At 41.8% G+C, this 72,089-nt stretch overlaps 2 protein-coding genes across 2 annotated transcripts; one reads left to right on the top strand and one right to left on the bottom strand.

Moving 5' to 3' along the window:
• Window positions 1-11,455: 11,455 nt before the first annotated feature.
• Window positions 11,456-13,855, bottom strand: LOC138978982 (uncharacterized). Its single transcript, XM_070351802.1, has 3 exons — window positions 13,310-13,855; window positions 12,628-12,843; window positions 11,456-11,753 (listed from the first exon to the last, which is right to left on the bottom strand). The coding sequence occupies exons 1-3, from the start codon at window positions 13,510-13,512 to the stop codon at window positions 11,564-11,566; spliced, it is 609 nt and encodes a 202-aa protein (XP_070207903.1). The 5' UTR covers window positions 13,513-13,855; the 3' UTR covers window positions 11,456-11,563.
• A 5,671-nt stretch (window positions 13,856-19,526) lies between these two features.
• On the top strand, window positions 19,527-43,234 carry LOC138979083 (uncharacterized). The gene is made up of 3 exons (XM_070351895.1): window positions 19,527-19,588; window positions 41,103-41,467; window positions 42,080-43,234. Exons 1-3 carry the CDS (start codon window positions 19,527-19,529, stop codon window positions 42,520-42,522), a joined length of 870 nt encoding a protein of 289 aa, XP_070207996.1. The 3' UTR covers window positions 42,523-43,234.
• The last annotated feature ends 28,855 nt before the right edge of the window (window positions 43,235-72,089 follow it).

Here is a 72,089-nt window from a genome sequence, read left to right as displayed (position 1 = left end):
CAAAAGCTGGTTTGTGTTCTCTGTGCAGAGTTGATTTTGTAGGCGAAATTTAATTCGAAAGTGTGTGACCTTTCAACCGTCTGCGCGCCTTAAATCATTGCTCTGCATAGCTCTGCACTTGGCATGCTATTTTTAGCCGTGTACGGGCCGTTGCGTCCGTGTCGTGTCGTTCTCTGATGATAACGACATGGGCTGCCTCGTTCAAAATGTCAGGTTTCGTAACTCGACTAATGTCGTATTCTCTATAGAATAAAAAAAAAAAATTAAAAACCACCTACGTTAGATCAATACACAAAGAGAAAACACTTGGACATTATTATTGTAGCTCCAAGCCAATGGACCCATTTTAGTTGCTTCGATCAATGTTCCAAGTGCACAAGACTAAAGCATCCATGCATATGTAATGTAGTTTCTGTAATATCAAATTGTTCAGTTTAGTTGCTACTGGGTTGTGTTCTGCATTCAGTTCATAGCCTACATGTATACATGTTCTGCTGTAATGTTGCTGTTGCAATATATGCAAGTGCCAAGATTATGTCTTTGACGTGAATGTGGGGAATTTCATATTCGCATGCCTTTCATATTAAAGGCCCGCTCTGCTTTTACATGTGATAAGATCTTCCTTCCACTTGGTCACATTAAACAATCAGCACACTGCCTGCTTGCTGTGGTGAGCCAATTCTTTTTATTAAATTTATATCCCCCAAAAGGCCAATGCCTTTTACAAAATTATTTCTTATAAAACAAAATACCAGCTTGCACAGACATTACCCAGGCAATTCCTTAATTGGAAGAGTGGTCTTATCCCATGTGACTATATCTTAGACGGTGATGAAAACTGTTTCATGAGACGGAGTGAGCCTTTAATCACTCTCAGTGAACTTCTTTTCCTGAGGTACTTGACTTACACTGTTGAGATGGATCAGTCTTATTAACATCTATGTTTTATTGACAATAAAAGCATGTGTTGTCTGGTATCTGTTATAAAACAAGTTTTAATGCTGATTACTGCAATTTAGTCAATGATAGTAATACGAACAAAAAGGATTTCTGATTTAGACACATTATTTTCATCGCAGTTGCGTTCTTCCATTTCCCGCCCGACAAAACCCCGACCCCCCCCCCCCCCCCTAGCACCCGCCCGCCCGACCCCCCACCACCCACCCCACACTTACGATTCACTGACCCCAGCATCGGCAAAATCACGTGTGCGTGTGCTAGCAGCAACAAAGTCGCGATACCCCAAAGTCAAGGGATCTGTTAGATTGTTATGTCATTACTTTATTGTTCCATCGCTGAGAAATTCGGGTCCCTTTCTCACAGAGGAAAGCAAGCAGCAACAGAGTCGCGCTACTTCAAAGTCAAGGGATTTATTAGATTTGTTTTATTTCTGTTCATTACTTTATTGTCCCATCGCTCGAAAAGTCGAGTTTGGTTTCTTTGTTATGCTAAAAATTGTAATATTTTATCTATCGGGTCCAAGCCAACCCCCACCACCCAGCGTAGAGGCTCTAAACAATACATACTATTAATAATAAAAGGCATGCATTACTTTGTGGAATGCGGTATTTTTACATTTTTACAAACTATCAAACAAACAAACACACGCACACACACACACAAACACACACACACACACAAACACACACACAAACAAACAAACAAACAAACAAACAAACAAACAGACAGATTAATAAACAAGCAGACAGAGTACAACTTGTACACCTCTGAATATACAAGGTTGTGATAACGGATGACAATTTGAGCGGGGGAGGGACAGAAAGAAAGAACTAATTGACGAGAAAGGGGGTAGGGGGGGCGGTATTTAGAACAGGTATCTTTTTTGTTTGCCTTCTACAGTGTATTGAGTTACAAGGAATGCTAGCTGTGTGTTTGTGTGTGTAAAGCCCGCTACTAACTACAGCCGAACCACGCCGAACTAGTTCGTCGAACTTTCGGCCTGGTTCGGCAACGTCATCAAATCAGGGGATTCCCCTATTTTTTGGTTGCAGCTGAAGGCTCGCGGTTCGCCCATACAATCCTGCAAACATTCGGCGCGTCATCGGCGAACTGACTTTTCACTGGTTGAATATTTGTGTATCTTCATCCTTGAAGAGTGACAATACTGGCGGCTATATCACTCTGATTAAAACCCCAGATGAAGCATGTGTTTGACATCTGTTCTCAACTCCCCCCCCCCCCCCCCCTTCCTTCCTCATTACATGGGTACCTCTCGAGATTGGCAGTGAAGTACTTTCGGTCTTATTATCATGGCCCACGCAGCTTCGAGTACACGAGTACACTTCACGCGGTCGGGTCGTGCTTGATTTGACCATCAACATTATCTTGTCAAGCACGTCGTAAAATAACTGTCGGTGAAAACTGTACAAGGCAGCTAGTATAATGTGTAAGTCGGCTAAGTTCAATGATATTTTAGGACACAGAAATTAATCACCTCGGCCTCTCCATGTACCGGAGGTGCGCCACAGTCATCAACGCCCAGGGAGGAGCAACACGCTATTGACTTCAACAGTCTTCAAACAGTGTTAAGTGGAACATGGCACGTCATGCTCTCATCCCAATACACTTTTCCGTATGGTTTTTGTATCGGTCAATTCATTTCCTTGTTATTGTTAACCAGAAATAATTAATTCGACATTAAAATTCATGGGTAACCCATCTTCACTGCAGCATTTGCGTTTCTTTTGCCTCTGAGTATAGTTCTCCCATGCGTTTAGTATTCACTGACACTGAAAGCCGAGAACATATGCTCGAAATTTAAGGAGAAAATACTGCGACGCATCGAAAATGAAAAGAGCGGGTACCGAAAACACTACGTGTCCATTATCACGCGTATAATACCAGTGGTACTGTTTTCATAAAATGTTCTTCCAGATCTGTATCAAAGCAGACTTACAGAGTTAGTCAACCCATCATGGTGTTGATATCACCGTATACTATGTCTATATAGCTATTATGATGAACACGTGGGGGAATTCGGGGGCATTGATTGGATGGGCTCTTCCGATTATCAAAGCATAATGCTACGGAAGTCGGCCATTTTTTCTCAATATCCAAAAGCATATTGACGAAAATGGCCGACTTTCTTATCTCGTAACTCCACACCGTAAATACCCCACTTCCCCTCTGAAGTATTGATGGCATAGTGTAGTCGTTTATAACTGAGGTTGAAAAATTCGCTTCATGACGAGACAAGCGATACCATTCACCCAAACTTCGCTGTCGTCTGCTCGCGTTGTACGGAGTAGCTGTTCTCTTCTTCTCCCCTTGTTGCATCCTAGATCTTCAGTTGTTTCTAGTTTTCCGTTGATGTTGTGTTTTGGTCTTCTTCATAAGTAGTCTTGTTCAAAATTTTAAAAAAAACTCAAACTTCTTTTTGTTGTATACGAATGAAATAACAAAAAGCTGTTTAACAGCTGTGTTGTCAAATCGAGGTTATTTTCCCAAGTCAGTGTGGCTCCGACTGCGCAAAACTAATGCGCATAACAACTGTGTGAATGGTGCTATACTGAATGAAAGAGTGTGACATGAAGTTCTTGTACATCATTGTAAAGAGCGTGAATGACGTTTTTAGTTTAGATGTCAAGCGCTTAGAGCAAGCCTTTTTAACGAAAGTTTTGATTTAGCGCTATATAAATGTTCTTATTATTATTATTATAAGAAACGGCGTCTGCTATCAAAACCTGAGATCAACGCATCGACGCAAAAAACTGTCATTTTGTAAGTTTGGAACAACAAATCAAGGTTAGAACAGCTATATAATCGCTATTGTGTTTTCAGCGTGGCAATAGGGTCCGATATTTAGACTCGAACAAGTATAATGCGACTCGTCTTCGACTCGTCGGCATTATACTTGTCTCGTCTAAATATCGGACCCTATTGCTACGCTGAAAACACAATAGCTGTTAATGTTTCTGTCATCGTCCGCCAATTCTCAGTCAATCATTCAATATGTCTGTCTGTCTGTCTATCTGTCTGTCTGTCTGTCTGTCTGTTTGTCTGTCTGTCTGTCTGTCTGACTGTCTGTCTGTCTGTCTACCCGTCCATCCGTATGTGTGTGTCTCTCTCTCTTTCTCTCTCTTTTACTGTTTGTCTGTTTGTCTGTCTGTCTGTCTGTCTGTCTGTCTGTCTGTCTTTCTTCCCGTCAGCCCGCCCGTCGTTCTGTCCGTTTGTCCATCTCTCTCCTCTCTCTCTCTCTCTCTCTCTCTCTCTCTCTCTCTCTCTCTCTCTCTCTCTCTCTCTCTCTCTCTCTCTCTCTCTCTCTCTCTCTCTCTCTCTCTTACTCTCAGTACACACTTGGCAAGAGAATGTAGGCGAAGGTTACCTGAAGCTGTCACTATGTTACTTATTGAACTCAGCGCTTTTTCAAGAGACAATTAAAGCAAGGTTTGTCATGAAAGGGCTTTCAAGTACATGAGGAGGGAGCATCAGACACAACAATTGCAATTGCCTGTCACGTATCATTGCGTCCGGCTGAGTTGGCCACCGTCGTCCGCTGGATAGTTTATTGTCGCCGTGTTCCTGTCAAACCAACCGAGCTACACCCGTTTGTTCTTTTCCACAAGGATTGTTAATTTATATGAATACTAGGTACAACTTGGTAAATTAAAACAAGTTAACTGTATTATGTCCATATAACGAGAATGAGTTCTGAATATAAATTAAAAAATACTTTAGCCCGGGACAAACAATACTCTAAATGCAGACGCCTTCCAACGCATATAGATAGGGAACTGTTCCGTACCATTTTGGTTGGAATTAAACTGTTCTATTGTGGATTGTCACTATTATTCAGTTGCTCTGGATCGCACGCGATGGTCGGTTAGGCACTCAGATATAAGAATAAGAATAAGAATAAGAATACTTTATTATCTCATAGAGAAATTCAGGGGTGGTACATAACAGTAATACAAACAAGACATTGATTTTACATAAAACATATAGCACTATATAACATGACCATCTTTAAAGCACTGCGCTTACATATTCTCGCACACCTACGCGTATAACGAACTATGGCTAAACATCATTGCAAAATAATCATAACATACAATATATCGCAGGAAATATACGGTTGTACATAAAACCAATACATACATGTACATTACTACTGATTGCACTGGCAGAAGAGGGGCTGAGTCGGGTATGTGGATGTGTTTACATGTTGCTAAGGGTGATGGATTTGGGGATGAAGCTGTTTTGCAGCCTGAGTGTCCTAGCTTTGTGCGTGCGAAGTCTACGGCCAGAGGGAAGGAGTTCATAGAGGTGGCCTAGGACATGGGACCTATCTGAAGCTATCCGCCTACTCTTTCTCACCACACGCTTTTCATACAGGGACTCCACACTTGCTTGCTGCCTGCCAATCACCTTGCTACTGACATTCACCATTCGCACTAAGACATTCCTGTTCTTCACACTCAGACCTCCATACCAGGACACAAAACCAAAAGTGATGACAGACTCGATGAAAGAGTCAGTGCCAGACCTATTAAGTTAGGGGATGGTTGGAATACAACATAGTGTAGATATGCGGTTCGGAGGTCTATTCTACACGTCATAAAAAAGTAGGCAGATGGGTTTTAGTTTTTTTTAAATTATAACTAGTTTACGTCATTGAAACGACCAAATGGCTTGGAAGATTTTCTTATCTTTTCACCGTACCAAATCGACTTTGGGGAGGGGGTTGGGGTGCACATAAAACATATTCTTACTCACACACAAAAAACAAAACAAAAATCAGAATTCGTTGCCCACTAGATGTTTCGTGCAGCTATAAGCCGTTGTTAACCCGTGATTTGTAAAAATGTAAAAATAAAAATAAAAAAAATAACGGGACGCGCCCCGCGAGTTGTAAAAACATTTTTACAAATCGCGTGGCGCGCCTCGCGATTTGTAAAAATGTTTTTACAATTCGCGGGGCGCGCCCCGTGATTTGTAAAATTTTTTACAAATCACGTGTTTGCGCCCGATATTTTCTTGTCATCCCCAAAGTCAAGGGACAAAAACGAAATCCCTTGACTTTAGGGGTAGCGCGACTGTTAATTTTAAGATTTTTTTTTTCATTACTAGGATGTCCCATCGTTGGGAAATTCCAGTCGCTTCCTCCCAGTGGAAAGCTAGCAGTGACAGAGTCGCACTACCCTAAAGTCAAGGGATCTGATAGTCCCGTTTCGCCATTATCCCAATTCGCCACCATCGCATTTTGGCGACATTTCTCAGGCCAAGTGTCATTTTACCACCATGTCATGTACCATTAGCTTCACATCCCATTAATTTTTGGCGCAATCCCGGATCGCCGTTATCCCATTTCGCACCAATCCCAGTAGCTTCACATCCCAAGTCAAGGGATCTATTAGATTTCTAGATTGTCTCATCGCTGGAAGATTCGGGTCGCTTCTTCCCAATGAAAAGCTAGCAGCAACAGAGTCGCGCTACCCTTAAAGTCAAGGGATCTATTGGATGTTTTTAGATTTTTTTTCATTACTAGATTGTCCCAACGCTGCGAAAGTCGGGTCGCTTCCACCCAATGGAAAGCTAGCAGCAACAGAGTCGCACTATACCCTAGTTAAGGGATATATTAGATTTTTTTTCAATGCTAGATTGTCTCATCGCTGGGAAATTCGGGTCAGTTCCTCCAACTGGAAAGCTAGCAGCAATAGAGTCGCGCTACCCAAAAGTCAAGGGATCTATTCGATTTTTTTTCATTTCTTTATTGTTCCATTGCTGGGAAATTCAGGTCGCTTCCTCCCAATGGAAAGCTAGCAGCAACAGAGTCGCGCTACCCCAAAAGTCAAGGGATCTATTAGATTTTTTTCAGATTTGTTTTTCATTGCTAGATTGTCCCATCGCTGGGAAATTAGGGTCACTTCCTCCCAGTGGAAAGCTAGCAGCAACAGACTCGTGCTATCCCAAAGTCAAGGGATCTATTACAAATATTTTTGTGTATGTATTTCTTGTCCCATCGCTTGCTAGCTTTCCACTTGGAGGAAGCGATCCGAATTTCTCAGCAATGGGACAAGAAAGACATGAAAAAAGAAATGTTTTTGTTTAAATTTGTTTAAATTTTTACAAATCACGGGTTAACAGGCGTTCTTATTGCGTGCCTTACGAGAAACAGATCGCGTGCAAAAAATACACGTAATGCTGTGTTGTCGTATTCTTTGTGCTTTGGTTTATCGTCTCTAATTAAAAGGACCCTATTCTGAGGACTCAATTCTTTCCTATTATCTTTCCGACTCATGCAATGTCACTTTTCTTTGAGATGTTTTGCGAGGAGTTGTGAGCTGAGAATACAGGCGTGTAAGTAGAACGCAAAAATCACACCTTGACTCGATCGGACAGACTGGTTCATGTAAGAGCACTTGACAGTCTCTGTCTCTTATCCCCGGTAGGATCATAAAATCGTGGAATCTGCTGATGTTCGTACTCCCCATCTACTTAGCTTCGTCCAAATAGGCCCACTTCAAACATCACACGCGGAAGACACGACTTGAGCTGGACACCACACGTGCGAACCACGCACCAAGACACCTCGCACCAGTCAGCATTGAAAACAATGTTTTCGCGAGAAATTGACATAAATAAAATCAATTTGAATTGTTAAAAAAAAGAGAAAAAATAAATTAAAGACGGACTCTTGAAGAAGTACCAACCGGTCATGTCTTTCATTCATCCATTTTCTTCTGACAGAAAAAAAATAACACAAGGAAAATGAACACATGTAAATAGGATTAAAAGCAAACGGCAAGTTGGGTGACAAATGTTACTGACCACCACGTGCGAATTTGGGTGGTGTCCTAGGTCTCCGGCATAAACACTAATTCATAAAAAAAATAAAACTCTTTATTTCATACGGTAAAGAAATTACCTTTCTGGCAATATATCTTGTTTTAATATAACTGGCCGCATCACAAAGATCTACAGCTAAATGTGTGCATGTAGTTTTTTTATGACGAGTAATGTAGATCAAATCCTGTGGAAATTGGTCGAAAGTCAATATTACAATCAACTACATGTACTTGGCTCACCCATACAAGCTTCAGTCAATACTCATTTCCGCATTCAGAACTATTCTGTTCAAAGACGCTTGAGCGATTGAACATGTAAAACGCACTTGCACATGTTTAAATTTTGACTTTTTTCCTCAGACATTTTTTTTCTTTCCTCTGACATTTAATTTCTTAACCTCTCAAATTAGCGGAACCGAGAGCAATTCCCATGCCTGCTTTTTGCTACCTATTCTCTATGCACTGTCAATAATATGGTTTGAGGCGATTTAGTCGTTTGCTTACAAAAATAAGATATTTTTATTATCAGATCAGCTTTGCAAAGGAGATACTTACAAAAAAAGTCGGATGCGTGGCGACAACTGCTATTTACTGAAAAGGAAGGAGATGAGAGAGAGAGAGAGAGGGGGGGGAAGGGGGGTGGTCCGGGGAGAAGTGGAGGGCAAAAAGGGACAGAGCCGATACGATTACGATGTTGAGGGGAGGGGGGACAGCAAATATTTGCATGCACGTGGTGGTCAGTAACAATCGTCACACGACTTGCCGTTTGCTTTTAATCCTATTCACATGTGTTCATCTTGTCCTTGTATTATTTTCTGTGGGGTTTTTTTTCTGTCAGAAGAAAATCGCTTTTCATGCATGAAGACGTGACGGGCTGGATAAAACATGTCTGAGTGAAACGTTATTCCTTTCAGAGTCCGACTTCGATTTTGTCTTCTTCTTTTTTTAACAATTCAACTTGATTTTATTTACATGAATTTCTCGCGAAAACATTTTTTTCAATGCTGGCAATGTCTTAGTGCGTGGTACCACATGTGGTGTCCAGCTCAAGTTATTTGTCTTAGCTTTAAATTCCGCGTGTGATGTTTGAAGTGGGCCTATTTGGACGAAGCTAAGTAGATGGAGAGTACGAGGCAGAGACTGTCAAGTGCTCTTACAAGAACCAGTCGGTCCGATCGAGTCAAGGTGTGATTTTCGCGTGCTACTTAATTAGGCTACACGCTTGTATTCTCAGCTCACAACTCCTCGCCAAATGGTGGCAAAAACTCTCAAAGGAAAAGTGACATCGCATGAGTCGGGAAGATCGTGGGAAAGAATTGAGACCTCAGAATAGGGTCCTTTTAATTAGATACGATAAACCAAAGCACAAAGAATACTACAACACAGCATTACGAGTATTTTTTGCACGTGGTCTGTTTCTCGTAAAGGCACACAATAAGGACGCCCCGGTGGCTTATAGCTACACGAAGCATCCGGTGAGCAACAAATAAAGTTTGGTCGCTAAAAACATGTCCGTACCGTCGTCAGCGAAGATTGCCTTATATGGACCACTGCCTAACATGGACCAATACATTTCTGGGTGGCCGAGTGGTAACGCACTTGCGCTCGGAAGCGAGAGGTTGCGAGTTCGACCCTGGGTCAGGGCGTTAGCAATTTTCTCCCCCCTTTCCTAACCTAGGTGGTGGGTTCAAGTGCTAGTCTTTCGGATGAGACGAAAACCCGAGGTCCCTTTGTGTACACTACATTGGGGAGTGCACATTAAAGATCCCACGATTGACAAAAGGGTCTTTTCTGGCAAAATTGTACAGGCATAGATAAAAAAAATGTCCACCAAAATACCCGTGTGACTTGGAATAATAGGCCGTGAAAAGTATGATATGCGCCGAAATGGCTGCGATCTGCTGGCCGATGTGAATGCGTGATGTATTGTGTAAAACAAATTCCATCTCACACGGCATAAATAAATCCCTGCGCCTTGAATATGTGCGCGATATAAATTGCATAAAAAAATCCCTGCGCTTAGAACTGTACCCACGGAATACGCGCGATATTAACACCTATTGTGTTTTCAGCGTAGCAATAGGGTCCGATATTTAGACGAGACAAGTATAATGCCGACGAGTCGAAGACGAGTCGCATTATACTTGTTCGAGTCTAAATATCGGACCCTATTGCTACGCTGAAAACACAATAGCGATTATATAGCTGTTATGACCTTGATTTGTTGTTCCAAACTTACAAAATGACAGTTTTTGCGTCGATGCGTTGATCTCAGGTTTTGATAGCAGACAAACTTCTTACGCGCATCATGTTCGCGCAGGCATGCACACCGCTACACGCTTTCTGACTTTGGAAGAAAAACTGACTCCAAGTGCATTCGATTTCACAACACAGTTGTTGAAACAGCTTTTTAAGTTGTCAGTGTATGCTGTTGTCGATAGAAACATCGCCGTGGTACAGATGGGTAAACCGGAACCATGCGTCTTTGTTATCGACAATATGCTTTTGGATATTGAGAAAAATGGCCGACTTCCGTAGCATTATGCTTTGATGATCGGAAGAGACCACAGCCCCCGAATTCCCCCACGTGTTCATCAGAATAGCTATATAAGCCTCATATTGATTGATTGATTCATTTCAGAAAACTAACGGCGCTGGAACGCTCAAAACAATTTCATTCGCTGTATTCAACCTCTATGGATAACTTGCACATGTCAAAACAGTTGCAACATAGGTACATAGTTGTATAAGGTTAAGTGATAGATTTTGATTACCCTGTGGTTACCATGTTAATGATCTAGTATTTGATTATTGGCATGTCATGTTGTTTTATGTTTTTATCGAATGTTATGCTTGAGTGAATCTTTCTTAAAGGTTTGTTTGTGTGTTCACATAACTTAGCTCAGCTTGATAAGATTAGACAACATTTTGGATGAAATCCTTGAATTGGCAAGTCTCTGATAGTCATCATCTCTCTGACACCCCGCCCCCCCCCCCCGACTTTCCCGACTTAAATCTTCCCGATATTGTTGAAATTTAAAATACATGACAGTATTACCCAATTAGGTCTCCCCTGCGTTTAGTACTCACTGACACTGAAAGCCGAGAACATGATTATGCTCGAATATGAATGAGAAAATACATCGACGCACCAAAAATGAAAAGAGCGGTTACCGAAAACACTACGTGTCAATAATCACGCGTACCAGTGGTACTGTTTTCATAAAATGTTCTTCCAGATCTGTACCAAAGCATACTTACAGAGTTAGTCAACCCATGATGGTGTTGATATCACCGTATAAATATGTCTATGTTTCTGTCATCGTCCGCCACTTCTCAGTCAGTCATTCAATATGTCTGTCTGTCTGTCTGTCTGTCTGCCTGTCTGTCTGTCTGTCTGTCTGCGCGTCCGTCCGTCTGTATGTGTGTATGTGTCTCTCTCTTTCTCTCTCTTTCTCTCTCTTTTCCTGTCTGTCTGTATGTCTGTCTGTCTGTCTGACTGACTGTCTGTCTATCTGTCTGTCTGTAAGCCTGCCCGCCCGCCCGTCATTCCGTCCGTCTCTCTCTCTCTCTCTCTCTCTCTCTCTCTCTCTCTCTCTCTCTCTCTCTCTCTCTCTCTCTCTCGCTCACTATTATTTGAGAAACGATTCGGTCTGTGACTTCTTTAAATCGTATCTTGCTGACCGGACACAGTATGTCACTCTACAATGCCAGAATTCGTCTACTGCACTAATAAGACAAACCGGCACGGTGGCCTAGTGGTAAGGCGTCCGCCCTGTGATCGGGAGGTCGTGGGTCCCTATAACCCACGTACTGCCCATCTGCACTAGGAAACTGTTCTCTAATTCTTGCAACCGCACAAGCTGGTAAGGTGACCCTGATGTCTCTCCCAGCCATTTCCAGACCCACCGCACAAGCATGCGGTAAGCTACATACCGATACTGCCTGGAAAGAAAAACAAGCATACAGTATTAATGACAGTATCAATCAATCAATCAATATGAGGCTTATATCGCGCGTATTCCGTGGGTACAGTTCTAAGCGCAGGGATTTAAACAAAAAAAATATGCAATTCATATCGCGCACATATTCAAGGCGCAAGGATTTATTTATGCCGTGTGAGATGGAATTTTTTGTACACAATACATCACGCATTCACATCGGCCAGCAGATCGCAGCCATTTCGGCGCATATCCTACTTTTCACGGCCTATTATTCCAAGTCACACGGGTATTTTGGTGGACATTTTTATCTATGCCGATACAATTTTGCCAGGAAAGACCCTTTTGTCAATCGTGGGATCTTTAACGTGCACACCCCAATGTAGTGTACACAAAGGGACCTCGGTTTTTCATCTCATCCGAAAGACATATAACGTGCGCCACACACAAGACCCTTTTGTCAATGGTGGGATCTTTAACGTGCACACCCCAATGTAGTGTACACGAAGGGACCTCGGCGTTTCGTCTCATCCGAAAGACTAGCACCCACCACCTAGGTTAGGAAAGGGGGGAGAAAATTGCTAACGCCCTGACCCAGGGTCGAACTCGCAACCTCTCGCTTCCGAGCGCAAGTGCGTTACCACTCGGCCACCCAGTCCACAGTACACAAAGTGTACAATCAGGATACTTGAAAACATTCCCCATATTGCTTTGCTCAGAATTAGCACATGCGAATAAATGAATTGTCTTGAAATAAAAATGAATATCTGACAATTAATTTTCATTTTTTTATTTTATTGTTATTTGTTTTTGCACATCTATGACATAAACCTATTTATAGTATCATGATTACAATTCTAAAAAAAAAAATAACTTACTCATTAGCATCCTGTATAGCCCTCCCATACTGCTGGTTGTACCAGTGATAGCATGTCTCCAAGACATAGTGGTCCAAGCACACTGATCTGAAGCCAGGGTGGTCAGTGATGCAGCCCACCCCTGTGCTTACTGTCAGTGATTCCATTTCTGGAATTTCTTGACAACAGCGGCATTCTCGGATTGAGCCCATGCCTGCACAGTTTGCGCACTGACACCTGCACACACAAAATTTGATACAAGTTTAGTTCAAATTCTCTGCAGTCTACAAACTCACACAAAAAAATTGATCTACTAAGGCAGTAAAACAACTGAAATGGACAAATTCACAACCAATGGTAGTGACCATTATGTCTAGACAAAACCATAATAAATTGTTATTCCATTGGAACATTGGTATATTCATACGTGTACTGATTTGGCTAGTTTTAGTTTTGGGGACTGCTACTAGCAATGATTGAGTGGGCATACTGACTACTCAGTAGGATGATGTTTTGACTAAAATTATAATCAGGAATGCGCATCACTTTCTGGCATGCATGAATTGCATCAAGGGTAAAAGAAGACATCGCACAAACTTTACAAATTACTGACTGCAAAACAAGCTCTACCAGAATCGATTCTATAATAGGAATATATACGAGGAAGAGTCTCACAATCACTGAATCAGTGGTAGTTTCTTACCAGTTGGTGGACATCAAACGATCGAGAGACTCGCTAAAATCGTCTCTGTCGGGTGTTTCCTCAACCTCAGCATCGGACAGCTCAGGTTCAAACTGGTATGGTTGAAGATCGTGTTCATTCAAAACCTCAAAATCACTACTGTAGCACGATAGTTCCAGTGAAGAAACGCTGCTTGTTTCACTGTTTTCTTCATGGTCTGCCATGCCAATACAGCTGCTGACGTCACTGCGAGGGGAGATCAGCCATGGCTGCGTTTTAGATTCTTACTTCCCTTACCCTTAATTGCAGGTATGAAAACCCACTTTCATTGATCGATATCTATTAAACCAAAGGACTTTGCTTGCCAATATTTTGCATCTGGTACTATTTAGTAATGTTCTCTCAGCAGAATTTTTTTGACCGAGCAATGTGGTTGACCTTTAATACTTTGATTAGATACTGCTCCTTTTAGGTATGAAATGATAGCATGTGCATGTGTGTAGGTAAGCGAGCGCACGCTCGCGCGCGCGAGCATGTGTGTGTGTATATGTGTGCATGTGTGTGTGTGTGTGCGTGTGTGTGTGTGTGTGTGTGTGTGTGTGTGTGTAAGTGTGTGTGAGCTTGTGTGTGCGTGTGTGTGTATACGAGGGTGTGTGTGTGGATGTGTGTGTGTGTGTGTGTGTGTGTATGTGCGCAGTCTTTGCTTTCGTTTACAATTATTCTCTGTAGTATGTTCCAAGGACAGGTTGGAAGATTAGGCTAAGCCTAAAACCTTTATCCTTATGTAATAAAGTTCTGAGTTCTGAGTTCTGAGCTCTCTCTCTCTCTCTCTCTCTCTCTCTCTCTCTCTCTCTCTCTCTCTCTCTCTCTCTCTCTCTCTCCTTTGCTGGGCCGTCAAGGTGCAACTCTCTTCCTTCGAATGTTAAAACTAGCAAATCTGTAAATATCTTTAAATCTTCCTTAAAAAAACATCTAAACTGTTCTCTGTAAGTACACACCCACGGTGACATAATTATGTGAATCTTACAGTTCTGTCTAATGTATACTATATTAATATTACTATATAATTATATTCACGTCATATTACATATTAATAGCATATAGTATTCATATTGTTTTACTTCGTATATTTATTAGACTGTGTGTTTCGTGTGGCCGTGGTGCTTATGCCTATTTACTGTACATTTACATGTTATGCCTATATGATTTCATTATATTATGTTGGTTATATGCGTGCGGATGTGTTAGTGTGAATGTAAAGGGCACGTTGTAAGATTAGGCCCTTGGCTTAAAATGTTTACCATTTATGTCAATAAAATGTTCTAAGTCTAAGTCTAAGTCTCTCTCACTCTCTCTCTCTCTCTCTCTCTCTCTCTCTCTCTCTCTCTCTCTCTCTCTCTCTCTCTCTCTCTCTCTCTCTCTCTCTCTCTCTCTCTCTTCCTCTCTGTACACACTTAGCAAGAGAATGTAGGCGAAGGTTACCCTAAGCTGTCACTATGTTACTAATTGAAATCAGTGCTTTTTCAAGAGGCAATTGTTAAAGCAAGGTTTGTCATGAAAGACTGATGTAAAGGGCTTTCAAGTACATGATGAGAGAGCAGCAGACACAACAATTGCAATTCACTGTAAAGGATCCTACTTCATAGGTCACACATCATTGGTCCGGTTGAGTTGACCACCGTCGTCAGCTGGAAATGTTTATTGTCGCCGTGTTCCTGTCAAACCAACCGAGCTACACCCGTTTGTTCTTTTACACAAGGATTGTTAATTTATATGAATACAAGGTACAACTTGGCAAACTAAAACAAGTTAACTGTATTATGTCCATATGACGAGAATGAGTTCTGAATATACATTAAAATACTTTAGCCCGGGACAAACATGCAGACGCCTTCCAACGCATATAGATAGGAAACTGTTCCGTACCATTTTGGTTGGAATTAAATTGTTCTATTGTGGATAGTCACTATTATTCAGTTGCTCTGGATCGCACGCGATGGTCGGTTGGGCAGTCAGATATGTTTGTCAGTGCCAGACCTATTAAGTTAGGGGATGGTTGGAATACAACATAGTGTAGATATGCGGTTCGGAGGTCTATTCTACACGTCATAAAAAAGTAGGCACATGGGTTTTAGTTTTTTTTTAATTATAACTAGTTTACGTCATTGAAACGACCAAATGGCTTGGAAGATTTTCTTATCTTTTCATCGTACCAAATCAACTTTGGGGAGGGGGTTGGGGTGCACATAAAAAATATTCTTACTCACACAAAAAAACTTAAAAAAATCAGAATTCGTTGCCCACTAGATGCTTTGTGTAGCAATAAGCCGTTGTTAACCCGTGATTTGTAAAAATGTAAAAAAAATAATTACAAATCACGGAGCGCGCCCCGCCAGTTGTAAAAACATTTTTACAAATCGCGGGGCGCGCCTCGCTATTTGTAAAAATGTTTTTACAAATCACGTTTTTGCGCCCGATATTTTCTTGTCATCCTCAAAGTCAAGGGACAAAAACGAAACCCCTTGACTTTAGGGGTATTGCGACTCTGTTAATTTTAAGATTGGTTTTTTTCTTCATTACTAGGATGTCCCATCATTGGGAAATTCCGGTCGCTTCCTCCCAGTGGAAAGCTAGCAGTGACAGAGTCGCACTACCCCAAAGTCAAGGGATCTATTAGTCCCGTTTCGCCGTTATCCCAATTCGCCCCCATCGCATTTTGGCGACATTTCTCAGGCCAAGTGTCATTTTACCACCATGTCATGTACCATTAGCTCCACATCCCATTTTGGCGCAATCCCGGATCGCCGTTATCCCATTTCGCCCCAATCCCAGTAGCTTAACATCCCAAGTCAAGGGATCTATTAGATTTCTAGATTGTCTCATCGCTGGAAGATTCGGGTCGCTTCTTCCCAATAAAAAGCTAGCAGCAACAGAGTCGCACTATCCCCAAGTCAAGGGATATATTAGATTATTTTTTTTCATTACTAGATTGCCCGAACGCTGCGAAAGTCGGGTCGCTTCCACCCAATGTAAAGCTAGCAGCAACAGAGTCGCACTATCCCCAAGTCAAGGGATATATTAGATTATTTTTTTTCATTACTAGATTGTTCCATTGCTGGGAAATTCGGGTCGCTTCCTCCCAATGGAAAGCTAGCAGCAACTACAGAGTCGCGCTACCCCGAAAGTCAAGGGATCTATAAGATTTTTTTTCAGATTTGTTTTTCATTTATAGATTGTCCCATCGCTGGGAAATTAGGGTCACTTCCTCCCAGTGGAAAGCTAGCAGCAACCTAGTCGTGCTACCCCAAAGTCAAGGGATCTATTATATATATTTTTGTGTATGTATTTCTTGTCCCATCGCTTGCTAGCTTTCCACTGGGAGGAAGCGATCCGAATTTCTCAGCGATGGGACAAGAAAGACATGAAAAAAGAATTACATTTTTTGTTTAAATTTTTACAAATCACGGGTTAACAGGCGTCCTTATTGCGTGCCTTACGAGAAACAGATCGCGTGCAAAAAAACCACGTAATGCTGTGTAGTATTCTTTGTGCTTTGGTTTATCGTCTCTAATTGACCCTATTCTGAGGTCTAAATCTTTCCTATTATCTTTCCGACTCATGCAATGTCACTTTTCTTTGAGATGTTTTGCGAGGAGTTGTGAGCTGAGAATACAGGCGTGTAAGTAGAACGCAAAAATCACACCTTGACTCGATCGGACAGACTGGTTCATGTAAGAGCACTTGACAGTCTCTGTCTCTTATCCCCGGTAGGATCATAAAATCGTGGAATCTGCTGATGTTCGTACTCCCCATCTACTTAGCTTCGTCCAAATAGGCCCACTTCAAACATCACACGCGGAAGACACGACTTGAGCTGGACACCACAGTCATGTTCGAACCACGCACCAAGACACCACGCACCAGTCAGCATTGAAAACAATGTTTTCGCGAGAAATTGACATAAATAAAATCAATCTAAATTGTTAAAAATAAGAGAAAAAAGAAATCAAAGACGGACTCTTGAAGAAGTAACGTTTCACTCAGATATATTTTATCCAGCCGGTCATGTCTTTCATTCATCCCTTTTCTTCTGACAGAAATAAAATAACACAAGAGAAATGAACATATGTAAGTAGGATTAAAAGCAAACGGCAAGTTGTGTGAAAAATGTTACTGACCACCACGTGCATGCACATATTTGCTGCCCCCCCCCCCCCCTCAACATCGTAATCGTATCGGCTCTGTATCCCTTTGCCCTCGACCTCTTCCCGAACACCTCCCCCCCCCCCCCCCACCCCCTTCCTTTCTTTTTAGTAAATCCCCCCTCAGTCGGAGCGGCAGTTGTCACCACGCATTCGACTTCTTTTTTTTTTTTTAAATAGTATCTCCTTTACAAGCTGATCTGATAATAAAATATCTTATTTTTGTAAGCCCTTAGAAAAAATCTCCCTAGAAAGAAATGGGTTAAAGCATGATGCTATTAAAATATTGACGGGTGAATGCCGGCTACACAAACACACGTACCAAAGTACTCATCCTCCCCGAAGACGGAATGTGACCCCCAATGTGGTGGGAACTTAAAAGCGGTCACATACGCGTTTTTCTCCTAGGTACGGGGAGAACGCAGAAAAAGAAAAAGTAGAAGAATGGCCTTTCCGAGCATAATTATATAGCCAGTTAAACAATTTCATTATTTGTAGTTTCAGAGATATGGAGCTTCAAAGTACTGATCCTTATTTTCTGGGAGCATATTTCAGAAGCAGTTATAAATTACATCCAGTGATGCAGTCCACCTGACCTGATCGTGACCTATACTGCTGGCGCTGGTGGTCGGTCACATTACCTTTTCGGTCCACGGCGGGTTATGCAACACAAAGGTGCAGACAGGCCTCTTTTTCACCTAACCAAGGTTACGAATGTTAGTGACCTGATCGTGACCTACGCTGCCGGCGCCGTGTCTTGGTCACATCAATCAATCAATCAATATGAGGCCTATATTGGGGCGGGGATATAGCTCAGTTGGTAGCGCGCTGGATTTGTATTCAGTTGGCCGCTGTTAGCGTGAGTTCGATCCCAGGTTCGGCGGAAATTTATTTCAGAGTCAACTTTGTGTGCAGACTCTCTTCGGTGTCCAACCCCCCCCCCCCACCCCCCGTGTACACTACATTGGGTGTGCACGTTAAAGATCCCACGATTGACAAAAGGGTCTTTCCTGGCAAAATTGCTTAGGCACAGCCGGTTAATAATTGTCTACCTATACCCGTGTGACTTGGAATAATAGGCCGTGACAGGTAAATATGCGCCGAAATGGCTGCAATTACTGGCCGTATAAAATTTCATCTCACACGGCATTACTGCAGAGCGCCTAGAACTGTACCCACGGAATATGCGCGATATAAGCGTCATTGATTGATTGATTGATTGATATTGCTATTTCATATGTTACGTGGATTTCCATTGGTCAATTGGGCAAAACTGAGCTCAGTGCAAAAGTGATATCGACGACATTTCCTTTATTGCTTCCCCACTTCAAAAGCAAAAACACCTAAATTTAAAAACAAACAAATATATACACAAAGAAAAAAGCCAAGCACCCCCCTTCAATTTCGCAATGACTGATTTTTAAAGTTCTGGTATGGAAACAGTAAGTTCAGGAGCTCGGTTTGACAAATGTTATCGACAAGAGCAACTCTTTGGAAATAACATCACACAAGAAAACTCCAGTTTTGATTGGTTTTAATCGTGATTTGGTACCTTGCCAAAAAGTGACGTTTTAACCCTAAAACAGTACCCCTGATAAGTATGGAGCTGCAAGCTGAAAAAGACAGGTTTAGGTAAATGTGTCATGAAAAAAATGTAATTGAGAGTGCTCAGATGGCATACGCGATTCAAAAGTTCAATATCGAGTGAAACCCCCGCGTGCCCGGATGACGGCGTCAACCCTGCGTCTCATCCCTCCAGTCAAACGTCGGATCTGTTCACGGGTCACTTGCAACCACTCACGATGCAAAGCTGCCTCCAATTCACGTAATGTCTGCACAGGAGGCTGCAGAGCTTGTATACGACGCCCCAGGATGTCCCAAACATGCTCCAGCGGATTAAGATCTGGACTCATTGCCGGCCATGGGAGTGTTGTTACAGCGTTGTTCTGGAGGTAGTCCACTACTGCCCTGGATCGATGAGGCCTGGCGTTATCATCCATGTACACGGGTCTTGTGGCAAGTGGGTGGTTGTCAAAATGAGTAACGACAACAGGTTCCAGGACATGTCGCATATACTGATCACCCGTGAGGTTGCCACGTACGGTGACAAGGTCTAGCTTGCAGTCATGGGAAATGCAACCCCAAACCATGACTGACCCGCCACCGAATGGAATAGTTTGTCTGATGTTCCTGGGTGTATAGGCCGTGTTCCTGTGCCTCCATACCCTCAGTCGGCCGTCAGTGACATGGAGAAGGAATCTGCTTTCGTCCGACCAGTGGATCCTCCTCCACGTTCTCAGGTTCCATCTTTGCCGTGCCAGACACCATGCCAAGCGTCTTCTCTTGTGGTCATCTGTCAGTCGGGGACGCTTAATGACTCTTCGGGCTGCCATTCCTGCAGCTTTCAAGCGGTTTCGTACGGTCCTGGTTGACAGATGTCGATTTGGAAGCCATGCTCGTTTCAGGACGGTACTCGTTGAAAATGGCTCACGTAGAATTATTCGGAGAAAAGCTCGGTCTTCACGTTCTGACGTCACACGGGGTCGCCCTGACTGTGGACGGTCCTTCACAGCACCAGTCTGACGATGTTTGCGTACCAAACGGCTGATGACTGTGTAGTGGTAGCCAAGTTGACGACCAATCGCTTTGAAGGATGCTCCTGTAGCATGCATTCCTATAATCTGCCATCGGATCGCCTCTGATAATCGTCTTCTCGCCATGTTCACAGAGAATGTTTGCAAATTGTCGTCGCCCAGTGTTAAATACAGAAATTTGCAGCGTGAGCATACTGCCTTTTTTAACATTCATGGGTTGCATGCTGCACGTGCTTCTCACAGGCAGTGGCGACACAATCTTGACGCGTGAACGTCCCAACCTTATTATGGAAACCCATGTATGTCATTACGAAGAAAAACAAGTCGCGTAAGGCGAAATTACTACATTTAGTCAAGCTGTGGAACTCACAGAATGAAATTGAACGTAGTCCGCCGCTAGTGCAAAAGGCAGTGAAAGTGACGAGCCTGTTTGGCGCGGTAGCGGTTGCGCTGTGCTTCATAGCACGCTTTACTGTACCTCTGTTCGTTTTAACTTTCTGAGCGTGTTTTTAATCCAAACATATCATATCTATATGTTTTTGGAATCAGGAACCGACAAGGAATAAGATGAACGTCTTTTTAAATTGATTTCGAAAATTTAATTTTGATCATAATTTTTATTTTTTAAAATTTTCAGAGCTTGTTTTTAATCCAAATATAACATATTTATATGTTTTTGGAATCAGAAAATGATGAAAAATAAGATGAACGTAAATTTGGATCGTTTTATAAAAATTTTTTTTTTTTTTTACAATTTTCAGATTTGTAATAACCAAAGTCATTAATTAATTTTTAAGCCACCAAGCTGAAATGCAATACCGAAGTCCGGCCTTCGTCGAAGATTGCTTTACAAAAATTTCAATCAATTTGATTGAAAAATGAGGGTGTGACAGTGCCGCCTCAACTTTTACAAAAAGCCGAATATGACGTCATCAAAGACATTTACCGAAAAAAAGAAAAAAACGTCCGGGGATATCATACCCAGGAACTCTCATGTCAAATTTCATAAAGATCGGTCCAGTAGTTTACTCTTAATCGCTCTACACACACACACGCGCGCACACACACACGCACACACACACACACACACACACACATACACACATACACACATACACCATGACCCTCGTCTCGATTCCCCCTCTATGTTAAAACATTTAGTCAAAACTTGACTGAATGTAAAAACGTACTAGAAATTTGTTGAGGGGGTCCTGGGACGCACTGGATATGAAAACAGCGGGTCCCGAAACGCACTAGATTTACGTACTCATGCGTACCGTAGATAACATTTTCAGACTGTAATCGTCAGCTACGTGCAGGCACCAATATGCAACGCTTGCTTACGTGCGTGTGTCTGTGTGCGTGTTGTTGTTGGCATGACGAGAATATTTTTGAATATATCAAAAAAGATTCACTATATAACACTACTCGTCATCACAATGTGTTAGCAGTACACCGGGGGGTCTTTAGGGCTTCTGAAGTGTTGGACCCTCTAAAACTCTGATGAGGGGGTCAATTTAATCGAAGTAATGTTTGATGTAATGTACTTGGGCCTTAAGATTAATTGTAATAATAAATTTTCAGTCGCACAGAAGAATCTATATGATCGTGCCTCAAGGGCTATGTTTGTTTTTTTGCGTACTTGTAGACAATTGTCACTGCCTGTGGACATACAAGTTGACCTGTTCGATAAAATGATTGCTCCAATTTTACTATACGGATGTGAGGTATGGGGTTTTGGTTCCTGTGAACTTGCTACTAAACTTCAATTGCGTTTTTATAAAATTGTTTTCAAACTAAAAAAATCAACTCCAAATGCTATGGTATTTGGTGAACTTGGAAGATATTCACTAGATGTTAATATGAAATGTAGAATGCTTTGCTATTGGTATAAACTGATTAGTCCTATTCATAAAAATAATTTTTCAAGTATTGAGTGTTGCCTTACTTATAAATTGTATATAAACAAGATGATTGAATCTAATTATTTATGTTTTATTGAAAAAAAACTTAAATGAAATTGGTCTCTCTGGCCTTTGGACTTTTCAAGAAAATGTTCAATACTCAAGCGCATGGTTTAAAAGGAAAGTAAAAAGAAGCTTGTATGACCAGTATATCCATAAATGGTTTACAGAAATTGGAACAAAAAATATGTTTTGGAACTATCGAATGTTTAAAGATAGTTTTGCATGTGAAGAATATGTCACACACCTGCCATATCAGCAATGTGTTTCAATGATGAAGTTTAGAACATTAAACAACAATTTGCCTGTACAGAAAGAACGATATCGTAACATCCCGAGGTCAGAAAGAACTTGCACCAAATGTGTATCACAAGACATAGGTGATGAATTCCATTATTAATTTGTCTGTGATTTTTTCAAAGAAGACAGAGCTGAGTTGTTACCACCTTACTATTGGAAAAAACCTAATGCACTTAAATTTAAAAAGTTGTTTGCTACTAACAAAAAGAAATTGCTAAAGAATATTTTGGACTTTATTAATAGAATTTGTAACAGTTTTTCATATTTTTTTATATTTTTTAATTTTTAATTTTTTTATTTACTATATTAGCATATCTCATGATTGCATTGATTGTATTTATTGTTCAAAATGCCCCCATGGGTTATGGACTAATAAAACTTGAACTTGAACTTAAAGTTCAAAGTGGGGGTCCTGGGACCCTGTAGGTGAGGCTACCGTGGGGAGCCCTGAGATACATTGCTACTCGTGTGAAAGATCATGTGATCCCCCACGAATCGATCAGGCTTTTACGCGAATAATTGATCATTGCCTCGTCGGCATCTTGCAAGCGAGTTTCATCGATGATTTTGAAATAAGTTCATCATTTGTATCATAAGTTTTTTGTCCGTCTGTGTACTTAACGGACCACTCATTGGACGTACTGTAAATGAAACGTTTTGTTTTGTCAATAGTTAAACGTTTCAATAACCTACCATTGTTGTTTATTTATTCTGAAGTTTGGAACATTAGCAGACTATTTGGTGTTTTTTTAATCGTGTCAAGAATCAATTGCATCATTGCATTTGGAGGCACACAAATCATCATTATTCTGGCTGGTTCCTGTCCGATGCTGGGATGAATTGTTTGCTGAATAAAATGATAAGGAAATAAATTCTACACACTCCAAAAAAACACCCCAACTAGATGTGCACACAAAAACTCAACAACAGCTGGTTGCAGATTCTTTTTGGGTATGTATCAAACCGGGACGCTTTTCTTAGTCCGCATAGCAGCTTAGACGGTTCTATAGGTGTTAAACTGCAATTTAGATCACAAGGCTTTAAAACCATTGTAGCCATTAGAATTTCCAGGGACAATTCGGATTAAATATAAATGACACGGCACAGATACAGACACAGTCAGACACACAGACACAGACACAGACACATACACAGACACACACACACACACACACACACAACACACACATACAAATACACACGCGCGAATACGCACACAAACACAAACACACACACACACACACACACTGACACACACACACACACACACACACACAAACACACACACACACACACTAACACACACATAGACACACACACACACACACACACACACACACACACACACAAACACACAAACACACCGACCCGCAGTAGTTAACGCATCAAGACTGACAGCGCTTCGCAGTACAGTATAGCCGATACGAGCTAAAACTCCCTAATGGGAGGCGGCTACTGACGTCATTGGGTGTCAGAAAATAACTTGGCCGTATCCCTTTTTGTCCTGTTTTCGCGGACTTTTGACTACTATACAGAAATGGACGTGCTTTGTCTCACTCATGGTTGTGACGATGATTACGGCGGTGGTGGTTTCCGATGTGGTTATTGTTGTCGTAGTTGTTGACGAAGAGCTGAATTAATCTGTCGTAGGCTGTATCTAGACCGAACTGAAATACTTCGGTTGCCGAACGGATGTTATGAGACCTTTTATGGGCAACACGCAACCGCTTGCTGAAAACTAAGGCGTTGCGGTGTAAATTCATTTGAGTGTGTTTTCTCCTAATGCCCCACAATGACATTTGTGAAGAAAGTATTAGGTTGTGGTTGTGAGGCAGATATAGTGTGCGTCGTGGTGGTGGTGGTGGTGGTGGTGGGAGGGGGGGGGGAAGGGGGTAGATCCACACAAAAGAAACCGTCAATGCCGGGTGTTGGAACATTTGGCTTAACTGAGAGAGAAGGAGAGGGAGGTGTGGGGTGGTGAGGTGGGGGGGGGGGGGGGGTCTGGGGGTGTTAGTCGAGTGTACATGTGTTTTTTTAATTTTTTTTTATTGTTTCTTTATTATTATTATTTTTATTCGTTTGAGGGCAAATTATTATAATACTGATGACATTACAATGACCATCTGGATGTATAAGCTAGTGTAGGTTTAAAAGGTTTCTCACGTAATTTCGTTGAGAAAGACGATGATGATTTCGATGATTATGATGGTTTTTATAATGACGAAAACGACGATGACGGTTTCTACGAAGGATTTTTTGGTGATACGTTATGCAACATCTTAAAAGCCCAGAAAGGAGTACAATACTTTAAGCTAAAGGATAATATTGAGCAAGTATAATAGATGCGACAAAGGCTAATACATTTGAAATAACACGTTTTAGAGGGCAATAGTGGTTCATTACTAATGCATGGGTACGATCAGGCACGGAGAGAGAGAGAGAGAGAGAGAGAGAGAGAGAGAGAGAGAGAGAGAGAGAGAGAGAGAGAGAGAGAGAGAAAGAGAGGAAGAGAGAGACAGAGCGAGAGAGAGAGAGAGAGAGGCTAGTGAGAGACATAGAGAGACAGAGACATAGACAGATAGACAGAGACAGAAAGACAGAAACTGACAGACCGACAGACAGACAGACAAAGACAGACACATCGGCGACAGTGCAACGTCGCAACGAAACCAAACTAAGATTTTCAAAATCCACCCGAACAAACTACCAGTGTCACCCTTCAATCCAGGTAAGCTCGCTCAGCAAATCGAAATTAAGCGTCTTAGTCAAAATAATTCAGTCGCCATTAACATGAAAAGTACGACATGCTGCGTGAACAAGCTTGTACAAGCATGGCTGCAACCTGATTTTACTCGATAACCCACCAACTACCCATTAATTTATTCAAATTATGCACGAATGGCATTCATGAAAATATTCGGAGACCTATTCCCTCCAATTCTTCTCCCACGATCATAATTTCTAACCGAGAAGCAGAATCTACTGTTTTTAGGAAAAGAAATACGTGTCGTCTGAATTGTGAAGGAAAACGTCATCTCTGCTACTCCGCCATTTTGTTTTTCTTCGTTCATTTTACCTGTGTACCCGCAAGGCTATCATATACATTAAGATAACTTACATTGACATTACTAGGTTGATCGCACCGAATAGGACAGTTTCTAGTTATGGAAATTTCCTTTCAACCCTAATTAATAAATCCTGAACATTCCTTCCAATCGACCACAGACTTACGAAGTTTGTTATCTTCAAGTTGACTGGTAAGGGATTCAAACGAAGCTTACCAGGCGTGTTAAAAAAGACAAGTGGTAAAATGTCAGTAATATTTCAGTTACGTACAGACTTTTTTTTTGTGTGTGTGGTCAACATAAGTGTATGGAATTTTTTCTTTCTTATCCAAAAACGCCATGTGTGCAATTTTAGTGATTTCGGCCTGAAAACACGTCGAAACAATTCGTACATTGTTGGTGCATGTTCTTGTAGTTTTCAAAGAGACAAGACTGATACTGCACCGGGATGAAATCTATACCAGGAAACAGGTGTTAAGGTCCGCACAGTTATTGATCCAACAAAAATCTTTCAGTAAAACCTATTTGTGGTAGTTCACGACAGAACTTAAATATCCAGTTTATGTCCACAAAGCTGTGTGTGTGTGTGTGTGTGTGTGTGTGCGTGCGTGCGTCAGTGTGTCCCCTGTGCAAAACGGATTTATTTTGACAATAGTGACAACCATTATTTGGTGTCTTTATGTTGTGGCCGCCTTCCTTCCAGAGACATTTCTTTCCCAGTCTAGCTCTTACTAGATTGACACTTTGTTGCATCTGTCTGTTTCACAGTCTGCATTGATCGCCACAAGAAAAGCGATGCAGAGTATGTAAATAGTAAATGCTTTATTGATTGATCGATTCTCAGTGTCCCCCCCCCCCTCAAGCTCCTACTCGCCCCCACACCACCGCCACTCCCACCTCGCCCACTTTTTCTCCGTACCACCCTCACTTTTGTCATTTTAAAATTTGATATGTACTTGTGTCTTTTGTACACTCCCTCCTTGTCTAAGTGTGCAGGCTCCTTAAAGAAAATCTTCAATTTTTTTCATTTTTATATTTGTATTTATTTAATTCCCCAGAGGATCTACTAAGGTCAGTTTACACTGAACATCAACTGAAGCGGTTCCAGAACCTCCAAAGACTGACCAAAAAACAACAACACACACAAAAAGCGAAGAAAATTAAAACAAACCAATCGTGGGCGACCCTAGCCGTGTGCAATCAGATATTGGCATTGAGCTGTGTATGTGTGTGTGTGCGTGTGCGTACATGTGTCCATGCGTGCGTGGGTGTGCGTGCACGCGCGCGTTTGTATGTCAGTGTGTGGCAATACATGCGTGCGCGCGTGGTGTAGGTGTGCGCGTGTGTGTTCGTGCGTGCGTACGTGATTGCGTGTGTGTGTACGTGTCTGCGTACGAGTGTGGGCGTGGGTATGCTCTTTCGCAATCTAGCGTCGAGGACGGATTGGTAGATATAACTCGATACATGTACTGAACGAGACCCACAATGTAAGCAAAGTCCCGTAGAGCATACAGCTATTGGTGTATTAGTTGTGGGACGTGGCATGACCCACTCGCTCACTCCAGGGACACGCATGCTGGCAGAAACTGTGATAATCCGCTGACATTGATTGGCTAATTATCAGCAGGTAGGGGGGGGGGGAGGGAGGGGGAGGGGACTGAGGAGGGGGGGAGAGGTTCGGGGAGCTGATCCTAACCCGCACAAGCTCAGTGTACCTTTTATCTCGATTAGAGAACCAAAATACTCCTTTCAAATGCTAAATTTTAAAAGCATGCCTCCCCCCCCCTCCCCCTCCCCGCCTGGCCAGCCATTCTACCCCTGCATCATTTGTTAAGCCCATTCCTCTAATACACCAAGTCAAGTCCTTACCAGAGTGATGATTGTGTTTTGATTGGGAGGGGGGGGGGGGGGGGAGTGGTGTAATAAGGGAGGACAGATGTTGTGGTTGATACAAAATTAAAAGAGGGGATTTGTCTTTTGTTTCAGTTTTGCTAGCTTGCTTGTTTTGATGGTTGATGTGTTTTGATGCTTGATGTTGTTTTGATGCTTGATGTTGTTTTGATGGTTGATGTGTTTTGATGGTTGATGTTGTTTTGATGGTTGATGTGTTTTGATGGTTGATGTTGTTTTGATGGTTGATGTTGTTTTGATGGTTGATGTGTTTTGATGGTTGATGTGTTTTGATGGTTGATGTTGTTTTGATGGTTGATGTGTTTTGATGGTTGATGTTGTTTTGATGGTTGATGTGTTTTGATGGTTGATGTTGTTTTGATGGTTGATGTGTTTTGATGGTTGATGTGTTTTGATGGTTGATGTGTTTTGATGGTTGATGTGTTTTGATGGTTGATGTGTTTGTTTCTTCTTGTTTTTCTCTTATTTTTTTTATATTTTTTTGTATCATGTTTTTGTGTGTGTGTTGTCTATGTTTTGATTTTGTTGACTTCTTTTAAAATTAAAAAAGGGAATTGATTTCTGTTGCGTAATTGTGCAAAATAGGAATGTTTTGCTCATATAACAAGGACCGGGTAAATTGATCACAGCAGATGGTCACGCTATAGAAAAGAGGTAAGCATTTAAATGTAAAGTATGAAAAGATCGTAGCACATAAGAAAAATAATAATCAAATCAAAATAATACAATAATATTTTTACTGAAATAAAACAAAAACTATATACATTTGAATAACAAATCAAAAAAATAACCTTACTGGTTCTATGATAGATTTTAGTGTATTCAGAAGAAACGACTTTAAGCTCAATTGTACATAGTTTGTTTCAAATGTGATTAAGTTTGATTAGGGATTATATCAACTTAGTTAATGTATTAGTTTACTAATTGTTTTTATAATTCATGATACATCACTGTTGACCCATCATGAAGATTTCATCGTCTTGGAGTGCACCAAATTGCGTTTGGTTACTCTGCCTGTCTGCCTGTCTGTCTGTCTGTCTGTCTGTTTCTCTGTCTCTGTCTCTGTCTCTGTCTTTGTCTCTGTCTCTGTCTCTGTCTCTCTCTGTCTCTGTCTCTCTCTCTCTCTCTCTCTCTCTCTCTCTCTCTCTCTCCGGTGTTGTGCATTGCCAAGACTGAAGCAGTGCACAGATCAGTGAAGCAGTGTTGACCCACGGTAGATCATCCACCAATGGACTTGAAAGGCTGAAGTAAGCACGAGTTTGCTCCCCTGCGGCAAAATGGTTCCTTCCTACGGTCTGGGTCAGTGCGACCTAACTCGTCACAATCCCATCCCGTTGTCATTGAAAACCTTACTCCATTAGTGCGACCTTTCACATAATACTCCACGCCCCCGCCGCATCTACCGCCCCCTCCCTTGCCCGCACCCGCCCCCGCCCTATCTCGCTCAAGGTACAAATCCGGAACAGACAAACTGCTGACTTTCTAAAAATCAAGATCGAATCAAAAAACCCGAAAGGTAGGTTCATGGAACGTTTTATACTGATCGACTTTCAACTTGCCTGTCAAATTGTTTGGATTCACTCAAGGCAAACTTACTTTGGCCTCGAAGTATTCTTGTCATTTTTTATTCAGCAAGGGACGAGTGCAAGGAATATTCGGCACACATTGGATTTCATTTCGCCGTGTTTGTTTCACCATGTTAAAAATTACTGTCTCGTTTTGTTCTGGACTGATAATTTATGACCCAATTTCAGCAGAGCTAAAGCGTACTCGACTTACGTGGGAAAACATATATTACAGAAAACTAAGGTGTCCATTTTTCCATAGGTGACGGGAGAACAGTAAAACAAAAGAATAACAAGTCGCGTAAGGCGAAATTACTTCATGTAGTCAAGGCAGTGAAAGTGACGAGCCTGTTTAGCGCGGTAGCAGTTGCGCTGCGCTGCATAGCACGCTTTACTGTACCTCTCTTCGTTTTAACTTTCTGATCGTGTTTTTAATCCAAACATATCATATCTATATGTTTTTGGAATCAGGAACCGCCAAGGAATAAGATGAAATTGTTTTTAAAACGATTTCGGAAATTTAATTTTAATCATAATTTTTATATTTTTAATTTTCAGAGCTTGTTTTTAATCCGAATATAACATATTAATATGTTTTTGGAATCAGAACATGATGAAGAATAAAATAAAAGTAATTTTGGATCGTTTTAAAAAAAAATAATTTTAATTACAATTTTCAGATTTGTAATGACCAAAGTCATTAATTAATTTTTAAGTCTCCATGCTGAAATGCAATACCGAAGTTCGGCCTTCGTCGAAGATTGCTTGGACAATTACACATTTCAATCAATTTGATTGAAAAATGAAGGTGTGACAGTGCCGCCTCAACTTTTACAAAAAGCCGGATATGACGTCATAAAAGACATTTATCAAACAAATTTAAAAAAGCGTCTGGGGATATCATACCCAGGAACTCTCATGTAAAATTTCATAAAGATCGGTCGAGTAGTTTAGTCTGAATCGCTCTACACACACACACGCACAGACACACACAGACACACACACACACACACACACACACCACACACACACACACACACACACCACACACACACACACACACACACAGAGAGAACACACATACACCATGACCCTCGTCTCGATTCCCCTTCTATGTTAAAACATTTAGTCAAAACTTGACTAAATGTAAAAAAGTAGAAGCAGAAATCAGACTATGAACCATTGATAGCAAATAACCTAAGCTAGTCCCATAATAGGGATCACCCTGTTGTACAGGAACCATCATTTCTGGACTACAAAACAAACAATATGAATGATGCCGTAACGCCTGTCCTTGATTGAGCCCGAAGTCGACTTCACAAAGTCTTTTTACTGACAGCTCAGTGCTAAAGCTTCGTGCAGCCACCTTCGCGAAGTAAACTTCGTGTAGTCGACTTCGCCCAAAGCGTGAATAAATGCGGAGACTTTTTTTGTTATGGATAACCGGATAGAGAACAGTCACACACAAAAAAAGGAAAGAAAAAAAAAAGAATATACATGTAACAGCAAACACCCCCCCCCCCCCCCACCCACACACAAACACGATTAAAAAAAAAAGACCGATAAAAAATTAAGATATGTATGAAGTGCTGAATGGTTGTATTGGCGGTGGTTGACGTGTATATGTTCAGGGTGGTACCTAGCATAGCAAACACAAACCATACACATATATGGTGTGGGCGTATCAATGATCTCAAACGGGGTGTGTAAAACATTAAACGTAAACAGCGGAAAGAGGAGTGTGTTCCTCTGTGATTGGTAGCCGAAAATCACACATGAATGTACAAACTCATCCGATTTTGACATGCTGTATAAGCACTTTTATTGTTCTGTCATTGTCTGTCTCTCTCTTCACATACACGTACCAAGGGCAGATCCAGGATCTTAAGGAAGGGGGGGTGGGAAACTTGAAGGCGCAAAGCGCCCTATTCAGTTGAGGGCGCGAAGCGCCCGAACATGCTAGGGGGGCTCCGGGGGGGGGGGGGGGGAGGGGAATTGGTTTTTTTCAAGGAAGCAAAATGCTGCAATCTAGGGCCACCTGAGCTCAGAAACTGTCATTTAATCATATATATCTCTCTCTCTCTCTCTCTCTCTCTCTTTCTCTCTCTCTCTCTCTCTGTTTTTTCCCTGAAGGGGGGGCCCGGGCCCCCTTACCCCCCCCCTCTAAATCCGCCATTGCGTACGCACGCACGCACGCACACACACACACACACACACACACACACTGACACACACACACACACACGCACACACACGGACACACACACTGACACACACACACACGCACACACATACACACACACACGCACACACACACACACACACGCACACGGACAGACAGACAGACAGACAGACAGACACACACACAGACAGACAGACAAATATACAGACATACCCCAGACAGAGAAAAAGAGAAAAGTAGACAGAGACAGAGCAGAGACAGACAGACAGAAAGAGACATACAGAGAAAGAGAGACAGAGCCTTTTGAGCGGAGGCGTGTCATCAAAGACAGCTTTAAATGTGAAGGTCATTGCAAACCCACCATTCACTTCGCTCTGCTTCAATCGATATCTCCCCCTAATCTTTTTTTTTTTTTTAAATACATTTTTTTTACCCCCTTCTTTGCCGGTCGGTGTGTAGGTGGGTTCCCTCAGATCTTCAGTGCGCATGTCCGACCTTAGATGCCAGAATGGGGTTGTGTGGCTCTATTTTTTTTCTTTGAAATGTCAATGTCTTCCTGAGGGTTTTAGCTGCTTTGGGTAAGGGGTGGGGGTTTGGGTGGAGGGGGTTGGGGGCATGATATTCTTTTGTATCCCTTCAGGGGCTTGTATTTCGACACCTTATTTCCTGCAACCTTTTTTGTCTTGTCTTTCTAATTTTGCGGATTATTCTTTTTCCCTTTATTCTTTTTTTTGTTGTAAATTAATGTTTGTGTTATTTTGTTTTCATTGATTTACTTTGAATTCTTTTAAAAGTAGATCGACACTTATCCGAATTCAATAGCTCTGGTTCAGATTGGTGAGACTGAGAGTACTGTTGGGTATATACGTTGGTTGATTGGTTAGCTGGTTCGGTGAGTTTAGTGTAGTTGACAGCGTATTTATGTGCAAAGAAAGACAGACAGACAGACAGACAGACAGAAAGAAAGAAAAGAAAGAAAGAGACAGACAGACAGACAGACAGACAGACAGACAGACAGACAGACAGACAGACAGACAGACAGACAGACAGACAGAAAGAAACAGACAGACAGACAGATAGACAGACAGACAGACAGACAGAAAGACAGAAAGAAACAGACAGAGACAGACAGACAGACAGACAGACAGAAAGAAAGAAAGAAAGAAACAGACAGACAGACAGATAGACAGACAGACAGACAGAAAGACAGAAAGAAATAGACAGACAGACAGACAGACAGACAGACAGACAGACAGACAGACAGACAGACAGACAGACAGACAGACAGACAAAACCGAAAAAAAGGAAAAGTAGAGTGAAGAAGAGGTATGAGCAGCGGCAGAAGAAAGAGGGACACCCGAAAAGACAGACCATATAACCGTCTGTGATGATTCTGTACGGCAGACAACTACAGTTACACCATAGAATCAACAAGTCGCGTAAGGCGAAATTACTACATTATTTTAGTCAAGCTGTGGAACTCACAGAATGAAACTGAACGAACTGCATTTTTTCACAATGACGGTAGTCCGCCGCTTGTGCAAAACGGAGTGAAACTGACGAGCCTGTTCAGCGTGGTAGTGGTTTCGCCGCTTTTCTGCACGTACCTCTCTTCGTTTGAACTTTCTGAGCGTGTTTTTAATCCAAACATATCATATCTATATGCTTTTTGGAATCAGGAACCGACAAGGAATAAGATGAAATTGTTTTTAAATCGATTTCGGAAATTTGATTTTGATAATAATTTTTATATTTTTAATTTTCAGAGCTTGTTTTTAATCCAAATATAATATATTTATATGTTTTTGGAATCAGAAAATGATGAAGAATACGATGAACGTAAATTTGGATCGTTTCATACAAAAATAATTTTAATTACAATTTTCAAATTTTTAATGACCAAAGTCATCAATTAATTTTTAAGCCACCAAGCTGAAATGCAATACCGAAGTTCGGCCTTCGTCGAAGATTGCTTGGCCAAAATTTCAATCAATTTGATTGAAAAATGAGGGTGTGACAGTGCCACCTCAACTTTTACAAAAAGCCGGATATGACGTCATCAAAGACATTTATCTAAAAGCAGAAAAAAAGTCCGGGGATATCATACCCAGGAACTCTCATGTCAAATTTCATAAAGATCGGTCCAGTAGTTTACTCTGAATCGCTCTACACACACACACGCACACACACACAGACACACATACACCACGACCCTCGTCTCGATTCCCCCTCTATGTTAAAACATTTAGTCAAAACTTGACTAAATGTAAAAAGCAAGAATGGTCAAAACAAAACGTAACATTCACCGTTGTTCGACCCAGCGATCTATTAATTGGACAGCCAGACAAACACTTATGATACAGATAATATAGAACTTATCTGAGATATTGTCCAAAAAAAACTCGCTCAGAGGACAGAAGCGAGACAAGGGAGAATTATGCAGTGAGACAACCATTTGTCGTAAAATGCGAATACATCCAGGACATGTTGAAAACATGCGACGGAATTCTTGCCAGGCTTTTGATTTTTGGAATGTAAATTGTTAGATTACATCATTATGTGATGAGGATCGATCGATGCTAGACTGAAAAGTGTATTGCTTTAAGATAGACGAACACATAAAGATACATGTTTTCAACCATTCGTATGAACAAGTACACACCTTGTGGAAAAAAACCACCATACTTATGATAGTCATGTGCAAGTCAACTTATGAAACAAGCCTGAAACAACAAGTTACACACACACACACACACACACACACACACACACACACACACACACACACACACACACACACACACACACACACACACACACACACACACACACACACACACACACACACACAAAAGTATCTTTCCCATGCAAACGTAAAGAATATTCCTGTTCCGACAGAAAAAAAAAGCCTGATCTCAGTAACATAATCTCGCTGACTCATAGATATCAAAATATACATGTACCGGTCTTGCTAATTGGCTTATTTCGTTAATCGATTTCTTTTTTTCAGTTTGAGTAAAAAGTAACTACGAGTATTAACGTCATTAACCTCGTAGGGAAACATTCCAGACATTTCAGTGGAAAAGCACTGACGTTTCGAGGGGAGAGGACCTCTTACACGCTATGAATAGACAGCGCAACACGTCATCACAGAGGATCGCCCGACAACTTGAAACTGGGTCAGGAACCTACGTGCAATACCACGTCACATGACGCAAGCAAAACTGGGCCACACAAAAGGGCAGCGTCAGCAACGGCTGTGCTCGCAAAGAAGAAAGGGGAGTTAAAGCGTGCGCGTTAACATCTGCGGGGCAGACGATAGGCTGGGAGTTTATTGATTTTCTTTCCTTCCTCTGTGACGTAGTTTCTGTGTCACTAGGATCTTTTTACGGCGCGCGAAGTGCACTGAACAGGAAAACAAAGTGATGCGGAGGGTGTCCCCGTGGAAGCTAAAAATGGTGTCGAGCTGGTGTCAACGTAGTGGTTTCTGAGTGTGTACTGTGTGTGTGTGTGTGTGTGTGTGTGTGTGTGTGAGTATGTGTGTGTGCGTGCGTGCGTGCGTGTGTGTATGTGTGTGTGTTTATATGTGTGTGTGAGTTTCTATGTGTGTGTGTGTGTGTGTGTGTGTGTGTGAAACTAAAATAAAAATAAAGGTTAACTTTCAATGTATGTATTGAATAGAGTAATCTTATGGTGTTTTTTTTCTAAATGAAAGATTCTCAATGTTCTTTGTACATTATATGATTGTGGGGTTCAAGAGACAAAACAAATATTGTACAACAGTATCAGGTTAAAACATGCGTTTACTATTTCATGCATCCCAAAGAAATGTAAGTTGGCCGAAAGAAGCATATTTTTGTTCATAACGCCATTTTCTATTCTTTTTAATGTTATTGCATTTGAAAAAACACCGTTTTTCTACAGCTGTTTATGAGTTTATGGTCAACAGCAAACACAGAGTTGCTTCAAACAACATAGGCTACTTGTTCTTTTGTCTTAGCAATGGATGGGACACCACTTTTGAAACTTACGGACTTGCCATGTTAAGATTTTATTTTGACAGAAATAAAACAAAGTTGCACCTGTCACAAGCATGCGAGTCGTGTAATTATGCATACAAGTAATGTGCAAAGACTCTTAAAATATCTAGTCCGTTTGCTCGCTTTTCTAGGTTATTCTTAACAAAAACATCTAAATTAAAATTGTTTGACTGTTCAATACACGAGTACTTGGCTGAGTTGGCTGACTGCGGTTGCACTACATGACATTATTGTCTGCGAACTGAGACTCTTGAGGTGGCAGGTTGTAACCCCAATGCTAGTTGGCACAGTGGTTGGAGTCTTCACCTCTGACGGCGGCGGCCCCACACGGGCGGTTCGATCCTCACTCGGGATGAATACACTCAATCAATCTTATTTTTAGCCCAGAAACAAATCAACGAAAAAACTAAAACAAAAACGACGAAAAAACACACAAAAAACCCACTTATTCTTATTTTATTAGTATAATCATTATTATCAGTATTTTATTATCAGTATTTTGTTTGAATATTGTTTGTGTGTGTGTGTGTGTTGGGGGGGGGGGGGGGCTTCAACAGACTGCTTGGAGATGGACTTTGAAATCTAGCGTTTCTGTGGTATGGATGGTGTACAGTGACCGCGCAAGTCATTCTGTAGTTCGGAACCAGTAACTGATGATGCCGAATAAAACAAAAAGCTACTGAGGATGCAGTAATTAAGTAGATGATATCCCCCGAAATCGGCGTATGGCTGCCTGAATGGCGGGGTAAAAACGGCCATACACGTAAAAATCCACTCGTGCTGAAAACATGAGTGAACGTGGGAGTCTAAGCCCATGAACGAAGAAGAAGAAGAAGAAGAAGAAGAAGAAGAAGTAGATTATATATTTGAAACCACAATTTAGGACCTTTAAAAAGGTAGGAAGCCTCAAACTGGAGGTAAATGTACCAATTTCATTAACAGAAATGTGGAACACTAGGGTAAAAAAGGACGAGGTTTTAAGAAAGGGTGGTCCGCCTTCATAAATGTGGCTTTGGGGGCGTACTGATGGGTATTGTGGTAAAAAGTCGTTTTCCTCGTTTTGTTGCAAAGAGGCTTTTGACTTACTTTTCTAAAGAAAACCATGAAATATGACAGTAAAAGTGTCGACCAGCAGACTGGTTGATGATGTTCCCTCTGGTATTTTAGTTCAGATTTCAACCGGGAAATCGTCACAACCCTTCTACTCAGCCCAGAGATTTTTTCCCCCCATTTTCTCGTAATAGGCTATGATTATGGATAATGAACTTTTCTTTGTTTTATTTTAGTCTTGAAATACTGGAATTGACCGAAAATGCGCACTGTATTTGTAAGGGGCACATGATTGCTATAGAGTTTTATTTATTTTATGTTTTTAGTCTGATGTTTATTTTTACTTTTGAGCTGCAGTCATATCCCCCTTTTAAAACATATACCGATGTTTTTTTTATTTTTTTTATTTTTTTTATTTTATCAGACTTTGCTTTCTCTTTCATCTTCTGTTCATAACTTCTATACATTTACTCCGATTCTGAAGGCCCTACGTACTGTTAACTTATTGGACCTTTGTTTTTTTAACTTTATTGGACCTGGTTTTCTCAGTTTAAAGAAGGGAGTAAGCCTACAGAAGGGCAAAAGGGAGGGGAGGAGGGATACGCGGACTGCACCGGAAGTAACCGGATGTGACCGGTTTTAACCGGTGTTTATTGGGATTTAAAAACAAGTCGCGTAAGGCGAAAATACAATATTTAGTCAAGTAGCTGTCGAACTCACAGAATGAAACTGAACGCAATGCAACGCAGCAAGACCGTATACTCGTGGTCCACCGCTCACGGCATAGGCAGTGAAATTGACAAGAAGAGCGGGGTAGTGGTTACGCTATGCTGCATAGCACGCTTTTCTGTACCTCTCTTCGTTTTAACTTTCTGAGCGTGTTTTTAATCCAAACATATCATATCTATATATTTTTGGAATGAGGAACCGACAAGGAATAAGATGAAAGTGTTTTTAAATTGATTTCGAAAAAAAAATTTTGATAATAATTTTTATATATTTAATTTTCAGAGCTTGTTTTTAATCCGAATATAACATATTTATATGTTTTTGGAATCAGCAAATGATGGAGAATAAGATAAACGTAAATTTGGATCGTTTTATAAATTTTTATTTTTTTTTACAATTTTCAGATTTTTAATGACCAAAGTCATTAATTAATTTTTAAGCCACCAAGCTGAAATGCAATACCGAACCCCGGGCTTCGTCGAAGAGTACTTGACCAAAATTTCAACCAATTTGGTTGAAAAATGAGGGCGTGACAGTGCCGCCTCAACTTTCACGAAAAGCCGGATATGACGTCATCAAAGACATTTATCAAAAAAATGAAAAAAACGTTCGGGGATTTCATACCCAGGAACTCTCATGTCAAATTTCATAAAGATCGGTCCAGTAGTTTAGTCTGAATCGCTCTACACACACACACAGACACACAGACACACAGACACACACACAGACACACGCACATACACCACGACCCTCGTTTCGATTCCCCCTCGATGTTAAAATATTTAGTCAAAACTTGACTAAATATAAAAATGGTAAAACAAATTTGACTCAATTATTATCACAAATTCATTCGGGGGGTGCTTGGCTTTTTTCTTTGTGTATATATGAAAATGTAATGATCCCAGAATTTAGTTGATCAAGTGACTAAAGACTTTTTGAAAGAAAAGCCATTTTGAAATACTGAAAAGTCAATCAATCAATCAATCAAAGTACAAGAAAAGAGAGAGCAAAAAGAAATAATAATCAGAGGGAGGGATATGGAACAGCCAAAACTGAGACAAATACTTTTGTAATTTCTTTAATCAATCAATCAATCAATGACGCTTATATCGCGCATATTCCGTGGGTACAGTTCTAGGCGCTCTGCAGTGATGCCGTGTGAGATGAAATTTTACACGGCCAGTAATTGCAGCCATTTCGGCGCATATTTACCTTTCACGGCCTATTATTCCAAGTCACACGGGTATAGGTAGACAATTATTAACTGTGCCTAAGCAATTTTGCCAGGAAAGACCCTTTTGTCAATCGTGGGATCTTTAACGTGCACACCCAATGTAGTGTACACGGGGGGAGGGTTCGGACACCGAAGAGAGTCTGCACACAAAGTTGACTCTGAAATAAATTTCCGCCGAACCTGGGATCGAACTCACGCTGACAGCGGCCAACTGAATACAAATCCAGCGCGCTACCAACTGAGCTATATCCCCGCCCTAGGCAAGTAAATACAAAATGTCCAAAGAATTAGCAATATATCTAACATTGACAGACTGTGTGATGATATCTTCGACCTCCGGTCTCGATTTTGATATCACTGTCAAAACAGACCATAGCAGAAGATATCATCACACAGTCCGTCAATATTGGGTAATATCGCGCGTATTCCGTGGGTACAGTTCTAAGCGCAGGGATTTTTTTTATATTTAAAAAAAAAATTGTTTGTGCAATTTATATCGCGCACATATTCAAGGCGCAGGGATTTATTTATGCCGTGTGCGATGGAATTTTTTTTACACAATACATCACGCATTCACATCGGCTAGCAGATCGCAGCCATTTCGGCGCATATCCTACTTTTCACGGCCTATTATTCCAAGTGGTGGACATTTTTATCTATGCCTATACAATTTTGCCAGGAAAGACCCTTTTGTCAATCGTGGGATCTTTAACGTGCACACCCCAATGTAGTGTACACGAAGGGAACTCGGTTTTTCGTCTCACCCGAAAGACTAGCACTTGAACCCACCACCTAGGTTAAAAAAGGGGGGAGAAAATTGTTAACGCCCTGACCCAGGGTCGAACTCGCAACCTCTCGCTTCCGAGCGCAAGTGCGTTACCACTCGGCCACCCAGTCCTTGACTTCGGTCCACAGTGGGTTATGCAACACACTGGCGCAGGCAGGTCTCTTTTTAACCTGACCAAAGCTGCGAATGTTAGTCAAATCAAATTTATTGTTTTTTGGGGTCCCGCCAACCACTTTGGGTCACATCATGACCAAAATCACACGAATGTTAGTGACCTGATCGTGACCTAATGAGTAATAAATATAGAATGTGTAAAAATCCCACACAACTACCTAAGGTCGGACCCAAACTACTACAAAGTCACACACAAACACCAATAGTTAGGACACAACTACCTAAAGTCAGACCCAAACTACTACAAAGTCACACACAAACACCAATAGTTAGGACACACCTACCTAAGGTCGGTCCCATACTACTACAAAGTCACACACAAACACCAATAGTTAGGACACTGGGCAAGAGTTCACACACAAATACCTATCAGGTCGCACCCAAACTACTAACAATTATACAAGGGCAGGTAAGACATACTATATCCTGAGTTATCTCTCTTGGAAATTATAATGAATTTATTAAAGAGACTATAAACCCCAGCTCTAATTATAGGATCTTAGGGGACTTTTTCTAACTCTAAGCTCTCAAATAACTATCATACATACTAAACAATGTAAGATGGTAGAGCACGTGGCCAAATTAATTTGCGGCGACCAGGGTTCGAACATGCAACCGTATGAATACAAGTCCAAGGCGCTACCACTGCGCCAAGAAGGTCGCCGTACACTGCTTAGTCCATTATGACCGTATTTAAACTGCCACAACTTCTTTATTTTGCATAGGAACAATATTGTTCTTATATCAAATTAGGTATTTGGTTGTAGACCATGGCGCTTTGAGGTAATTGCTTTGGTATGATAAGATAAAGCGCGGCCGGTATAAATAGCCAAATTTCATTTTCATTCAAACAGATACACAAAGAGATGGAGAGAGATACAGAGAGGGAAATGAACAATTTGGAGCGCCCACTCGAATCTGAGCGTATTTGGGGCGGCTGGTCACAATTTATTGACACCAGGGACCCGTTTTCTGTTATGGAGCAACCAATATTGCCTCCCCAATCCGGGATTCGAACCAGCGCAATGCGCTAACAGACTTCGCTTCTTGTCCCCACTAAGGGAAAGAAAGAGAGATAATAATACAACTTCTGTTTCGACTCAGGCCACATTTCGGGGCTTTACTCCGGGTTCTCCAGTCTGCTCCCCCCTCAAAAATATTCTCAAAAAAATTAATGTTTACTAGGTTGGGTCTGGTGCACTCCAAAGTTGCGAGTTTGCCTTTGCTGAGAGGGCTGCCCAAAATACTGAACTAATTTTCAGTCCCTTTTAAGTATAATTCTCTTTAAATATTGTAATTATTGTATTTAAATTGCATAGATGTAATCTACATATTCTTCTGAATAATTTGATATAAGAACAATCTTGTTCCGATGAAAAATAAAAAAGTTGTGGCAGTTTAAAAACGGTCATTATGGACTAAGCAGTGTACTTGAATAAATTCATTATAATTTCCAAGAGAGATAACTCATGATATAGTATGTCTTGCTACTGACAGTAAGAAAACACGAGTTACCTGCCCTTGTATAATTGTTAGTAGTTTGGGTGGGAACCGTTGGCATTTGGGTGTGAACTCTTGCCCAATGTACTAACTATTGGTGTTTGTGTGTGACTTTGTAGAAGTTTGGGTCCGACCTTAGGTAGTTGTGTGCGACTTTTACACACAAATTCTGCACACAAATGCCAAGGTACCCTTATAACCACCTCTGTGTGTGTGTGTGTGTGTGTGTGTTTGTGCGTGTGCGCGCGTTTTTGTGTGTGCGAGTTCATGCACTATCAGTTTACGAGCGTGTGCATGGTCGCATGTGCATGCGTTCGTGTGTGCGTGCGTGTGTCATCGTGTTTGTGTGTGTGTGTGTGTGTGTGTGTACGTACGTGTGTGTGTACGTACGTGTGTGTGTGTGTGTGTGTGTCCTCACGAACCTCACCCAGCTGTTCCGTGTGGTATGAGTGTGACACGTTCCTCCCAGCCATACTGACACACATCTCTCACAACGTGTCTCCATTCTGTGTCACAGTGTTGTGTCAGGTCAACGCAACACTACACTGGTGGCCCGCCTGGCGGAGAGCGTTCCCGGCCTGCACCTGTGGGCGGCAGGTGTTCTTCACACCGACATCCCCCCATCACTGCGGCCTGAACCGCTCACCGTCCCTCTCCGCTGTGCTCCCTCCGTGCTGCGGGAGGTACAGACAGCGGTTGGCAGGTGCCAAGGTCAAGTCCACAACTACAGCGACAGCGGTGTACCTGCCCCTGGCGACGGACTGCGCGTGGTACGGCTGAGTCACCATGGCAACGCTCACAGAGGTCGGTGGCCAGTAGAGTGCCAACAGTGCGGTAAGGAGGTCGCCGCCGAGCTGCTCCGTCTTGGTGTGGGCAGTGGGGGTGAGTTGTGAAGGTCACATATATAGATAAATACATAGATAGGTAGGTAGGGACCCGGAGGGAGGGAGGTAGGTAGGTAGGTAGATAGGCTACATAGATACATAGGAAGGTAGGTATGTAGGTAGGTAAATGGATATGTAGGTAGAAAGGTAGGTAGGTAGGTAGGTAGCAAGGTAGGTAGGTATGTAGAAAGGTAGGTAGGGTAACTAACCAAGTTCCCATCGTGTCATTTTACCCTGTCAAATAATTTCACAGTGACAGAAAATTCAAGTTCGCTGGGCAAGACCACAGCAGCAAGAGAGAATTACGTCATTTTTAGTGACGTCAAACTATAATAACGTCATGTCTGTGTGTCGGGAAATAGGTGTCTGTGACTTTCTGTTGTACACAGAGAGTGAATATGTGGAGAGAGAGAGAGACAGACAGAGAGAGAGAGACAGACACACTGAGAGACAGAGACAGGGAGGGACAGACAGAGAGAGACAGAGACAGGGAGAGACAGAGAAACAATGAGATAGACTGATAGAGAGACAGAGACAGACAGACAGTTTATTTACAGTTGCCTACACCATGAAGAATATTCTAACGGTCACAACGGTCTTTTCCACACAGATAGCAGCCTCCCCAACAGTCCCACCCCACTGAGCTACCGCGACGTGTTCATCATCACGCGGAGTTCAGAACTACAGGATGACATCGAGGATGACGCAGGCCGAGTGACGTCACGAGCTAGCGGCGTGGTGCGCGGTCTGCGTGATGAAGGCTTACCGGTGTGTGTGCTGGGGTACCAAGACGTGAGACACAACAGGGCGAGGTGGGAGAGAGATGTGCACGACATGGCGGTGGCGGCAACAGACCGTGTCACAGTAACACACTATGACTATGTGCAAGGCTTGGAGCGGCGTGTGGTGGTGATGCTGCCAGGCAGGAACAAGGAGACTGATGAAGGAAGGAGTGATGAGAAGATTGATCTTCATGACAGACTGTTAGCAGCATCGCGCTGTTCCACACAGCTCATCATGGTGGACATGCCTCCTGTCACCACCGCCACCTGAACCACTGTTCCCGCCACCACTATCCCCTCCACAACCACTGCTACTACAAACATTACCTTCATTGCCACCACCACCACCACGACGACGACCAAGGCCGCCATCATCATCTCCGCAACGACTGTTACTACCAATATTGTCTCCTCTGCCTACAGCTACTCAGTCATCACAGCCGCCACCACAACCACGACGACGACAACTACTGTCTCTGTACCTCCATCGTCACCATCACCATCGTCAGCGCCGCCTCAACAACCAGCTGTTCTAACGCTGCTACCGCCACTTTCATCACCGCCCCACCATGACTTAGGGTTAGGGTTAGAGTTATCATCAACAACACCAGCAACAATAACAACAACACCACCACCACCACCACCACTACAACATCAACAACCGCAGCAACAAAAACAACAGCAACAAGTATTGACCAAGAACAACCGAACTCAAACCACGAGAGCAGTTTTCATTTTATCTTCCAAGGATCAGAATTCAGCTCGTCAAGTCTTGTGACGTCAAACCTACACTATACGTCATTATTTCTGTGTCTTTTTTGCTTCAAATCAGATCTAGCTTAGAAAGAGAAATTTTTGCGGGAAAACTGGAATTAGAAAATATGGAGACAATATTTCATGCTTTCTCCTCCATACGCACAATGAACGTCTCTCTAGCGATGTTTTTGTTACATAATGACCTGCAATAAAACAGTTGACATCAGCCTCGAATTGCATCACACTTTTGGAGAATTGCCTTATGTTTGAACATTTTGACTGCTAAGATTACTGACATTTAGACTTGAAAAAGAGAGTGCAGTCTGATGAAAACCCGATTTCTTGGTGATTATATCGGTAATCTTTCCATCCTGATAACTCAAATAGTGCCAGAGATTGCAAGACTTCAAAATGCAGTTGAAACACGTACGGTAACCAGTCGACTTTGAGCGATCCCAGAAATGTTGTTTTTGTGTGTGATCAAATGCTACGTAAAAATCAATGAAACCACTTTAATGGTGAAGATTTTTAAAATACCCGAATAAAAGTGGATTTTGTCAGATGCAGGGGCAGATTAGGGGGGTGGTTACAGGGGATCCGGAATCCCCCCTCGGCTGTAAAAAAACAACACAAAACCGTTTGTGAATGTTGTTGTTTCTGTCTGTAAAGCCGGGGGAAGTGTTAATTGTTTAATCAGTATCATTTTTGTACAGTTTTAACTGCCACTCCTATGCGACATGTCTTTTTTCTAACCATACTATATGATGTTGGGAGCAGATATCATGGAAGATAAATTGCCATTATTTAATACTAACTTTAAAAGAAATAATGAGTGGCTGCTGACACCTGTTGATCATGTTTAAAATCACGCATAAGCCACAAATTGTTTATAAGATAGCTAAAGTTCTTCATCTTCAGGGGGGCTTTGCCAGACCCCCCACAGTACCCCACCTCTACCGACCCCTGGACCCCAGGTTGTCACCCCCCTCCCCCCCGGGCTTAACTGCTACACCCCTGAGATGCAATGTTGAAAGACCAAATTAATCTACTTGCATCACACAGAATAGTTCATAAGTCTAAAAATAAGCTAAAGATATTCTGGGGTTATTAGTATGTTTCTTCCCTACTTTCACTGCAGTTGCTGGCTCGTAGAGTGCGTGATTGCTGGCTCGTAGAGTGCGTGATTGCTGGCTCGTAGAGTGCGTGATTGCTGGCTCGTAGAGTGCGTGATTGCTGGCTCGTAGAGTGCGTGATTTACACGGGCAGACATGCTGCACACATAGCGACTGCTCCAACGCACCTCCAGCTTACATCGCCAGTCAGTGCTCAAATCACGATGTCCTTCCAAATTCCCGAGGGTAAAGGGGGATAATCGACTTTTTGGTGATCTCGCATGAGCCACTCTGCTCTGGGCCTGGACCGGAGAGAGCGTTCACTGCCCCTTGTGGCTTTTCCAGACCCCACCCCCCCGTCGCCCTCTTCAGAAGTCCAAGTGATTGTCGGAAGAGGAGAGAATTCACCAGCCGGGTGAGCTCCAGCTCACTTTAGATTTAGTGACGCGTTTGTCGTCTTTTTTGATTTAATTTTGTTTTGAAAGAAAACATTGGGAAAGGCCTGTTTAAAGCAAAGCTGATATTTAGTCATTTTTCTTTTAATAATCTTTTACCCAACTCGCCAACAATAAACTACAGTCACACTGCTCTCTGAGCAACTCTCGCTGCATCTCAACACTAACAGGCCTACACAACGGCCTCTGCCACCCCTGTCACGAGCGACACAACGGCCTCTGCCACCCCTGTCACGAGCGACACAACGGCCTCTGCCACCCCTGTCACGAGCGACACACCATCTCTGCCACCCCTGTCACGAGCGACACACCACCTCTGCCACCCCTGTCACGAGCGACACACCACCTCTGCCTAACTCAAAGAAAAAGACAAAAGAGAAACATTTGTTGGTAACAAATAAACAGCTGATCCCTTAGCCTCGTACAAACGATATCCTGATTCATTTTCGACCTAAAATTCAGTCTAACGAACGGCAAAATGCTCAAATAATCGACACCACTATTATTATCTATGGGCAGCACATCGTTTTTCTCACCCCGACGAACATAGCAAAATCTGCTGAAGAGACTTTAAAAAACATTAACCACCCAACTACAGTAAACACTAACCACCCAACTACAGTAAACATTAACCACCCAACTACAGTAAACATTAACCACCCAACTACAGTAAACACTAACCACACAACTACAGTAAACAATAACCACCCAACTACAGTAAACACTAACCACCCAACTACAGTAAACACTAACCACCCAACTACAGTAAACAATAACCACCCAACCACAGTAAACAGTAACCACCCCACTACAGTAAACACTAACCACCAAACTACAGTAAACAGTAACCACCCAACTACAGTAAACAATAACCACCCAACTACAGTAAACAATAACCACCCAACTACAGTAAACACTAAACACCCAACTACAGTAAACAATAACCACCCCACTATAACCACCCAGCTACAGTAAACACTAACCACCCAACTACAGTAAACACTAACCACCCAACTACAGTAAACAATAACCACCCAACTACAGTAAACACTAACCACCCAACTACAGTAAACAATAACCACCCAACTACAGTAAACACTAACCACCCAACTACAGTAAACAATAACCACCCAACTACAGTAAACACTAACCACCAAACTACAGTAAACACTAACCACCCAACGACAGTAAACAATAACCACCCAACTACAGTAAACACTAACCACCCAACTACAGTAAACAACAACCACCCAACTACAGTAAACACTAACCACCCAACTACAGTAAACACTAATCACCCAACTACAGTAAACAATAACCACCCAACTACAGTAAACAATATCCACCCAACTACAGTAAACACTAACCACCCCACTACAGTGGACAACAACCACCCAACTACAGTAAACAATAACCACCCAACTACAGTAAACAATAACCACCCAACTACAGTAAACACTAACCACCCAACTACAGTAAACACTATAACCACCCAACTACAGTAAACACTAACCACCCAACTACAGTAAACAATAACCACCCAACTACAGTAAACGATAACCACCCAACTACAGTAAACAATAACCACCCTACTACAGTAAACATAAACCACCCAACTACAGTAAACATTAACCACCCCACTACAGTAAACACTAACCACCCAACTACAGTGAACAACAACCACCCCACTACAGTAAACAATAACCACCCCACTACAGTAAACAATAACCACCCAACTACAGTAAACACTAACCACCCAACTACACTACAGCGGTGCTCACTGCCCAAATAACAAACACTGCCTGCATTGTGGTGGCGCTCACTGTCCAAATGACAAACACTGCCTGCATTGTGGTGGTGTTCACTGTCCAAATAACAAACACTGCCTGCATTGTGGTGGTGTTCACTGTCCAAATAACAAACACTGCCTGCATTGTGGTGGTGTTCACTGTCCAAATAACAAACACTTCCTGCATTGTGGTGGCGTTCACTGTCCAAATAACAAACACTGCCTGCATTGTGGTGGTGCTCACTGTCCAAATGACAAACACTGCCTGCATTGTGGCGGTGTTCACTGTCCAAATGACAAACACTGCCTGCATTGTGGCGGTGTTCACTGTCCAAATGACAAACACTGCCTGCATTGTGGTGGCGCTCACTGTCCAAATGACAAACACTGCCTGCATTGTGACGGAGCTCACTGTCCAAATGACAAACACTGTCTGCATTGTGGTGGTGTTCACTGTCCAAATTACAAACACTGCCTGCATTGTGACGGTGTTCACTGTCCAAATGACAAACACTCCCTGTTTTGTGGTGGTGTTCACTGTCCAAATGACAAACACTGCCTGCATTGTGGTGGTGTTCACTGTCCAAATGACAAACACTGCCTGCATTGTGGTGGTGTTCACTGTCCAAATGACAAACACTGCCTGCATTGTGACGGTGTTCACTGTCCAAATAACAAACATTGCCTGCATTGTGGTGATGCTCACTGTCCAAATGACAAACACTGCCTGCATTGTGACGGTGTTCACTGTCCAAATGACAAACACTGCCTGCATTGTGACGGTGTTCACTGTCCAAATGACAAACACTGCCTGCATTGTGGTGGTGTTCACTGTCCAAATGACAAACACTGCCTGCATTGTGGCGGTGTTCACTGTTCAAATGACAAACACTGCCTGCAAATCGAGGCGGGTCAACGCTGGACACCAAGCTGTGGGGCAGGACCTCAGACTGACCGCCCACTTTGTCAACAGCATGGGCCAACGAATTTAGACAAAACCATCATCGAACGCTGAAGAAGAAGAAGAAGATGCAAGAAGCAAACCCCAAGATGAAAAGAACAGTTCAGAACGAATTGTTTTAACCCTAACCCTGACCCTAACCCTGGACAAAACACAGACACAAATCCTCATATATACGAGAATCTACGTTTGCCCACAAAGTCAAGTCAACATACATTGGGAAAAGGTCCCCGACAAAAGCAGTGATACAACAAAGGCGAGCTTCTTCTTCTTCTTCTTCTTCTTCTTCTTCTTCTTCTTCTTCTTTGTTCATGGGCTTAGACTCCCACGTTCACTCATGTTTTTAGCACGAGTGGGTTTTTACGTGTATGACCGTTTTTACCCCGCCATTCGGGCAGCATACGCCGATTTCGGGGGAGGCATGCTGGGTATTTTCGTGTTTCTATAACCCACCGAACTCTGACATGGATTACAGGATCTTTTCCGTGCGCACTTGATCTTGTGCTTGCGTGTACACACGAAGGGGGTTAAGTCACTAGCAGGTCTGCACATAAGTTGACCTGGGAGATCGGACAAATCTCCACTCTTAACCCACCAGGCGGCAGCGACCGGGATTCGACCTCGCGACCTCCCGATTAGGAGGCCGACGTCTTACCACCACGCCACTGCGCCCGTCACATACAAAGGCGAGCAAACAGCCACACACAAAGACACTGAGAGAAAAAAGTTGTGGATGCTGAAATGCTGATGCTGATCCAGTCATGGGTGAATCCAACTTGATCATCGTCAAGTACGATGAAACACAAATCACACATAATGACACTGATCCAATCATGGATGAATTAAACTTGATCATCGTCGAGTACGATTTCTTCTTCTTCAGCGTTCGACGATGGCTGTGTCTAGATTCTTTGGCCCGTGATGTTGACGAAGTGGGCTGTCATTTCCAGGCCATGAGTGCTGCCCCATAGCTTGGTGTGCAGCGATGTCCCTGTGGGCCAGACATGTTTCCTCTCACTGCAGTGGAGTTGGCAGGTCTGCAGGAAGTGGTCCGGTGTCTGGTCCGCCTTTCCACAATGGCACAGGGCCGACTGTCTGATGCCGATCCTTTTTAGGTGGCAGTTTAGTCCACAGTGGCCTGTCCGGAGGCGGAAGACAATGGTCTGCTCGTGACGAGTGAGCTGATGGAGGGCATCTTCGTGTGGATTATATCCATTGTTTTTCTTTTTGAAGGTAGATTTTTGCCTGTTTCGGAGTAGGGTCCTGGCTTCACTGTAAGTGAGATTAGAGGGTTGCTGCTCAGTTTTGCTGCCCTCCTTTGCCAGCCGATCCGCCACTTCGTTGCCCACAATCCCCGTGTGTGCAGGGATCCACTGCAGGACAACCGCTGTGGTTTGGGCCAGTGTGTTGATGTTCTGCATCAGGTGTTCCATGGTCGAGTCTGGATTGCCCGAACACAAGGCCTGGAGTGCTGACAAAGAGTCTGAAAGAAAGACAGCTTTCTTGGGACGGGTTTCCCACTGCAGGACTGTCTCTGTGGCTTTGTGGAGTGCCAGAACTTCAGCCTTGTAGTTGGAGCACAATCTCCCTCCGGATGCTGACACCGAGACTGGGGGCAGGCCTGGTTTCTTGATGAATACGCCACATCCTCCGTTTCTTGTGGCGTCTTCAGCTGATCCGTCGGTAAAGATGTGTGTCCATCTAGCTGCAGGGTAGCGCTTGTCGATCTCTTCCATTGTCAGAGCTTTCAGCACAGCGTCACTCTGGTCTTCCTTCACAGTAATGCCAGGGATGGTGGTTCTGACTTCAGCTTTAAGGGTTTTTGGGGGCCAGTTGGTTGGATCAAGTCTCTCGCACAGTTCGATGTTTGCCGTCAAGATGTCAGCCTGCATGCGTTGCTCTTCCTTGACAAGATGGTTCAAGCTTTTCCGTTTTAGCCTGTTCTTTGTCAGGCTTTTTAGTTTGTCATGCAGGGGGTGGTCTGGTAGCCTCTTCATCTTTTCGGCATGTGCAAGAAGCTTGCTTCGCTGTCGGCTCTCAAGGGGTTCAACTCCAACTGTCTTTTCCATTGCGGCAATAGGAGTGGATTTCATGGCCCCAAGGATTATCCTGAGGCCAAAGTTTTGGACCCGGTCCAGTTTGTTGGTGTGCGTCTTGGCTGCGGTTGCCCAAGCACTTACCCCATACTCCAGCACTGGGCGAACTGTTCCTGTGTACACAGTCTTCAGTATCTTGGAGTTGGCCCCCCAATGTGTTCCCGAGAGCTTCTTCATCAAGGCAAGCCTCTTGATCCCCCTTTTCTCCATGTCTTCGATCTGGGGCTTCCAAGAGAGACGTGGATCCAGTTTTACCCCGAGAAAAGTGGGAGTCTCAACTTGGGGCAGGGTTCTGTCGCCGAGCTTGATGGTGACTTTCTCTTTGGTGGTGGAGAGGGAGAACACAGTAGCCTGAGTTTTGACTTCGCTGACCTGAAGACCCCAGTCTTCTGTCCACTGGTGTACGTCGTGCACAGCTGTCTGGATCCTGCATGCTGCAGACGTGGCCAGGTCTGCTGTACTCCAGATGGCAAGATCATCTGCGTGCAGAGTGTTGGAGACATGGCGGGGGAGAACAGTGGTGATGTTGTTGATGTACAGGAGAAAGAGAGTTGGTGATATAACGCCTCCCTGGGGAACTCCTTCTCTCATCTTCACACTGTGGCTCAAGTGTCCGTCCAACTTGACTCTTGCTGATCGTTCATGCAGGAAGCCCCGGATCCATCTGAACATCCTTCCAGAAACCCCGCTCTCAAGCACCTTCAGCAGAAGGCCCTCTCTCCACACTTTGTCAAAAGCCTTTGTCAGGTCAAAGAACACGGCGACGACTTTTTTCTTTTCCTGGAACGCATTTTCTATGTCTTGGGCAATGAGGGCTAGCTGGTCTTCTGTGCTTCTGTGCCTTCTGTATCCAGTTTGTGTTGGTGACAGAATGTTACGGTCTTCAAGAAAGTAAAGGAGCCTTCTGTTGATCACTCTCTCCAAGAGTTTGCCCAGGCAGCTGAGGAGACTGATTGGTCGGTAGCTGTTTGGGTTCTTCTTTTCTTTTCCCTTCTTGTGGATAGGGATGATGGTTGCCTTCTTCCATATGGCTGGAACAGTGCCGGTTTTCCATGACTCATTGAAGAGTTTCAGTAGTGTTCTTTTGGCAAGAGGTCCGAGGTGTTTTAGCATTTCATTGGTGACACCATCCGGTCCGGGTGCTTTTTTGGGTTTAAGCTGTTTGATGGCGGCTTCAATTTCATTCATGCTGATGGCTTCTTGCATGCATCTATCCGTTGGTCTCTGGTTCTGCCGCTCCTGTATTTGTGTTCTGGCCAGTCTTGTCCGTTCTCGTGGAAGCTTGACACTGCTATTGTTGGTAGTGATGTGCCAGGTGGTTGGCTGCTTTCTTTTGTGTGAGGAGTTCCCCGTCTGACTGTAGGACAGTTTGCCGACGTTCTGGGTTGTCTTCGTTCAGCAGCTTGGTGAGCTTCCACAGCCTGTTTGTGTCTTTTTCCAGGTTTAGGGAAGAGGTTTTTTCATGCCATGCTGCGCGAGTTTGTTGAAGCTTCTGGCGTGTGTATTCTGCTTTGGCTTTGTTGTGAGCGGCTGTATTCTGGTCTGTAGGGGACTGTTCCATGTTCTCTCTGAGTTCGGTGACGGTGTTGTGGAGTTGTTGGAGCTCGTTGTTCCAACCAGAGATGTAGGTCTTCCTTCTGCCTCTGGGTATTGAGTCCTTTGTCAAGTATGATGAAACACAAATCACATATAATGATGCTGATCCAGTCATGGATGAATTAAACTTGATCATCGTCGAGTACGCTGAAACACAAGTCATACAAAAACCACAGTCTGTTTCAAGCAGCATGTATTACAAGAAACATATGCTCAGATGAAGATGATGAAAACTGAGAACTGCGGTGATGTTTTCAAATTCATCACAAGTATCCTAGCCACACTTAACAAAGCTAAAACGATTGCAAGTCCCGAAAATGTTACGAAACTTTTGACAAGGCTGTTCATTCGAATTCACGACCTCCCGATTAGGAGGCCGACATCTTACCACCACGCCACTGCGCCCGTCACATACAAAGGCGAGCAAACAGCCATACACAAAGACACCGAGAGAAAAAAAAAGTTGTGGATGCTGACATGCTGATGCTGACCCAGTCATGGGTGAATCTAACTTGATCATCGTCAAGTATGATGAAACACAAATCACACGTAATGATGCTGATCCAGTCATTGGTGAATCCAACTTGATCATCGTCGAGTACGATGAAACACAAGTCATACAAAAACCACAGTCTGCTTCAAGCAGCATGTATTACAAGAAACATATGCTTAGATGAAGAGGATGAAAACTGAGAACTGCGGTGATGTTTTCAAATTCATCACACGTATCCTAGCCACACTTAACAAAGCTAAAACGATTGCAAGTCCCGAAAATGTTACGAAACTTTTGACAAGGCTGTTCATTATGGCAATCCGAATGGTGCAAAAGTCCCTTTTAGCTCTTGATGTCTAAATAACACATTATTTAGCTAAATAACGCGTTATTTAGCTAAACAATGCTTTATTTAGCTATATCATGCATTATTTAGCTAAATAATGCATTGTTTAAATTAAACAATGCATTATTTACAGATACAGAAAAAAGAGAGCCCAGAGCACTAAATAATGCATTGTTTAGCATAAATAAGAGATTGTGTTTGTAAATAACTCATTATTTATAAATAATTACGCGTTTTCTCTAAACAATATATTATATGTAAATAAAGTGTTATTTAAATAAATAAAATATTATTTAGATAAATAAAATATTATTTATCTAAATAAAATATTATTTAGATAAATAAAATATTATATGTAAATAAAATATTATTTATCTAAATAAAATATTATTTATCTAAATAAAATATTATTTAGATAAATAATTTATTATTTAGATAAATAATTTATTATTTAGATAAATAATTTATTATTTAGATAAATAATTTATTATTTACTGTTTTTGCCTTGAAATAGTATTATTACACTAAATAATGCTTTATATAGCTATATAATAGGTTTCCGCTATATAATTCATGATTTGGTAAATAATACATTATATACCGTAAATAAAATATTATATACCGTAAACAATTCATTGTTTAGCGCATCGCGAAGCCGTTTTTTCTCTTGTTGTTTTTTTCCACGTGTTTCCGTGGATCCACGAGAGCTCTGTTGATTCTCAAACTGACCAATCAGACAACTAGCATCTGTACACTAATTAAAGTCCCATTGTTGAGTGTGACGAAAACTCGTGGTGACGATTTTAAAACATGTTGGGTCACGCATGGTCCAATCTTACATGACATGGTCCAATCTTACATGGTCCAATCTTACATGGTCCAACCTTACATGGTTCAACCTTACATGGTCCAATCTTACATGGTCCAATCTTGCATGGTCCAATCTTACATGGTCCAATCTTACATGGTCCAACCTTACATGGTCCAACCTTACATGGTCCAACCTTACATGGTCCAATCTTACATGGTCCAACCTTACATGGTCCAACCTTACATGGTCCAATCTTACATGGTCCAATCTTGCATGGTCCAATCTTGCATGGTCCAACCTTACATGGTCCAATCTTACATGGTCCAACCTTACATGGTCCAACCTTACATGGTCCAATCTTACATGGTCCAATCTTACATGGTCCAACCTTACATGGTTCAACCTTACATGGTCCAATCTTACATGGTCCAATCTTGCATGGTCCAATCTTACATGGTCCAACCTTGCATGGTCCAACCTTGCATGGTCCAATCTTACATGGTCCAACCTTACATGGTCCAACCTTACATGGTCCAATCTTACATGGTCCAACCTTACATGGTCCAATCTTACATGGTCCAACCTTACATGGTCCAACCTTACATGGTCCAATCTTACATGGTCCAATCTTGCATGGTCCAATTTTGCATGGTCCAACCTTGCATGGTCCAATCTTACATGGTCCAACCTTACATGGTCCAACCTTACATGGTCCAATCTTGCATGGTCCAATCTTACATGGTCCAACCTTGCATGGTCCAACCTTGCATGGTCCAATCTTACATGGTCCAATCTTACATGGTCCAACCTTACATGGTCCAACCTTACATGGTCCAACCTTACATGGTCCAATCTTACATGGTCCAACCTTACATGGTCCAACCTTGCATGGTCCAATCTTACATGGTCCAACCTTACATGGTCCAACCTTACATGGTCCAACCTTACATGGTCCAATCTTACATGGTCCAACCTTACATGGTCCAACCTTACATGGTCCAATCTTACATGGTCCAATCTTGCATGGTCCAATCTTACATGGTCCAACCTTGCATGGTCCAACCTTGCATGGTCCAATCTTACATGGTCCAATAATATATATGGACCATGTAAGATTGGACCATGTAAGGTTGGACCATGTAAGATTGGACCATGTAAGGTTGGACCATGCACGATTGGACCATGTAAGGTTGGACCATGTAAGATTGGACCATGCAAGGTTGGACCATGTAAGGTTGGACCATGTAAGATTGGACCATGCAGGGTTGGACCATGCAAGGTTGGACCATGTAAGATTGGACCATGCAAGATTGGACCATGTAAGATTGGACCATGTAAGGTTGAACCATGTAAGGTTGGACCATGTAAGATTGGACCATGTAAGATTGGACCATGTAAGGTTGGACCATGTAAGGTTGGACCATGTAAGGTTGGACCATGCAAGGTTGGACCATGTAAGATTGGACCATGTAAGGTTGGACCATGTAAGGTTGGACCATGCAAGGTTGGACCATGTAAGATTGGACCATGCAAGATTGGACCATGCAAGATTGGACCATGTAAGATTGGACCATGTAAGGTTGGACCATGTAAGATTGGACCATGCAAGGTTGGACCATGTAAGATTGGACCATGCAAGGTTGGACCATGTAAGATTGGACCATGCAAGATTGGACCATGTAAGATTGGACCATGTAAGGTTGAACCATGTAAGGTTGGACCATGTAAGATTGGACCATGTAAGATTGGACCATGTAAGGTTGGACCATGTAAGGTTGGACCATGTAAGGTTGGACCATGCAAGGTTGGACCATGTAAGATTGGACCATGTAAGGTTGGACCATGCACGATTGGACCATGCAAGGTTGGACCATGTAAGATTGGACCATGCAAGATTGGACCATGCAAGATTGGACCATGTAAGATTGGACCATGTAAGGTTGGACCATGTAAGGTTGGACCATGTAAGGTTGGACCATGTAAGGTTGGACCATGTAAGATTGGACCATGTAAAGTTGGACCATGCAAGATTGGACCATGCAAGATTGGACCATGTAAGGTTGGACCATGTAAGGTTGGACCATGTAAGATTGGACCATGTAAAGTTGGACCATGCAAGATTGGACCATGCAAGATTGGACCATGTAAGGTTGGACCATGTAAGGTTGGACCATGTAAGATTGGACCATGTAAGGTTGGACCATGTAAGGTTGGACCATGTAAGATTGGACCATGTAAGATTGGACCATGTAAGGTTGGACCATGTAAGGTTGGACCATGTAAGGTTGGACCATGTAAGGTTGGACCATGTAAGATTGGACCATGTAAGATTGGACCATGCAAGGTTGGACCATGCAAGGTTGGACCATGTAAGATTGGACCATGCAAGATTGGACCATGTAAGATTGGACCATGTAAGGTTGAACCATGTAAGGTTGGACCATGTAAGATGGGACCATGTAAGATTGGACCATGTAAGGTTGGACCATGTACGGTTGGACCATGTAAGATTGGACCATGTAAGATTGGACCATGCGTGACCCAACATGTTTTAAAATCGTCACCACGAGTTTTCGTCACACTCAACAATGGGACTTTAATTAGTGTACAGATGCTAGTTGTCTGATTGGTCAGTTTGAGAATCAACAGAGCTCTCGTGGATCCACGGAAACACGTGGAAAAAAACAACAAGAGAAAAAACGGCTTCGCGATGCGCTAAACAATGAATTGTTTACGGTATATAATATTTTATTTACGGTATATAATGTATTATTTACCAAATCATGAATTATATAGCGGAAACCTATTATATAGCTATATAAAGCATTATTTAGTGTAATAATACTATTTCAAGGCAAAAACAGTAAATAATAAATTATTTATCTAAATAATAAATTATTTATCTAAATAATAAATTATTTATCTAAATAATAAATTATTTATCTAAATAATAAATTATTTATCTAAATAATATTTTATTTAGATAAATAATATTTTATTTACATATAATATTTTATTTATCTAAATAATATTTTATTTAGATAAATAATATTTTATTTATCTAAATAATATTTTATTTATTTAAATAACACTTTATTTACATATAATATATTGTTTAGAGAAAACGCGTAATTATTTATAAATAATGAGTTATTTACAAACACAATCTCTTATTTATGCTAAACAATGCATTATTTAGTGCTCTGGGCTCTCTTTTTTCTGTATCTGTAAATAATGCATTGTTTAATTTAAACAATGCATTATTTAGCTAAATAATGCATGATATAGCTAAATAAAGCATTGTTTAGCTAAATAATGTGTTATTTAGACATCAAGAGCTAAAAGGGACTTTTGCACCATTCGGATTGCCATAGTTCATTAACATGTTCAAGCCAAAAGAAAATCCTACCACACCAGCCTTTACATCAGATACCGACCTCTCAATGCGCCCTTCTCGATATTGAGGCAGATCTGTAACAGAGTCTCTCCTCTCGACAGCACAATGCCATAGGTAGTTGGGGGACAGATCAAACTGTCACATTAGACCTGATGACTTCGGAGGTCGATATGGATTTGAGAGTAAATATACTGCAGTGAAACTGTCGTTCACTTAACACTGCTCTTTTCGAGTTATAAGCCTGTGACTAAGGTGACCATCACACTATTACCACAGTCCCCCCGGACTTAACCGCGCGAGGTGACATTCGACTCATTCCGTGGTGGAGGGTCACAAATGTTTCCTGATCTCAATTTGTTGTGTAAATAAGTATCGTTAACCTCCTATCGTAAAGTATGTATATATACGTACATTGTTCATTCTACAGATGACCGCTGTTTGAGATAACACTGTTTTCTTGGTGGTCTGACTATGCCTTTAACAGACATTACAAACATGTCTCTTTATTTATATCATTTACAACTTTAAAAACATCGTTCCAAACTGTAGACTAGAACATAATTATAAATATGAAGACTTTGAAGAACAGTCGGTTATACCTATCTATAGAAGTATAACCATGCATGTATTTCTGACAGTCGGTTATACCTATCTATAGAAGTATAACCATGCATGTATTTCTGACAGTCGGTTATACCTATCTATAGAAGTATAACCATGCATGTATTTCTGACAGTCGGTTATACCTATCTATAGAAGTTTAACCATGCATGTATTTCTGACAGTCGGTTATACCTATCTATAGAAGTATAACCATGCATGTATTTCTGACAGTCGGTTATACCTATCTATAGAAGTATAACCATGCATGTATTTCTGACAGTCGGTTATACCTATCTATAGAAGTATAACCATGCATGTATTTCTGACAGTCGGTTATACCTATCTATAGAAGTATAACCATGCATGTATTTCTGACAGTCGGTTATACCTATCTATAGAAGTATAACCATGCATGTATTTCTGACAGTCGGTTATACCTATCTATAGAAGTATAACCATGCATGTATTTCTGACAGTCGGTTATACCTATCTATAGAAGTATAACCATGCATGTATTTCTGAAAAGAATGTCTGATATGGTAGCATGTTTTTTTTCCTTGTAAATAATCATTCACGTTTTTGCACGTTAAAAGTTCATAACTTTTCTTGTTTTACTTCCTATATCAGTGTGTGTGTGTGTGTGTGTGTGTGTGTGTGTGTGTGTGTGTGTGTGTGTGTGTGTGTGTGTGTGTGTGTGTGTGTGTGTGCGTGTGTTCTCTCTACCTTTGTCTTTCCCTTTCTCTGTCTCTTTGTCTATGTGTGCCACCTTCTCTTTTGGTCTATCTCTTTCTGTCTGTCTGTCTGTCTGTCTGTCTCTCTCTCTCTTTCTCTCTCTCTCTCTCTCTCTCTCGCTCTCTTTCTCTTGCTCTCTTTTTCTCTCATGAAACAGGAGCCAATAACAGAGCAACCAAGCAAAAAAACATTGGAACATGAACCGAACATAAAGCAACCAATCACACGAAATATGGAACAGGAACCAATAACAGGGCCCAAGCATAGACACATGGAACAGGAACCAATAACAGGGCCCAAGCATAGACACATGGAACAGGAACCAATAACAGGGCCCAAGCATAGACAAATCGAACATGAACATACAAAGAGCAACCAAGCAAAGAAACAATGGAACATGCACCAAAATCAAGCAAACACAATATGGAACAGGAGCCAGTAACAGAGCAACCAAGCAAACACAATATGGAACAGGAGCCAGTAACAGAGCAACCAAGCAAACACAATATGGAACAGGAGCCAGTAACAGAGCAACCAAGCAAACACAATATGGAACAGGAGCCAGTAACAGAGCAACCAAGCAAACACAATATGGAACAGGAACCAGTAACAGAGCAACCAAGCAAACACAATATGGAACAGGAACCAGTAACAGAGCAACCAAGCAAACACAATATGGAACAGGAACCAGTAACAGAGCAACCAAGCAAACACAATATGGAACAGGAACCAGTAACAGAGCAACCAAGCAAACACAATATGGAACAGGAGCCAGTAACAGAGCAACCAAGCAAACACAATATGGAACAGGAGCCAATAACAGAGCAACCAAGCAAACACAATATGGAACAGGAGCCAGTAACAGAGCAACCAAGCAAACACAATATGGAACAGGAGCCAGTAACAGAGCAACCAAGCAAAGAAAACATGGAACGGAAATGACGAAGCCTGTCAAAAGATATTTAGAAACAGGGGGACTGGTAGCTAAGTTGTTAGAGCACTGTAGTGGAATGCATGAATGGAGACTATCATAGTTAGCAACTAAACGTAGGTTCGAACTAAGCAGTTCGTAACTAAAGATTTAGTCAGTCTGCAATGCAAGAGAGCGAACTTGGTCGAGACTACTTAGTTACCAACTAAAAGAGTAGGTCATAACTTTCAAGTGACGTCACGGGGAATCCCCGTCACTGCGCAGGCGCGGTGAACTCTTCACCTTCGAAAGTGGTAAACAAACCAGCATGGGATTGGGAGCATGGTAACAGTGCGAACTTGAGTGGTTGATCGATGCAATATTATTTTGGCGAGCAAACAAGACAAACATAGGCAGAACGCAAATGTTTCTCCCAGTTCTTCCGTAAAACTGCCCGGGAGATGTACGCAGCATACAGGCTGAGTCAGTGTCGTCGAAGATTTGAGTGATGGCTCAGTCGGTATGTACTGGGAAAAAGTCCATGTCCCTCATACTGATTGTGCATTTTAAAGCAAAGCTGGAACTTTGTAACAGACAATGATGTATGGATGTATTTAAGTTTGTGTTTCAATTTATGGGAGCGAAACTGACATTTCTGAACTGAAAAAAGTCGTGTTTTGTGGAGTTTAGAGTTGTCAGTAGAGACCGAGTAGGCCTAATCGTTGAAGAGAAATAATTGCATGGTTCACCGATGTAGAGTTAAACGACCATAAAACCGCACCACAAGTATGTCACGAAGCTGTCTAAGTTCTACACTATACAACAAAAGAAAATTGAATGAGGGAATCAAGACAATAGATCAACTCTCTCTCTTTCTTTCTCTCAGTCTCTATCTCTCTCTCTCTCACACACACAGGCATACGCACACACTAACACACACACACACACACACACACACACACACACTCACTCTCTCCCTCTCTCTCTAAACCGCTAAGAGGGAGGGACAAAGTTGAGAACAAGAGTGCCAGATAAAGGAAGGAATGTAATTTGGAGCGATCATTAAACAAATTAAGAAACAAGCAAATCCTTGAAAATGTGTGATGTCATACAAAAGGAGCCAACAATGTTTTGGCCTGGTGTTCTACTTACAAAATAAACTAGTAAAAGAATTGTGAAATGTAAAGAGAAAAGATTAACTGGAAACACTACCGAATTACAAGACATCATCAGTGATTTGAATCATGCACTTATGATTTTCTTCCTTTTTTCCAGATCGGGTAGAATACTTTATGTCAGTGACATATTTAAATGATTGCAATTGTGTGCTGGTCTTTAACATGAATAATTAGATACAATGAATACATTATTCAATGAGTAGGAAGTGACAATATTTTAATGTGTATGATCTTGGTTGATGAATGCCGCAAACACTCTGAGAAGTTCTTCTAAGCAAGCAAAGAAACAGAGGTAATGAAGTTGGATACTGAGATGACTATATTTTGTAACTTAGACACTCTGTCTATAAGGAAGCTAGCTGCTTGAACATCATTTGAAAATTAATCTGCGCCAGTTTAAATGCATTGCTTCGGTATGGTGGAGCTGATCATCAAAATGCATCTCATGTGTGAAATTTTAGCTTTGATGTTGCACTGACTTCAGAAGACTAACCTGTTTCGTGAGTAAACACTGCAAACATTTCAAGCTGACAAGAACAGAACGATGTTAAAATATAAGATATGATAAGGGAAATGTGAAGGCTAAATTAAACAAAGAATGAAATTGTAACCCACTCTGTACAAGTGGCGCGTTTTGCTGCATTGATCATCTTTTATTCTTTCATGTGTTCTTTTGAGTTTCCGACAACATTTGTTGTGTCATTGTGTATGAACGTTTTAATTTAAATGATGATAAACCATGATTGCATATTTTGTGTAAACGATTTCGCTCAACGTCTCAGATGTGGCATGCAAGCTTCACGTGGAATAAAACCATCCCTCCACTTTAACATATACCAGCTGTCAAAAACACGTGTGTTTACTTTGAAGTGTTGGAATGTTTGATCAATTAATTTGTTTAACTTCTTCTGGCATCAATCCGCAAAATGTATTCATTCAAACATTCCAACTTTGCACATGACCCAGTCAGAATGTAAATGTTTGGTATGTATCAAAGTGTATAGATGGCCTAACCTCATGTAAGAGCCCATGCAGATATAAAATAGTAAGCCAAACTTGGCGTTTGCAAGAAGAACGGTGCCTTGAAACTGACAGCAGCAACAACAATTTAATTATCCACAATCACAGTGTCACTCAGCTTTTCACCCCATCCAAACCACCAGCCATCCTCTCACTAAAAACCAAAACAAACTCCCCAAAACACACACACACACACACACACACATTAAAACACAGAGAATCATGAGATTTGTTCGTTTGTTTATTCATCCTGTATAATGTTTCTTTAGCCACTGAGCCAACTATAATACTCGTCATAAAAAGTAGGCAGATCCGTTTGAGGGCAAATCTTTATGATGAGGCCGTTTATTAAAAAAACCAAATACAGGTTGACCCAAAAACAATGCAACCCACAACAAGTTAATAACCTACATTTGTGGACATAAACTTCAGCCTATGCATGACCCTTCTACAAAGTGACAATTTTGAAGATCAAATAGGCTGACTTTTGTGCAATTTTAAATTAAGTTCCCAATTTTGGGGATCGACTCAACGGTACGGGTTTTAAAATTGAGCGGTAGCCAAACTTGCCCGATCTAAGCGCTCAAGATTGTAACATTCGGGGCAATTCGAATCACAAAAGTATACCTTAATCAACATTCAGACCTGGGAATCCCTGTTTTGAACTTGGAGTATTCTCAAACAAACTTGATGTATTTTTTTTTAAATGAGCGTACTCCACATTTAAACATGCTTCACACGCGTCTGTCTATGAGTATATAACTGCTTTCTTCAGGTCACCGATGATCTAGGGGGTGTATACTCAGACATTCAGATAATATAAAAGCTAGCACTGGCTGCGGTTTATGTACCTTAAAAATAAAGTGATTCGGTCAACAGATGTAGCAGTTATTAGCATTGTTTTAGTGTTACATTTTTTTGGTTTATCCTGTATATGACTGAAAAAAGCCATTCATTCCCCAAACCTATTCAGAAAGCAGATTGGGTTTATATGACATAGTGTTTATACAGTGGAACATACAACACAGACACCCTGCAAAATCAAATTCGCAAAATCAATGTTCCCGCGTTAAAATTGACAAAAAATCAGAACTGCCAAAACAAAACATCTTCTGCACGTCAATAGAAAAAACAATCAAATCTGCATCCAAATCAGTCAGTTTTGTTCACATATCTGGTCTAACACTGACATTAAGGCATGTTGATTTGTGTAGGTGTCATTCCTCTGAGAAGCTGTAAAAGGCAGTTTTAGTGGGTAATGAGACAAAAACCGGTACGTTTTCGTAACTCCTCAACGCATTGCCTTCAACGTTGCGGTGATTTGTGCTAACAGTAGTAACACATGTGGGAAAGTTCATACGGATTTTAAAGTCATTTGAGACATTAGTCTGCTGTTAATTGACATGCCAGAAAGAGTTCTTAAATTGATGGTAGGTCTTCGCTGACTCATTGAAAAACAATTAATTTGTTGTTATCTTCAAGAACAATAACAGATGCGCCACACAATTAAATTTCATGTACATATTTTATCAGACATTGGCGGTATGAGGATTTTAACGCGAACATTAATATTTTGCCTCATTCCGAGCGCTGAGCGCAAATGTAGGCCTACGCCTAGAAAAGCTCACGGCTGACACGCTGATCATGGCTCTTGAAAGAGCATTTTCCAAGAATGTGTGTGTGCGTACAAGTGCGCTGTGAACAGTCATAGTTGAAAATGTATGAAATTAAAGGTAAATTGAAGCTTTCATTTTTCTTAATGCATGCTAATTTTTTTTTACAAATTCAGTTCATTGGACAGGGTACATTTTTATTTTTAAAATTCGTTCTGGCATGTCGCGCAACAGCAGAACTAATATCTCACATGACTTGAGATTCCGTGTGTACTTAACGACATGTGTTAGCCCAAATCACTGACAAGTTTTAAGACAATGCGTTGAGGAGTTACTGAAATGTACCATTTTTTGGTCTCATTTTTGTACTTAACGACGTGTGTTAGCACAAATCACTGACAGTTTTAAGACAATGCGTTGAGGAGTTCTGAAATGTACCATTTTTGGTCTCATTACCCGCTAAAACGACTTCAAAAACTGAGAGGATTGACAACTACACGCTCAGCATGCCATAGCGTTCATGTTAGACAAGATATATGTGAACAAAACGGACTGTTTTGGATAAAGATTTGATTGTTCTGTCTAATGACATGCAAAACATGTTTCGGTTTAGTTGTTCTGATTTGTGTTGTTGATTTTAACACGGGAAGCTTGATTTTGTGAATTTGATTTGTGGGAGGGGGGGAGGGGGTGTCTGTGTTGCAGGTTTCACTGCATAGACACTACGTCATGAAAACCCAATTTTGTTTCTGAATAAAGTAGGGAAATTAATGGCCTTTTCAGTCATATACTTGGTTTTTCAATCAACAGCCTCATCAGTAAGATCTGCCCTCAAACGCATCTGCCTACTTTTTATGACGGGTAGTGTAGAAACCTCTGCAAGCATTCTCAGCCGAATCAGATGGAAAAGCACAGAATTGTGATGGTACTCTGAATTTGATCATCGTCCCCAGCGAACCCAGTAACCAAGGTGCAAACAGCCTTCCCTTAATGTAGCGGTCCTTCCTGAAAAATAAAGAAAACATATAACTGAGCACCTTCAGTATTCACGGGATGGGTTTTGGTTAGCGAGGGGAGGGTGTGTGTTGGGGGGAGAAGGTGTGTACGTGTTGAGCAGTGTGTGTGTGTGTGGGGGAGGAAGCACTTGCTCTTCACATGACCATTGGGATCGGGGATGGTGTGTGTGATATTGTAATCTAAACTATTAAAAAAATCTGTGCGTGTATGAACTTTGTGCTCGGCAGAAATGTTTCTCGATTTTACTTTTAGTCAAAAACAAGTGTGCCCTCAACCCACACACTTTCGCTCTTCAGCATCAACACTATACAGTTTGAGTTTCATTGGGAAATGTGTCTCGATTTCAGTCCAAAACAGAACTTTCAGGATCCAAAGCACTCGCCTGTCAGCCTTTTTATTAAAATACATTCAACCCACCACATTTTCCAGTGATGAAGATTCTGGGGATGTGTGTTGATCCCATTGATTTTGGCCATTTCAGATCTGGCCAGTTGTACATGGGATAGGAACATAACTTCACCCGGCCAGACACATAAAATATTGACACCCTGACAGTCAGTGACTGCTTCATGTGCATAGTTGAATTTTGTTTATGAACGAATTTCTCAAAAGTCACTCGCAGAAGTAAAGAAGTAACATTTTTGTTTATCTGAGAGTGGTTTCCACAACAAAATCTAACTCTGAGCAGGAAGAAGCCAGGGTGTTGAATGTAGAAGTATCCGAGTGAACAGATTCATTCTTATTCCATGTAAAAGCCTGGCAAGATCTAGGATGGTGAGCCAAGGGAAGAATAACTGTATGTGCCTTTAAAATAATTCCAGTAAATTAGTAATGATTTCATTTTATCTTGCAATTTTGTTTTACTTTCCTGTGCTGCATTAGTTCATTCACACTGTGTAATTTACTTTAAGAATAGTGGCAAAGGATTTGAGAAGAGAAAGAGAACTAAAACCAAGCTTTATGTACCATTTTGTATAAATAGTACAAATTGTACTATGCAAGGATACATACAGATGTAAGAATTTATTTTATACAAAGCCGTAATGTTTTTGTGTCAATAAACTTGCATCTCCTGCCACTACTCTCAGATTCAGATGTAACAAGTGTTGACATAGCTGAATGTATCTATCTAGATTGTAAGTGCATCTAATGTGAAACGCAGATCTCTTTACTACACAAAGTACAAAAGTCTGCCAAAAACATATACACATGCAAGCTTCAAACTACTATCACCAGTGCCAATTTACATATCATACATCAATTTTACAATAACAATTTAATAGGCACAAGCAGGTATAGTACTTGGTAGTGGTACAGGAATGTGTAACTTACTCTTCATGGTAGTCTGTAAAGCAGCATACCCACTCAGTCTGAATCCTCTCCAGAATCCATATATATCTGAAGGCAAGAGCTGTATGAACACTTCATCACACATCATCTCTGGTTTCTTAGGAGGCCTGAAAAAACACACCATAAAATAATTAATTAACAATAAATAATAACTGTATTATAATTAAACCACTCGCTCATTGATTCTTTTATCCCCTCTTTCACAATCATAGTTTATACAGCAGCATTTACCTCTGACTCTGTTCATGCAGAGTAAATATCAAGTATTTAAACAGAAAAATAAGTCATTGTTGAATAACCCTTCTAAAAATACACAATAGACACACTTTCAGTGGCAGTGATTCAAGTGAAGTCAGTTTCTTTCTTCATTTGTATACACACACAAATTGTTTTGGGCCAGTTAGTGTTACTCTTGGCTTTACACACTTACTATATCAAATTATACATGCATTCAGCTTAGAAAACATACTTCTAATGTTGGGAGTGCAGTGTGAGCCAGGACATTTACAGCAAATAAGGATACACAACAGTTCATTCAGAGATAGATTTGCCATTCACTGCATTATATTGTTAGTTGAATGAGATAGATCTACAGCGATGCTTCAATGCATTAGATTAGCTTTGTTTTAGTGTCTACTGTTCATTGCTCCACCGTGGGAAATTCAGTCAACAGTGCACAGTTCCGAAGAAACCGATGCTGCTGTGCATAATCATTGATGCATTGACGATCGTTCATTGTCAATGTCACTGTCAGAAAAACAACAACTGTATCTTTCATCGTCACCACTACACAATGGCTCGTAGGCCTATTTTCCTATGACACTGAACACGGTTTCGGAGACACTCAGACAGTACTGCCTGGCCCATAGATCTAGATCTACCCTTGCTCTCACTTTCTAACAAATGTATTATTGCAATATAATCTGACACACACTCACACACCGAGGCGCACAAACGAACACACACACCGTGGGACACACAAACTACACGCACACAACGGATGAATCTTGCTCTTACCTGTTGGATGATCCAAACCGATTAAAATCAGCGACAGGAAGATGTACAAGCCAAATTTGTACAGTCGCTGATGTAAAAAGTGGAAATTTAGTCAATGTTCATAGCAAATCTCCCGACTCAAGGCAGATCGTGTCCCAAATCAGCTGTGCCGGTCACTTCACGACTTGTATTTGAACCCCCTCCAAAGCGCAATCAATGTTTCAACTTCTTTGTCGACATCATTCTTTGGTTCATGCGTCGGACTGCCGAATATTTGATTTTTTTGTACAGCAAAATCAAAGACTGTCATGGCGGCCGCCATTTGTGTTTTTGCAATAGTTCGAAACTAAGGAATTTGGTCCTCCTCGGAGGAGGACTAAATTTGGGCAAGTTAAGGTCACCAACTTAGGTCGGAACATTTGAAAATATCGTGCCATGCATTGCGCACTAGAGCGATAGTTTCGAACTTTGGATTTAGTTCCCAACTAGCTTGATACTAATGATAGTCTCCATTCATGCATTCCACTACTGGACTTGTGATGATCGGGTCACGGTAGACACGGTATTGAAAACAGATTGGTGTAATGAGATGAAACTGTGCAAGATAGCCACAGAAAGTAACCTGTTCTGAAACGATAATTTATTTAACTTTCTCCTTTCGTTAAAACTTGCCAAGTTGTACCGATTCTGACATTTTGTCGATTTGTTTAACTGTAAATGTACGATGATAGGTAATGTTTAACGCCCTCACGGTAAAACCAACAGGGGCATGTGCCGGGTTTTACCCCGATTGTAGATGTTAAAAAAAAAAGAGACAGAAAACAAACAAAAATGAAAAGGGCACCGCCAGGGAGGGTGGTTGTCGAGCTCCAGTTCACGGTCAACGAGGCATCCATCTCTCACTCTCTCTCTCTCTCTCTCTCTCTCTCTCTCTCTCTCTCTCTCTCTCTCTCTCTCTCTCGCTCTCTCTCGCTCTCTCTCTCGCTATCTCTCGCTCTCTCGCTCTCTCTCGCTCTCTCTCTCGCTCTCTCTCAATCCAATCCAATCTCTCTCTCTCTCTCTCTCTCTCTCTCTCTCTCTCTCTCTCTCTCTCTCTCTCTCTCTCTCTCTCTCTCTCTCTCTCTCTCTCACGTGCAACATGGCGGCGAGCAAGCACTGCTCTGAGGGGGCTGCGATGTTTTCCAGACAATTTGATAGTTTCAAGTGACTCTCGGTGGCCAAATTTATGACAGTGGCATTCTAAGTGATCCTGGCATCTGAAGAAGTTATCAGTTCGTTTCATGATTGTGGTGAAGTCGAGAAATTTGGACATTTTCTGTGTGATACTGTGCATCAAAATAGGCCTACAGTTTCAAACCCAGTTGGAGTTCAGCTCATCCGTCATTTTCCAGTATTTGTGTATCTGTGCACCCGTGTAACCGTACCCGCACCCGTGGTGAGCGTGCATCAGTCTGTGACCCATATACATGTCAACATCGGCAATCACGAGCATGACCTTGTAAACTTGTTGTGACCAGTTAGGCCTTGTCAACAATGCCTTCGTGTGCTATTAGTCACCGTGTGAAAACCGGTGTATGGACATGGACTCTGATCTCACTGCTGTATAAGAAAGCTGAGAGCTACAGTAGGCGCCGTATGTACCAGGGGATCAAAGCTGGTGGACTTGTGCTATCGCTGTTTTTCACTCTGACATTTCTGCAACTGGTTTGTGATGACGTAGGGGGAAACCCCGATGACAGTCCCGCGTACATGGTGGCAGTGATGTCATACATGAGGGACAGGAGAAAGTGGTCCAGTGCCAGAGTCCGCATCATCATCAGAGTGACTGTACACGGTCTATTACTCATCAACAGTGCCTGTGGCATGATCGTCTTCGTGGTTGCTCTTCTCTTGCTGGGGGGCGATATTGAGCAGAATCCTGGGCCCAATCCATCCTCTCCTGCAAAATCGGCAAACAACAGCGAGGGGCGTGGCAGTCCAATGTCGATGACGTCACAGTCGGTGCCTATCCCGCCTGATTCCAGTGCCATGATGGATGCCCTTTTTCAACGACTGCAGCAGATGCACAACACTACAAAACAGGAGATCGTTGAATCACAGAACGCGGCTATGGACAGCTTGAAGAAAGACATGAAGACAGACATGAATGATCTGAAGGAGTCTCTGTCGTCACAACTTAAGGCTAGGACTGATGAACTACAGAATCAGTGTTCCAACCTGCAGAAAGAAAACAAAGACCTTAAAGGTATGATCAACGAACTTTCACTGAAATGTGACTCTCTCGAGAATCACAGTCGCAGAAACAACTTGCTGTTCTTCGGTGTGCGTAAAGACCTTGACAATGAAAGTTGGGGGGACTGTGAAGAGAGTGTGAGGGAGGTGATCAGCGAAGGGATGGGTATCAATGAGTTTGTTGACATCGAGAGAGCGCATCGTACAAAAGGTAACGCGATTGTGGTCAAATTGTTGTCCTACAAACAAAAAAGTCTCATTCTTAGCAAATCACGCAATCTGAAACGCACAGAGGACTTTAAGAATGTAACCGTTAGGGAGGACTTCTCTGCGCTAGTTAGGGCGAAAAGAAAGGGCCTGAGCACCAAGCAAACAGAGTTGTACGAAGCGGGGAAATACCCCAAAATGCGTTTTGACAAACTCGTTTCCTCTGAGGGCGTGTACACTTACGATCTTGAGAGAGAACTAGTGGTCAAGCTGAAGGAGTGGGAGGGGGCACCACAGAGAGGCAAGCCAATTAGAGGGGATGATGTTCATGAAGAGAGGTTTGGCGGGGGTGCGGAGGGAGGGGAGGATGAAAACTCACAAAGATCGATGTATGACTGGGGTCACGACCCCTTTGGCAACCCCTCTGCAGACTTCCCCCCACTCGATCGGCATCAACCCAATGACGACGAAGGGTCTCAGTTCGCTTTTGGCAAAGACATGGCGTTTCCACCGTCACAGGGAGACCCTGGCACGTCGTCATCGGAGACACGTGCACGCCGCGACAGCCACATTCCTATGCGCGACATGAACAAAAGTCCCATGCAGCTACGCCAGCGCTCGGGGTCTAGGGCCAATCAGAATGACAACACGCAGCCAAAAATAAACTCGGCACTAGGCCTACAACGGGGAAACACCGCACAGGGTAGAGGGCAAACTCAGCAGCAGGTCAGAGGTGGGAAAACTCCTGGGACAGGTGTAAGAGGGGGTAGAGGTAGGGGTGGCTCCACAAGCACAAACAGATAGGGGTGTGGCCAAGGCCCAAGTTCTATTCGCATTTGTACTTGGAATTGTGACGGTTGGTTACAAAAACTTGATGTAAAGGATGTGATTGACTGTTTGCTAAGTTTTGACATTTTTTCATTGAATGAAACCTTTGTTGATTTTGATAATCGAGAGTACCCTGTGTTCAAAGACTATGATGTGCATGTTTCTAAGGCTGTCAGATTATCGCAGAGAGCAAGATGTTCGGGTGGTGTGATGGTTTTTGTTAAAAAACGATTGTCACAGCTAGTGAAACGCATTGATGTTAAATATAAACACACGGTTGTACTGGAAATAAATAAAACGTTGTTCGGTTTAGATAAGAATGTGTTTTTGATTTGCATGTATTTACACCCATATGACAGCAAATTTTGGGATGTTTCCGAATATGGCTATGGTATTGAAATTCTAGAACAATGCATTGTTGATTTGTTTGAATCTATTCATGAGGATTTCTCTCTGATTGTGTGTGGAGATTTGAATGCTAGAACAAGTTCGAATAATGCTGTGCCTGATGATAGTTTTGATGAGGATTGGAATAAAGTGTGTTTTAGAGATTCAGATTATGAAATGTGTGCAAGGATTTCTGATGATAAAGAAACAAACGCGTTTGGTAAAGAGCTGCTTGATATGTGTTCTATGTTTGGTTGTATTATAATGAATGGCTTACGGCAATTTGATTGTGATGATTCTTTAACTTTTGTGTCTTATTCGCTCGTTACGTGTCATGTCTTCTGTTGATTCGTCACATTTTCCTGTCTCATTAGTGTTGAGTTGCCTAAACAATATTGATTTTTCTGACAAAGTTCAGGCAAGCAAACCAAAATGGATTTCTAAAATGTGTTGGGACCAGTCTAAAGATCAGAGCTTTTTGGAAACTTGGTGTGCTTGCCCTTGAGTAGCTGTAAGATTCTGTGATGGCTTATATAAATTCTGGAGGATGTAATTTTGGTGCTATAAAGAACCGACGCGCTCACAAAACAAAACGAACACTAGAATTGGAAAATTAATTAAAGTTTATTGAATACTTGTCGATGTCATGGTAATTCGGAATCAGCTCATAATATCAATATATAAAAGGCTAAACATAAATCTATGGAGAGGCTAGGTAACCTATATCGGAGCGTGGCGGAAAAACTAATCTAAGTTTAGAAAGTGAATTAAAGCTAAAATGTGAAGTAGAAAGGACTAGCTTGAGTGAGAGTGCAGGACAGTAAAGTGTGAAGCGTGGAGCATGGAGCGAGAAGCGCGGAGCGTGGAGCGAGAAGCGCGGAGCGGTGGAAACTGATAGAAAAGAAAAAACTAAACTTAGAATTCGAAACATCAAACTAAACATCAAAGATGGCCTAAAAACATAAACATCAAAGGTGTCCTAAAAACATAAACATCAAAGATGGACGACAAAATGGCGGCCGAAACAAGATGGCGGCAAATCAATAAAAAATCACCAAGACAAAAATATGTTAGAAAAACCCTACATAGAATAAACGTAGGACACAGAAACGGAAAGAAGACAAAGAAACGGACAGAAGACACAGAGACGGAAAGAAGACAAAGAAACGGAAAGAAGACACAGAGACGGAAAGAAGACACAGAAACGGACAGAAGACAAAGAAACGGACAGAAAACACAGAAACGGACAGAAGACACAGAAACGGACAGAAGACAAAGAAACGGAAAGAAGACACAGAGACGGAAAGAAGACAAAGAAACGGACAGAAGACACAGAAACGGACAGAAGACAAAGAAACGGACAGAAGACACAGAAACGGACAGAAGACAAAGATTCAAAACGAAAATTACACGAATTCGGTAAATAAAAGAAACATAGTCAGAAATGGATACTCGCCTTTGACAGCATCAATAATCTAAAAACAGACTCAAGGCGAGCAACTGAACCTGAACTACAAAATAACTTAAAAACAAAACTGGAGGCTGGCAGAAAACACTGGGCCCCGGAACAGAGCAAAAAAATCTATCTATCCTAAAACATCTTGTTCCGTGAACGGCTTCCCAGTAAGTGACGACGAATACAGGCTATCCACCACAGAGGTGAACTAAAAATACTGCGCGTTACTACAATATTACTGTTGCAAAACATGCGTCCCGTGCTCTCCGGGGAAAAACTCCATAGGCTGTCCAGCGTGAGCCATACAGGCACATGAAAATAATATCAGAAAAACGCCGGCCACACTACCTTGTTTATGAATTAGTTCGTTACAATATTTAACGTCATTAAAACAAAACAAAGTTCGTACCAGGACGCTCATACTTAAAAAAAAGAAAACTAGAGGATAAAGAGCGAGCTAGACCCGCACGCGAACCTACAGAGGTGGCTGCAAAATGGGAACAAATAGGGGCAAAAGTAAGATAAGATAATAAAAGTGAAAGAACAAAAAGGGGAAGCCACCACCACGGAAAGTCGCATGCGAGTCAAGCTAGAAGCAAGACTAAAAAACACAAGCAAAACAAAAAGAATCTAGATACACAGAAGGCTCCTTAGCAGGGGCATTCACATTCCCCCCTCGAAGACATCTTAGTCTTTACAAAAGTCGACATAAAAAATCAACAAAAATCATCGAATACATACGTGGTTCAAAAACAAAATCCGAAACATTACAGAATCCTTTTGGCATTATCCAAAACGTAGCTGTTCGAAACGCACTCTCATACGTGGTTCAAAATACAAAAATCCGAAACGTTACAGAATCCTTTTGGCATTATCCAAAACGTAGCTGTTCGAAACGCACTCTCAATGAGTCTCAATCTAAAAAATCACACGTGTTCTTTCAACAAATGTAACATCATATTTCGTCGGTCCGTCACTGTCAACATATCGTGTCAACATTATTCTTACACCTTTACATAACCCGCAACTCAGTATGAAAGACTGTAGTCGCAACCTACAAAATACAAAAGAAAAACATCTTCAGTCGTCTTAATCATAAGCACAGGCATCCGCACGCGGGAAGGACTAAACAAACCGATTCATTAAGCGCTTGCCTCTGTCAAGAGCTTTCGTTCCAAAATGCGGAACCAAAAACATATATACAAATGGAGAGAAATCACAAAGTCACAAAATATTTGCATTAAGACGAAATTTTCTCCCCAAATCAAAACAGCGCCACCTGTCAAAAAAGGCGAACGGATTACGTCAGACCAAAACATGCACAAACGGTCTGTCGAAACAGTAACGTTCACTGGAAAAGTCATTGGGTGTCCGGGTCTGCCTTCACCAGCACGGTCAGCTTAGAGATGGGGCGCCAGTAGTAGAAAGTGGAATGGCTCGTCTTCGAGGTGACCTTGACAGTCTTGAGCTTGCAGGTTCTCACGAGTCCATCGTCGC

The sequence above is a fragment of the Littorina saxatilis genome, linkage group LG10 (assembly GCF_037325665.1).
Source record: "Littorina saxatilis isolate snail1 linkage group LG10, US_GU_Lsax_2.0, whole genome shotgun sequence".
Taxonomy (NCBI): domain Eukaryota; kingdom Metazoa; phylum Mollusca; class Gastropoda; order Littorinimorpha; family Littorinidae; genus Littorina; species Littorina saxatilis.
Note: the sequence above shows the minus strand (reverse complement) of the source record. Positions and strands in the feature narration are given on the sequence as shown.

Excerpts from the sequence above, each read along its gene's own strand:
- LOC138978982 (XM_070351802.1), bottom strand. The coding sequence starts at position 13,512 with ATGGCAGACCATGAAGAAAACAGTGAAACAAGCAGCGTTTCTTCACTG. Across the intron at positions 12,844-13,309 it reads CGTTTGATGTCCACCAACTG|GTGTCAGTGCGCAAACTGTG; the intron begins GTAAGAAACTAC and ends TTGTGTGTGCAG. Across the intron at positions 11,754-12,627 it reads GCTATACAGGATGCTAATGA|GCAGTATCGGTATGTAGCTT; the intron begins GTAAGTTATTTT and ends TTTTCTTTCCAG.
- LOC138979083 (XM_070351895.1), top strand. The coding sequence starts at position 19,527 with ATGAGTAACGACAACAGGTTCCAGGACATGTCGCATATACTGATCACC. Across the intron at positions 19,589-41,102 it reads ATCACCCGTGAGGTTGCCAC|TGTTGTGTCAGGTCAACGCA; the intron begins GTACGGTGACAA and ends TCTGTGTCACAG. Across the intron at positions 41,468-42,079 it reads TCTTGGTGTGGGCAGTGGGG|ATAGCAGCCTCCCCAACAGT; the intron begins GTGAGTTGTGAA and ends TTTTCCACACAG.